Here is a 72,089-nt window from a genome sequence, read left to right on the forward strand (position 1 = left end):
ATGAATAAGTATGTAGCACATTTTGTACACTAGAATAGCTGCGGGATTTGGGAGTTTTAGTTATTTCTAAGTCATGTTGACTACTAACAAGATATACAAAATAGGTGGGTTAATCGTAAATATAAAATTCCTTGTAATTTTGTATAAGTGAAAGAGTATCAACTGCTATGGAAACAACTTCAACTGCTAATCTACAAATCTTCAACGGATGACTCTACAAGTTTCAATGGATAACTCAATATGCTCTCAACGGATAAGCCAGTCAAGTTTCAATAAATAAAAGATAAATCTATCAATTTATGATATCAAGAAAGCTTCGACTGATAACACTTATGAAGTTTCAATGAATAATCAACAGGATATTACTTGAAAGGGACTAGGCAGAAGCTGACAGAGTCACATGGGTTGATAGTGCACAAAAGGAATGTGGTAGCTTGATTGCAGGTGTTAGAAGAAAATGAAGCATTTCCATTTCCATGCAAGACAAGCTTGTTCAAAGATGTTTTATCTAACTTGGATTGTATTGGACAGAGAAATGAAGAAACATATGAATGGACCTAGATTATAGGAATATTATTTGTCTTATTGCACATGTAACTTGGTGATATATAAACCAAGTGTAGTAAGTAACTTAGAATTAAGAAATCAACAAGAACAAGTAGAAGAAATAAGATGTATCTCTAGAAACACTCTCCAGTTCTAAGTTGTAAGTTTTACTTGTAAGCAGCTGTGTGCATTCTTGCATCACAGAGATTTTCTCAATATATACATCCCTGGTGGAAATACAAATCCACTAGAAATTTTTTAAACTCCTATTTATTTACTGTTTGATTTGAATACTTTATAATATTTATCAGCACTCTTGTATATTCAAACACATTTGTATATTTAAGAAATAATTTTTCATAAAAGTAAAAAGAAACCAGAATTCTATTCAACCCCCCTTCTGTAATTCTGTTGTTGCATTGTTAGGGAATAACAATTGGTATCAGGGCAAGTTCTTAACAAAGAGTTTAAAGATCAAAGCAATCAAACAACATGAGCAGAAAGGATGTTGGAGTGAAGATCCCACTTTTGGATAAAGACAATTATCATCACTGGAAAGTGAAAATGCACCTTCATTTACTCTCTCAAGATGAAAGTTATGTCAAGTGCATAGAAAATGGACCTCATGTTCCTCGCAGGGTAGCAACAGATATTGAAGATGCTTTTGAAAATGCGCAGACTGTTCCAAAGCCTAAGTCAGAATGGACTGATGAAGATATTGAAGCAGTTCACAAAGATAAAAAGGCCATGAACATTTTGTTCAATGGTCTTGATCAAGATATGTTTGACCATGTCATAAACTGCAAAACTTCTAAGGATATTTGGGACACTATTCAAGTGCTATGTGAGGGAACTCAACAAGTCAAAGAAAACAAGATGCAACTTCTCATACAACAATATGGACACTTCCATTTTGAAGATGGTGAGTCACTGAGTGACATTTTCAGTAGATTTCAAAAGATATTGAATTTTCTAAAGTTGTATGGAAGAATATACTAAACCAAGGATTCTAACCTAAAATTTCTGAGGTCTTTACCAAAAGAATGGAAGCCAATGATAGTCTCTCTCAGAATTTCATAAGAGTACAAAGATTTTACTCTTGAGAGACTGTATGGAATATTGAAGACCTATAAGCTTGAAATGGAACAAGTTGAGCTAATAGAAAAAGGAAGGAAGGAAGGAAGGAAGGAAGGTGGGTCTGTGGCATTGGTAGCTGAGCAAGAGAGAGAGGTGGATATGAAGGTTGAAGTTGTTAAAGCTACACCAAGCATGAATGTTTGTGAAGGCATGTCTGAAATGAGCAAGGGAAAATGGTTGATGGCTGAAGATGAAGACTTTCCGAGTCAAGATGATATGGATGAAGTTGATGAGAATCTAGCCTTTCTGTTTATAAGATTTGCAAAGCTCAAATCCAAGAAAAATTTTGGAGCTGCAAAGTCCGACAGAAACATGGTTGACAAAACCAAATTCAAATGTTTCAAGGGTGGGCTGAGTGGTCATTTTACAAATGAGTGCAGAAAGCCAAATTCTGAAAAGAAAAGATTTGAGCCTGTTGATTACAAAAAGAAATATTTTGAGTTTCTCAAACAAAAAGAAAATGCTTTCATAACTCAAGAAAATGACTGGGCAGCTAATGGAAATGATGCAAATGAAGATATGAACTATGTCCACCTTGCTCTCATGTCCAAGTCAGATGAAACAGAGGTTAACTCATCTAGAAACCAGGTAATCACTACTAATCTTGCATATCTTTCTAAAGATGAATTCAATGATGATATAAATGATATGTCTACTGAATTGTATCAGTTGTGTGTCACACTTAAATCACTCACTAAAGAGAATATTATAATTGAAGAGAATAATCAATTTTTGAGTGATAGAAATGCTACATTAGAAACTCAAATCATTGAGTTTGAGAAATTGAAAATTCAGTGTAAAGTTGCTAAAGATGAGTTAACTGAGTCTTTGAAGAAAGAGAAAATTATGAGGAAGTAGCTTGAACGTGAGCAAGAAGTCATTAAAGCCTGGAAATCTTCTAGGGATGTTAGTGCATATATTGCCAAAATTCAAGGTATAGAATCATTTTGTGAAGCATCCTGGAAGAAAGACAAGAAGAAACTGGACCAAGAGTTAGTTGATGGTCTATCAACGGATGTTGAATCAATGGATGATGAATCTTATCCGTTGAAAGACAAAGCTCATCTGTTGAAAAATGAACCTCATCTGTTGAATGAGAAAAAGACCATTAGAAAAGGAAAGCTAGCAAAGCTGAATGAGAAATATGGTTCAGTTACAAAGTACTCTGTCTTAGGAGAATCATGCAAAACCAAGGATGCATGGAAAGTGAATATAGGACATCTGTCAATGAAGCAATTGAATGCAATATTGGAAAGGATTGAGGTCAAAGAAGAATCAAAAAAGAAAATAAACATGAATAGGAAAGTAGGGATTAACAAACATAACAACTACACACCTGATAAGTATGCATCTAGAAAAATATGTGTGAAATGTTGCAGTGTTAATCGATTGTATACTAATTGCAAGTCTGTTATGAATGCACCCATGTCTGCACCTCCTTCTTTTCCTAACATTCCTATGTAACCTATGCATGTCATGCCTGTTATGCCTCCACAGAATTCACTTGCACATTTTGCTAATATATCATTTGCACAAAATCCTTATTATGATGCATTTAATATGCCACAAATGTCATATAGCATGCATGTATAAAATAAAATGATTGCACAACCTATGCCATATCATGTTAATAACAATGTGCTTGATGATTCTCAAACTAATCATGGATTTCAAAGACCTACCCCCAAGATAAAGGTTGATCTTGAATTACCAGAGTCTAGTGGTATAAAGTCCAAGAAAAATAAGAAGAAAGCTAACAAGGTAGGACCCAAGGAAACTTGGATACCAAAATCAACTTGATTTAGTTTTGATATGTGCAGGAAATAGAAATAATATAATGTATTTGGACAGTGGATGCTCAAGGCATATGACTAGAGATTCTACCATGCTCACGGAGTTTAAGGAAAGAGGTAGCCCTAGCATTACCTTTGGAGATGACAACAAATGATTTACTATGGGATATTGCTTGATTTCAAAAGGGAATGTCATCATTGATAAAGTTGCACTAGTTGATGGACTAAAGTAAAATCTTTTGAGTGTCAATCAACTATGTGATAAAGGCAACCCAGTTACCTTTAATTCTGAAGCATGTGTTGTCACTTACAAAAAGGCAGCAAAGTGGTTCTTACTTGAGTAAGAAAATGGAATATGTACTTAGTTGACTTCAACTCTAGAAATGCAGACTCAATCACTTGTCTTTTCAGCAAAGTAATTCAAGATGAAAGTTGTCTATGGCACAAGAAGCTGTCCCATTTGAATTTCAAGACAATGAATGAACTGGTCAGGAAAGACCTTATAAGAGGCATTCCTCAAGTTGAATTCTCAAAGGATGGATTATGTGGTGTTGTCAAAAAGGAAAGCAAATGAAAGCATCATTCAAACGGAAGCTTGAAATAACAATTCATGAACCATTACAACTGTTGCATATGGATCTATTTGGACCAGTCAATGTATTGACAATTTCCAAGAAGAGGTATTGCCTAGTGATTGTAGATGATTTTTCTAAATTCTCATGGACATATTTTCTTGGATCAAAAGATGAAGCAAGTGAAATCATCATCAATCATATCAGGCAACTCAAAAATCATCCTGATCTCAAAGTAAGAAGAATCAGAAGTGACAATAGAACTGAGTTCAAGAATTCTACAACGAGGTTGTTTTGTGAAGAAAATAGAATCATGCACGAGTTTTCAGCTCCAAGGACACCACAACAAAATGGAGGGGTTGAGAGAAAGAACAGATCACCAATTAAAGCTGCAAGAACTATACAGAGGAGTCAAAGTTACCAACTTATTTTTGGGTTGAGGCTATCAACACTGCATGTTACACTCATAATATTTTTTTGATCAATCAAGCCAAATGCATGACTCCTTATCAATTGTTCAAGAATAGGAATCCAACAATGAACTTTCTTCACATTTTTTGATGCAAATGTTATATTCTAAGCAATCAAGCTGATCAACATCGAAAGTTTGATGCAAAAGCTGATGAAGGTATCTTCGTTGGATATGCTGTTGGAAGAGCATATAGAGTCCATAATCTGAGAACCAATATTATTTTGGAATTTGTACATGTTGTGTTTGATGATAAAAAGATTGAAGGACTGAAAAATGAAGGTTTCCATGAAAGCCTCAAATTTGATAATTTTAAGATATATTGTGATGATAGTGATGATGAAAGTGATTTAGAAGAAATGACAAAAAATTATTCGAAATTGTCATCAAATGAAGGAACAACAGTTGATGCACAGAGTGCTACATCCGTTGAAAGACAAAGTGTAGCATTCGTTGAAAGACAAGGTACTGCGTCCGTTGAAAGACAAAGTGTAGCATCCGTTGAGATATATAATGCATCATCCGTTGAAAGGAAGAATACAACATCCGTTGATAATCATTCCAGATCATTGTTTGACAAAACCCCATCTTTAAATAAAAGATCCACAAACTCAGGAGGATTATCATCTAGTCAACACTCAGTTACACATCAAGACACCAATGAGGCACTTCATCTAGAGCAAATCTACCACCTCAAAGAAAATGGACTAAGGATCATCCATTTGAACTGATCATTGGTGATGCAACATCTAGAGTGCAAATAAGGAGAGCAACTCAAGATGAATGTCTGTACGGTAGCTTTCTATCATGGGAAAAACCAAAGAAGGTACAAGAAGCTCTAATAGATTCAGATTGAGTTTTAGTTATGCAGGAAGAGATAAACTAATTTAAAAGAAACAGAGTATAGAAGCTGGTACCCAAACCTAAAAACAAGCATTCTATTAACACTAAGGAACAAAGCTAGATTGGTTGCTAAAGGTTACTCACAGCTAGAGGGAATATATTTTGATGAGACATTTGCTTCAGTTGCAAGACTTGAAGCTATCAGAATCTTTCTGGCCTATGTAGCCCATGCCAATTTCAAAGTCTATCAAATGGATGTAAAAAGTGCCTTTCTGAATGAAAAATTGGAGGAGGAAGTCTATGTCAGTCAACTCCAGATTTTGAAGACCCAACTTTCCAGACTATGTTTATTATCTTTTGAAACCACTTTATAGATTGAAAGCAAGCACATAGAGCCTGCTATGAAACATTGTCAAAGTTCCTTTTAGATAATCACTTCACTAGAGGTAGTTTTGAAAAAAACTATTTTCTTTAAAAATATAAATGACTCTAGTATACTTGTTCAAATTTATGTAGATGATATAATATTTGGCTTTATAGATGACAAACTTTGCAAAACTAACTTACTTTCTTGGTTTACAAGTTAAGCAAGTTAGTTATGGAATATTCAGTAGTCAAACTAAATATATTCATGATCTTTTTAAGAAGTTTGACTTAATGGATTGCACATCTGTAAAAACTCCCATGGCCACTACCACCAAACTTGAATTGAACACAACTGAAAAGTCTATGGACATTTCAAGTTATAGAAGCGTGGTTGGCTCAATTTTATATTTGACAGCTAGTAGGCCAGATATAATGTTTGTTACATGTATTTGTGCTAGATTCCAAGCTGATCCTAGGGAATCTCATTTAGTAGCTATTAAGAGAATTTTCAAATATCTCAAAGGGACACCAAAACTTGGCATCTGGTACCCTAGAGATTCTGGTTTTGATCTAATTGGCTATTCAGATGCAGATTATGCAGGTTGCAAGATTTACAGAAAAAGTACTACATGAACATGTCAATATTTAGGAAATAAGTCGGTGTCCTGGTTTAGTAAGAAACAACACTCAATTTCTACTTCTATAGTTGAGGTTGAATATATTGCTACTGGTAGCTATTGTGCATAAATCTTATGGATGAGAAATCAGTTATTATATTATGGTCTACATGTGGACAATATTCCAATCTACTGTGATAAAATAAGTGCCATTGCCATTATTAAAAATCATGTGCAGTATTCAAAGACAAAGCACATTGACATCAAATATCATTTCATAAGAGAGCATGTGATGAATGGTACTGTGGAACTTTATTTTGTTCCAAGTGAGCAGCAACTTGCAGACATCATTATCAAGCCACTTGATAAATCAACTTTTACTAGGTTGGCAAGTGAGTTAGGTATGCTCAACTATTCTTAAATTTCTATTATTGATGTCTATGCAATTTATGATGCAGTCAGAAACTAATTTGATTTTCTTGAAAAAGCTAAATTTTGGTTGTCAAAATTATTCCTTAAATGGATAATTTTTATCTGTTAAAAGTCAAATATATTTCTGGATACATTATCCTTGAACGGATAATGGTGTATTGGATATTCTTTGATCAATTTTAACCGTTGATTCTAAACTTTATCCGTTGAAATATACTTAAATTTTGTATGTATACGATGATGGATAATTTTAGAATTTCTACTGTTTACTTTATTTTTAAACGGTTACTTTTGGCAATTATCACTGGGTATTTAATTTTATTTTTAATCATTTATGTGTCTTATTCAGGGAAAGTATAAAAGCCAATTTCACTTTCAGATATCACTTTTATATTTCTCTAAATTCACAAGGCAAATTTTACTCTCTTTCATCTCCAAAACCCCTTTCTCTATGTAACTTTAAAACTCAGCAAAAATGGCATCAGTTGTGAAGATTTTGTCTCAGACAGGATATGTGTATGAAAAGAACAACTTTATGGCACTTGTAGACAAGAGTGTTGCGCATGATGAGTACCACAAGATGATGGAGTTTATCAGCAACTGCAAACTCAAGTACTCCATGCTCGAGTCTCCAGTTATCTACTGTGAAGTTGTTGAGGAAGTGTGGATTACTGTTGTCTTTGATTCAAAAGACATGACTCTTACCTTTACTCTCAAAAGTAACAATTACTGTTTTAATTCAAATGTTATCCAATCTTGTTTTAAATTACCTAAAAATAACATAATTGTCTCACACACTGATGTTGTTAATATGCTTAATTCTATGGGTTATTCTCTATATACTTCTAGTTTATGTAGTATTAAGAGAAAAGGACTTAGGAAAGAGTCGAGTTACTTATGTGATGCTTTCATTAAAGTATTTTCTAGTAAGATTAGCAATTTGATGCTATAACTTCTGCTTTGCTAAACATGTTATACATGCTATTGTCTGATAAGTACTTTAATTTTATCAACTAAGTCATGCAAGAAATAGGGTATAAATTAGGAGATATTCAAAAAAGGCCTAGAAATGTGTACTATACTAGGTTTCTTATAATGCTAGCTAACCATGTTTCCAAGGACTTAGTAATTGAGAACCCAAACAACAAGTTAGATTGTTGGGTTCAAGAAAAGAGAGTTATTAAAGATCTTATAAGGAACAATCTCAACAATGAGGTGCCCCTCAACTATATTTCAATCATTGATGCACCTCATGTAAGTGAGGTAAATACTTATATTCTTATCTCTTCCTAACCACCAACTTCTTTGCTTTCAACTGTGGCTATGGAATCTGTGAAAGTGACCAAACAGAATCCTACCAAAGCCACTATAATAAAAATTTCAAAATCCAAGCCGAAGAAACCTACCTCTAGTGTCTCTCAAAAGACACCAGTTATAAAAAGCACCAAATTACTTGAGAGGAGTGATCAAGGTAGTGAGAAAGGTGAGGGAAGGGGTGAAAATCAAAGAAACCCCAAGAATAAGGAGGGTGAGGCAAGTGTAACCCCATCTAGCCACACTGCAATCTCCCAAAAGACTGAGTTGTTCAAATGGAGATTACCACATTCCTAGTTGCATCCTCCCAAAAGGATGTAACTATTGAAATAAGCTCTAAACTAGGAGCACAGAACAAAAGAGGAAGGGACAGTAAAGACCTAGCCCAAACTTACATTAGAAAAAAGAAATCTAAACCTATGGGGGAGTCATAGGGTACACGCACTGTGCAATCACAAGTCAAAGACTTCGTATCTACACCTTCTCAAATTCAGTTTGATGTGGCTCCAATAAATGTGGAGTTTGATGTGGCTCCAATAAATGTGGAGTCACAGTCCTACTCTCTAATAATTAATACACGTCAAAAACAAATCTCTCCAACCATCTCTCTGGATGTAGACATGATTTCTACATCAATTCCTGATTCTCCATCTCTTAAACTCAGGGAGGAGCCAAATACTCAAATAAGTGATCATCATCTAATTGATGATTTGTTGGATTACTTGCCATTTCTTTCTCAAATTGTTGAAGAGTTTGTGCAACAAAATCTAAAATCAATCTCCACAGACTCAACAATAGTTTCAACTTGTATTCCTCTTATTTCTTCTTCCTCAACAGATATCCATCTTCCGTTGATAAGTGATTGTCTCTCAACGGATATGCTTCACGGAAGTCAACCGTTGATAATCACAACTACACTTTTAACGGTTATTTCACATCCGTTAAAAGTCACTGCACAACTTGACATTTCAAAATTTATTACAAGTGCAGATGACTTAGTAGTGGTTCAATCACTTCTAAGATTGATGGAAAGGAGTAAAATGAGTGGGAGGCTGGGTTGCTCCCAGAAAAAAGAGAGGATGAGAGTTTATTAAAGCACACTACTTTTTCAAGTGTGGCAAAAGTGAGTGAGTGGAGTCCCACTTTAGTAGGTGAGGGTGAGGGTGTGAGTGGTGTGAGCCAGGAGGAGCCCCTGATGCAACAAAAGAGAGAAAATGAGAGAAAAACATGTACATGAGAAATAAGGGTGACATCCATTGCTAGTGAGTCAATAAATGTCAGTGATACTAAAGAGACAAGAGTATATCAACAAGAATGCAGAGCTGTTATAGATTCTATTTCTTTGGATGCTGAGACATTTACTCATCCTGTTATAGCCTATCAAACTTTGGATGTTCAGGGAAATGGCGAGTCTGAGAGGACTTTGAATCTAGTTCACACAACTACATTTATACAAAGATCCAAAGATGCAATTTCAACCTTGCCTCCTACAGCTGATGTTGATTCGGATTTTGGAGCTGATGATAATGATGAGTTTGGTGAGGATTTTGATGAGGAAGCTGGCATGAACATAGGGGGAGAAAAAGGCCCTATTTCTACAAATGATACAACTGACTGGATGTTTAGTAAAAAATACATCTCTCATCACTTCAACTCAGCACTCTTCAAGTTAATCCATCAAACTCAAGCAGCTCTAGCATCCTCCACCAATACTGGTACGAGGAGACTTCTTCAAGCCCATCTAGAGTCCCTCCAACTTCACATAATTTAAAATTGAAAACAGAATCTAGAATTGGATGGTCTCAAACTATCAATTGATGAGGTGAAGAAGGATGTATATACAAGGCTTGATGAGAAACTTCCTGAAACTATAATGAGAGAAATTCAGCTAAAGGTAAGGAAGGAAACAGACATAACAAGAAAAGTTGAGGCTTTGAGTACAAGGATGTCAAATGTTTAAACTCAGTGGCCAAGATACTTCAAAATCAAGACACTAAGACTCAACTGCTCCAACAGCTGGTGGCTGCACAAACTTCAACTCTGGTTCTTCAACTTGATGATAACAAAAAGGGGGAGAAGGATGTGCATGTTCCAGTTTCAAAAGTAATACTTCCATCTATTACTGTGCCAAAGCCTGTTAGGACCAAGCGCTTACCAGTTACTCCAAAAGCAGCTACTTTTTAGATATTGAATACAACACGGGGGGGGGGGGGGGAATGTGTTTTATATATTTTTTGAGCCTTTTGAATTTTTTTGGTTGTGTGAACAAAGCAGATAAGAGATGCAGTAATATTATGTTAGCGAAAATAGAATAGCAAACACAATATTTCAAAACTCGCTTTATTTTGTATTAAGATTAAGTTAGGTCTTGCTATAAATCCTGAGTTTTTTGTAAGTAAAGAACTTTGTTTCTATCTTGAGAGAATTACAAGAACTATGAATCTGTTTCTTACATATGAACTAAGGAACCATGCATGCTTTATACACTAGCAGCACGGGTTTACAAAACTTGCACTAAAAAGAACTAAACCATTTTCTAAAGCAACCTTTTTTATTTCCATTTCGGGCTTAACAAATCTGTGCAAAATCTTGTAGGTCTGTGACCATCCTTTGTCCAGTTAATCTTGGCCCTTGATCTTGTATTCTCCCCATATACTTTATAGACTTTTCAATCTAGTAGATAGATTTTTTGTATACTGATAATCTTGAATCTTCATTTGTTTACATTCTATATTTGAGAGGCATATCGAGATCTCCAGTTTGTTTTATAAAGAAGTGACATCTCGATAAGTATAATGAATTATCGAGATCTATGAGTTCTCTATACGTATATTTGACTTGTTGAGGTCTCTTGATATTTGCATGAATGACTTGTCGAGATGTCTGAGATCTCTACATGTAGAATTGACGTGTCGATATCTCAGAGATCTCTATATACGTTTTGACTTGTCGTTATCTCTGAGATCTCTAATGATAATTTGACTTGTCGATATCTCCAACCTTCACATCTTTAATTTAACTTGTCAATATCTCTGAGTTCTCTACAAGCAAAAATGACTTGTCGATATCTCCAACCTTTATATCTTCATTTGACATATCGATATCTCCGAGACTTCTCTATAAGCCATTTTGGACTTCTCGATTAGTCATTCTGGAGTTCTCGAATGACTTCTCTATATTCCTTGATCTATGACTTGTCGATATCTTGACTTAGAACATTTTTTATTAAACAGATTTAATCGACTCCAAGCTTATGTATCATTTCTCTGAGGCATGATCTATCTAGATCTTCTTCCAGAGTTTATTCCTTAGGCTTGAACTGATTACAGAAAAATACTTCAGTCTAATCTTCTAACCATTTTTATAAACTCAATTAATACAATACAAAATACAAAGTCGATTATCAACCAAATAAATCTTAGAGCTATCAATTTAACTTAGTCTTGTTATTGTATAGGCATGTCTTGCACCACAATCTCCCCCAATTTGTAAGAAGATTGTTTATCACAAATTCATGCCTGATAACAAGACTAACCCCAAGTCACAAGAAAAAATAAAATGATTACATAAAACAGACAGAATAATAAATACATCTTTTATACACTGAGTGATTACATGAGTTCAGTAAGTACATTCATCACATGAAATTCTCATAGCCTGATTCTTTTCTAATGAGGTCCTTTAGATTTACAAGTACTTGAAGTTCCTCTATGATTTCAGTCCCTATTAGAGCTTCCACAAGCTTGATCCAATCATCCAATGAATAACCATTCAAGTAACCAACTCTGAATCTTGAGAACCTGCCAGCTTGTATGTTTAGAAAATGTCCATCCTTATAAATTCTACTAATCCCCTTTGCCTTGAGCATATTTGATCTTTGTTTAAACATAGAAATTTCTTTTGCATACTTCCTATCCATTTCTTCCTTTTCATCCTTTGCTTTTGCTTTTCTTTCATCTCTTACTCTCAGCCATACATACATCACAGCCTTCCATGCCCTTGTACTTGTGTCATTGTCCTTCATTAAGTTAATCACCCTCTTAAATTTTATGGTTGAAAGTGTATCCATTAGTTCTGTGCCAAGTAGAGTGAAGGAGCCATCCTGATAGTATATTCTGACCTCTCTCAATGAAACAACCCAAATTTTGACTATTTCTTCAGCTAATTGTTGAAATTATTCATCATCTGTGATGCCCCAGTTTAAAGGTAGAAAATTAGTCTGATCAAAGAAATTCCAGATAACCCCCTTTCTAACTTGCAGCTTCTTTGGTTTTCTCCCAATAGTCTTGAAATTAGTTTTGATTGGTGGCTTAAATGAAGGTAGTTTTGAGAATTTCTTTAAGGTGGTTTGTCTAGAAGTGATTGGTATTATGAGTAAGGTGTTTGCAGTTTATTTGTACAAAAGTTTAGGCTTAGTTCGAGTGTTGAGTTGAAGTTTTGGTCAAAAGTTTGGAGTGTTTTGAGTGAGAATTTGTGAGTCCCTAGCAGGACCAAGCTCCAGATTGTTGGGGCATAGTATAAGCTTGAGAGTAGTGGCCATAGGTTGAGTAAATGCTTCGATTTTGATGAGTGCATTGGTGTAAAACCGAGACCAACCCAAACAGGAACATTTTTGGAGTTAGTGTATTTAGAGTCCAAGTTAGGTTGGTTTTGGGTAAGTAAACCACGGGCCTTGATAGGTAAAGATGTAATGGAGTCTAGGGAAGCTTAGTAAGCCATTAGATCCAACTTATGGCAAGATCAAGGGGTTTTAAGTTGGGTAAAACAGGAAAGTTTGCCAAGTTGAAACTGCAGAATTGTGTCAACTTCATAGGAAGCCATAGGTGAGCCCAAGTGTGGCCTTAGTGTCAATCAAAGTTTGGGAGTTAGTTTTATGAGTAAGGAATTAGGAAAAGTCAGAATTGAGTGAATTCACTAAGTAGAAGGGTTCGAATTTGCCGAGGCACACAAGGTGGTGCCGAATGGTGCTCTCGGTAAGGATGGGTTTATGTGGGGTGTTTGTGAGTTCAATTAGGTAAGGCCTAGGTGTGACTTGAATTTTATAGGATATGAAAAGGTCAGTATAAGATAATGTGATAAGAATAATTAAGAAAATTAGATTTATAGTACTTAGGAATTTCAGAGTTTGGTGATTAAGAGTAAGAGTTAGGGATAATCGAGTGATCAAGGGTAGAGTGTCTCGAGATCATTCGATACTCTTCTAATTATGTGAACTATATGACATGTTACTCTGTGACTACTTCTAATTATATGTGATTATATGTACTAAGTGAATGTTTGATAGAAATGCATGATAATAAGTGAACTCGTATAAGTAACGCTTATGTGTTGTATTAGAGTCGAGTAGTAAATAATAGTCCTTCGAGTTGTGTATAGAACCTTTAGTAATGAGGTTATATTATATGTGCAGGTTCAAGAGAAGATAGAGGAAAGACTCTTGCCATCAAAGTTGAGTAGGGGAACTCAAGGTTGCTTTTGTGTTAACAAGAACTTTAGGAGAGGCAAGTACTCCCGAAAGGCAAGTACTCCCGAATTTTCTTGTTATATATTGCATGTCTCTCAACCTTATCGTTTGTGATTTCATTTTATTTGTTTAAGGAAATGTTGATACTTTTCAATACTTTTAATTTCTGTATGCAAGTGCCGCTTCCCTTTCAAACATTATTTTATGCAAGTATTCTGTTTCCAACTTATGATCATTATAAGTGTTTCTATTTTATGCAAGTTTCTCAACCCTATCGTTCGTGATCTCAACTTTATTCTCACAAGGAAATGCTTATACTTATCAATGCTTTTAAATTGGCTGTTTTATCTTAACCCATTGATTATTGATACACTTTTTTCAATACTTTCTTCCTTAGTCATTGAACCTTATGATACCATGATTATGATTCTTGATCTTGTGAATTATGCAATATTCCCATGATTAGTTCATACTTTCGAAACCTTAATATATAATTTTAATTCTATTGTCTAGAATCCCTTGAAAACGGAACAATTGATATCCTTGTTTAGAATCTTCGTAACTTTTCTCTGTCATCGGGTTTATAAAAGACAATTGCTTAAAAGAGATTTTCAAACAAAAGAATGTTTTATTGAGATTAGTGAATTGGACGAAGACGCAAGTCCCTTTCACACTTATTAAATTAGGCTTAAAAGTTGCCTAAGGATCCCAACTATAATTTGTTAGAACCCGGTGAGGTTCGGGATTAATTTGCGGCTGATCACCGGTTGTAATCCGTAGCGTCATAAAATGAATTTTGAGCAATGATTGATTTTAAAAATGCTTTGACTTAGTAATGATGCCATTCACCCTAATTCTGAATTATGAATTTCTATATTGTTAATTTTTGTCTCATTATATATATCTTGATGAGCATTCGGCTCACCTCTTGCTATTTATTCATGTTATTTCGTTTAGCAAGCATGGTTAGATTCAAGCAGACTGCTCGTAAATCTACCAGTAGAGATGCTGAGGCGTTTATGAGAGCTCAGGTAGTATAGCCAGCGTGCGTGTGAGGACCGGTAGTTATATAAAAGCTGTAATAGTTGTTAGTGTTGGACTGTTCAAATGCTGAACCTTTGTGATCTTGGATTATATTGTAAACAACCGTTTGTAATAATTATGTTTATTAGTTCTTATCTTTTAGTTATATTTTCGGGCTACCACAGGCCAGCCATTTCCTCAAACCGTGATAGCACTAGATAGATATTGAATATAACACGGGGGGGTGAATGTGTTTTAGATATTTTTTAAGCCTTTTTGGATTTTGTTGGTTGTGTGAACAAAGTAGATAAGAGATGCAGTTATATTATGTTAGCAGAAATAGAACAACAAACACAATATTTCAAAACTCACTTAATTTTGTATTAAAATTAAGTTAGGTCTTGCTACAAATCATGGGTTCTTTGTAAGTAAAGAACTCAACTTCTATCCTGAGAGAATTACAAGAACTATGAATCTATTTGTTGCATGTGAACTAAGGACCCATGCATGCTTTATACACCGGCAGCACGGGTTTACAAAACTTGCACTAAAAAGAAAACCATTTTCTAAAGCAACCTTTTTCTATTTCCATTTTTGTCTTAGAAAATCTGTGCAAAATCTTGTAGGTCTGTGAACACCCTTTGTCCAGTTAATCTTGACCCTTGATCTTGTATTCTTCCTAGCTACTTTGTAGATTTTTCAATCTAGTTGATAGATTGTTTGTTGACTGATAATCTTGAATCTTCATTTATTTGCATTCTGTATTTAAGAGGCATATCGAGATCTCCAGTTTGTTCTATAAAGAAGTGACATCTCGATAAGTATAATGACTTATCGAGATCTCTGAGTTCTCTATAGGTATATTTGACTTGTCGAGGTCTCTTGATATTTGCATGCTAAATGACTTGTCGATATGTCTGAGATTTCTATATGTCAAATTGACTTGTCAATATCTCATAGATCTCTATATACATTTTGACTTGTCGATATCTCTGAGATCTCTAATAATAATTTGACTTGTCGATATCTCCAATCTTCACATTTCAATTTAACTTGTCGATATCTCTGAGTTCTCTACATGCCGAAATGACTTGTCGACATCTCTAACCTTCATATCTTCATTTGACTTATCGATATTTTTGAGACTGCTCTGTAAGTCATTTTGGACTTCTCGATAAGTTATTCTGGAGTTCTCAAATGACTTCTCTATATTCCTTGATCTGTGACTTATCAAAATCTTGTCTTAGAATATTTTTCATAAAACAGCTTTATTCAACTCCAAGCTTCTGTATCATTTCTCTAAGACATGATCTATCTTGATCTTCTTCCAGAGTTTATTCCTTAGGATTAAACTGTTTATAGAATAATACTCCAGTCTAATCTTCTACCTATTTTTACAGACTCAAGTAATAAAATATAAAATACAAAGTTGATTATCAACCAACTAAATCATAGGGATGCCAATTTAACTTAGTCTTGTTATTGTATAGACATGCCTTGTACAACAAGCAGGTACAGGATAAATAAGAGTGACAACCATTGCTAGTGAGTCAATGAATGTCAGTGACGTTGAAGAGAAAAGACTATATCAACAAGAATAAAGAGCTGTTACAAATTCTATTTCTATGGATGCTGAGACATTTACTCATCATGTTACATCCTATCAACTTTGGTTGTTCAGGGACTTAGGGAGGCTGAGACGACTTTGAATCTAGTTCACACAACTGCATCTATGCAAAAAGCCAAAGATGCAATTTCAACCTTGCCTCCTACAGCTGATATTATAACACCCTCCAAATCCGGGGTATAGATTTGGGGCATTATTAATATCAACTACAAACTAAACCTGTACAAGCAGAATATAAATATAATAATTACCCCGAACTACCGCTACTCAGGATCTTTTAAGGTTAAGAGTTAAAAATAAGAACGACACACTAACTTTATTACAAACCCAAATAAAAACAATCTGTCTCAAGAACTCTCTTTATTACAAAACTTTATTCTATCTACATTCTCACTACACAACTTTTATTCAAACCAACATTACAACTTATCCTGTTAAACCTGATCTGATAACTCCAAGCTCTCTTCTGGGATAGGGATGGACACTCTTGGTATAAGAGGGTCCCGCTGCTTGACTCGTTTCTTGACTATGCGGGTTCTGATGGGTTTCATTCTCTACCTTAACTGTAAAACAATAGGAATAACAATAAAAGGGGATGAGCCAAAATTTCTCAACAAGCCTGGAACAATATATATATAGTATAAAGAGAGAAGAATAAATGAATCGATAAGCTGCTATTTTGAACAACCATCTGTTTCTGTATAGAATAATAATTTGTCAACACTGGCGAGTGCCAAATGAATAAGACTGGAAACAAGAACCAACATATGCACTATAACCTACTGATCAGTCAGGATACAGTGCAGATCTATACCAAACTGCATAGACCCAACCAATATAAGGAGTACTCAGGCAACTATGGCCTATTAATTAAAGGTCTGGATAAAACCCAGCTCGTATCGTAACCATTCAGTCCAAAGTTTAGCATCCGGAACAATCGGAATGCTTTTGATGTATCCCAACATCAGGATATATCGGAGTATATATAACAAACGTAAAAGTATTGGAATATGAATAGGGAATTCAATAAATTGGGAGAAATCAAGAATCAAAATCAAATAGAAATAAGAATCAATAATTACTTAACAGTGTATATGAACAAGAATTATCAAAGTGTAACTGATATGGAAAATGGGGTATAATTCATTATTCTGAATTAAGAATAGGGGAAAAACTTGCATTGCGCGTACTTAACCTGGTTTAACTCACCTCCTTCTATCTCCTGCTTGATCTGCCTTGCTGATACTGAATCAATCATAGAAAGATAGTTGTTTAGATAACTTACTACATACGCTTATCTGGAATTGATACCATAAAACCATATCAATCTACCCATGCGTTTCTAACTGACTCGCATATATACACATATAATTATATAGCACATAAGGTTCACATAATCTCGTAAAGCACATAGCACATAAAGCACATAATGGATTTTTGGACTTATAAATATTTTTAGAATCGATACTAGACTCATACCTGTATTAACTAACCCTATTTGATTTTATTATAATTTTTCAGAATTTATTTGGCTCAATTCTACCCCTATTAGGGCATATAAACAATTAACTAACACAAGACCACTCTCTTCCGGAAGAAATTATGACTTACAATTATTTTTTATTGGATTCATTTCATTTTTCTGAGTCTAGGGGTCTTCGTTTCGCTCAAAACGAACTAACGGTTTAATTATTATGAATTAAACAAGATTTAATTAATTAATAATTAATTATATATAATTAATTATAATTAAATAATCCTTAACTATATTTTAAAATAATTAATAATTATTGTATTTTAAAATAATTAATCCCTAATTATTAGGATTAATTACAATTTATTACCATTATTTACAAATTATAATCACTTACTCGATTAGATCGATTATTTACAAATAAATTATCGATACAACTAATTGATACGCTATTTATCGAATAAATAATTATTATTCGCACCATAATCTAACTCAAGGATTAACTACTCGTATAAATACGAGCTACTCACATTCCTCGTATAATTATCGAACTATTATTATTATTAGTATAACTTATACAATTAATTAATTAATTAATTATCTGCATTTAATTATTCGATACGAATAATTATTACGACATTCTTCGAATGAATAAATTATCGCTCGAATACTAATTCTAACTTATCGAAACACTACTCGTATAAATAAATAATTAGATAAATAATCAAATAAATAATTAAATAAATAATTAAATTCGAATTTCTAAATTAATAAAATATTTAGAAGTTAATTATAATAATTTTCAGAATTTAAAACTGATTTTTAATTGATTTTTAGAATTTATAAAAAATAATTTTGATTTTATAAAATATAAATAAATAATTAATAATCCAGAAACATGAAACAGGGAATCAGGTTTAGGGTTTTTGGATCGAAACCGGGTCGAAACCGGGTTGGAACCGGGTCGACTCCGGGTCGTCCAAGAACACAGCCGCCTGGACTGAAACCCGACGCTGGCGGGGGAAATCTCCGGTGACTTCGAATCGAACAAACGAACCACGACGACCCCTCGTTTCTTCACGTTTTCAGTCAAGAACAACACCATAGCAACGTAACATCCTTCCTCCTCCCTCCTCTGCTGTTAACGATGCCGGAAAACTCAAGAACGGGGCGGCGGCTTTCCGACGACGCTAAAACGGAAACAAAAACACAGAAAACCGGTACCAATCGATCGAGGATTCAACGATCTACAAGCCTATACCAACAGAATCTTCTAACAACTAATCAAAATCAAAACCCGAATTTGTAAATTAAATACGAAAACACGAATATCAATTCGATCAATCAAACAATAAAAACGATTGTATAATCAGATAGAGAATCGAAAGAGCTTCACAACGGATACTTACATGTTCGATTTGATGAACAGAAACGCCTTCAATTTGTACTTTGATCCTCAAGAACTCAAAACCCTAATTTAAGAGAATTGGGAATTTTCTGATTTTTTAATTATAATAAACTACTTAATTAATAATAATTCAGGTATTTATATTTATGAAAATAATACCCCCTAAATAAAATTAAGGGTCTAATTACACATCTAATAAAAATATTTGTCCCCAATTTTTATAATTTTTGGGTATTAATTATGAATTTTTAAATATCCTATAAATATAAAATAAATACTAAAAATTCCCAAAAATTATGAATATTACAAAAATGCAAAGAAAAATGATGTATGATAATTTCATGATCATATAAAAATAAAAATGTGATTTTTGTGGGGTTTTTGGTACCCGAAGGGGTCCGGAAAAGTCATTTTTCACGAAAAAGGTAAATTTGTAAAACGTCTAGGGGTTCAGAATAGCGATATGCTATAGGTCGTTTTTGGCAAATAGGGCCAATGATTTTTGTTTGAAATACGGGCTTTTAAGACACTGTTTGAGCTGTACGGGTTTTGATATAAAATATATAACTTACGATAAAACACTCAATAAATATCCAAAACACGTTCAGATCAAAACAGACAACACGTAGTACATAACATTTAGGGTTTAACGACTCCACACAGTTAACCACATAATAATACACATAATTTATCTTTATTATAATATAATACAAGCATAATTTCTCGGTCATTACATATATTGACTCAAATATGATGATAATGATGAGTTTAGTGAGGATTTCGATGAGGAAGCTGGCATGAACATAGGGGGGAAGAAGGCCCTAGTTTTATAAATGATACACGTGACTGGATGTTTAGAAAATTAGGGTGACATCCATTTCTAGTGAGTCAATGAATGTCAGTGATACTAAAAAGACAAGACTATATCAACAAGAATGCAGAGCTGGCAAAGTAGCTGGCAAAGTCCGTCTTCTGTTCTTCCTCAACCTTAACCAACGTAAAAGCCTTTTCTATCTCCTTCAGCCAAGCTCTCGCCTTTGTAGGATCTGTGGAACCGGCAAATTCTGGAGGCTTTACCGACTGAAATTGCTTGAAAGTAACTAAAGGTGTTGCTGGTGGTACTTGATGTTCGGGATGAGCGGCTTGCTGTAACATTTGTTGTTGAAAATGCTGTTGTTGTTGCTGCATCTGTTGCTGCATCATCAGCATCTGCTGTTGCATGAGATGAAACATCTGATCCATCTGATTATTATCGTTCTGTCCCTCGGTATTTCTGTTAGACGAGTCGGGTCGTACTTTTCTTTTGGGTGCCATATTTATGTTAATAAAACAATGGGTTCTCTTAATAACAATTTACTAAATAGGTGTTATGGAATAAAAAACAGTCTTTATAATATTAAAACAACGTTAAAACAGTTGATATGGAGAAAGAAAACAATTTATTAAATATCTAAATGAATAAGTAAAACAGTGTGATGTTTAAATAAATCCTTTTAAAATAATTTAAAATTTTGAAAACATAAAGGGTGTAGCATGATTATAAATAAAACAACATTTTAAAATATGCAACAGTAAAATAGTAAAATAAATGTAAATGCTTAAGTGACTGGAAAAATAAAATAAAGAAAACGTGAAAAGGTTCATCTTATATATATATAGGTAGGACACCAGCTGCAGGTGTCAATGCTTGATACAAAAGTCTATAATATGTCAGTCGTACTGCTACTGCTATCAGTCAAAACTAGTAGCTACACTCATACAAACTAGTCATACAATACTATGTTGCCTCTATCTACAGATAATATACAAGATACAACACTCCTCTGTCTGCTGAGATCAGAATCCCGGTGGTACACGACTCAGCTCTTCCTACAAAGCCTCTAACACTGCCTATGTGAGTCTCATCGCCCTGCGATATGCTGTCTCGGTACTAATGTCCTGCTGCCTCAAGTTAGTAAGCTCCTGAGAACCAGCCCTGTGGATCTGGCGTAGTCTCTCTCTCAAGATGTAGTCTGGGTGAAGTGCTCGAACTGGACCGTCCTCCTATGTCTCAAATAACCCAAGAATCTCTCTACACTGATCCAACCATCTGACCCTCTCCTCTCTCTCTGACTGGTAGCGCTGATATATAACCGTGTGAAGATCTGTGCGGGAATCTCGAAAAGGCAATGGTAATGGCTGATCCACCACTACATCGTCCATAAACTCTGGTTGCGGGAACTGGTATACTCCGGGCACAGGGGCATAAACAGCTAGCGGTACAGGAAACAAAACAGGCTACTCCATGGGTGCATATACCGGTGGCTCTAACTCTGGCTCCATCTGTGGAATCTCTGAAATCTCAAACTGTGGCACAGGAACCTGTGGCTCTAAGTCCTTCCACTGTGGAATGTCAACCATATCAGGAACATCAAACATCGGAAACTCTAAAGGTGTAAAATCGGGTATCTCCGGCTCAAAATAAGGGAAATAATCAACAAAGTCTGGTACCTCTTGTGCAGGGGGTATCTCTGGTGCTGGTCCAGGTGGCAATGGTGGTAATGGAGGAAAAATCTGCACTGATGCTGGGGCTAGTACTGGTGCTGCTACTGGGTCTGACTCAGTCCACTCCGTAGATGACGACGAAGAATTCATTTAATATACATAACAATAATAATACAAGAACAATTAAATCACAATCCTAAAACTCATAACTTCTAATCACATAAACAAACAACCCTAACATTCTTACTTCAATCCTATATGACCTTCCTATCTTATCTTAACCCTAATGTTCTTATTTTCAAGGGTCAAAACCTATGCTCTGATGCCAACTATAACACCCTCCAAATCCGGGGTATAGATTTGGGGCATTATTAATATCAACTATAAACTAAACCTGCACAAGCGGAATATAAATATAATAATTACCCCGAACTACCGCTACTCAGGATCTTTTAAGGTTAAGAGTTGAAAACAAGAACGACACACTAACTTTATTACAAACCCAAATAAAAACAATCTGTCTCAAGAACTTTCTTTATTACAAAACTTTATTCTATCTACATTCTCACCACACAACTTTTATTCAAACCAACATTACTACTTATCCTGTTACACCTGATCCGGTAACTCAAAACTCTCTTCTGGGATAGGGATGAACACTCTTGGTATAAGAGGGTCCCACTGCTTGACTCGCATCTTGACTATGCGGGTTCTGATGGGTTTCATTCTCTACCTTAACTGTAAAATAATAGGAATAACAATAAAAGGGGATGAGCCAAAATTGCTCAACAAGCTTGCAACAATATATATAGTATAAAGAGAGAAGAATAAATGAATCGATAAGCTGCTGGTTTGAACAACCATCTGTTTCTGTATAGAATAATAATTTGCCAACACTGGCGAGTGCCAAATGAACAAGACTGGAAACAAGAACCAACATATGCACTATAACCTGCTGATCAGTCAGGATACAGTGCAGATATATACCCAACTGCATAGACCCAACTAACATAAGGAGTACTCAGGCAACTATGGCCTATTAATTAAAGGTCTGGGTAAAACCCAGCCAGTATCGTAACCTTCCAGTCCAAAGTTAGCATCCGGAACAATCATAATACTTTTGATGTATCCCAACATCAGGATATATTGGAGTATATATAACAAGGGTAAAAGTATTAGAATATGAATAGGGAATTCAATAAATTGGGAGAAATCAAGAATCGAAATGAAATAGAAACAAGAATCAATAATTGCATAACAGTGTATATGAAGAAGAATTATCAAAGTGTAACTGATATGGAAAATGGGGTATAATTCACTATTCTGAATTTAGAATAGGGGAAAAACTTGTCTTGCGCGTACTTAGCCTGGTTTAACTCACCGCCTTCTATCTCCTTCTTGATCTGCCTTGCTGATACTGAATCAATCATAGAATGATAGTCATTTAGATTACTTACTACATACGCGTATCTCGAATTGATACCACGTAACCCTATCAATCTACCCATGCGTTTCCAACTGACTCACATATATACACATATAATTATATAGCACATAAGGTTCATATAATCTCATAAAGCACATAGCACATAAAGCACATAATGGATTTTTGGACTTATAAATATTTTTAGAATCGATATTAGAATCAAACCTATATTAACTTACCCTATTTGATTTTATTATAATTTTTCGGAATTTATTTGGCTCAATTCTACCCCTATTAGGGCATATAAACAATTAACTAACACAAGACCACTCTCTTCCGGAAGAAATTATGACTTACAATTATTTTATTGGATTCATTTCATTTTTCTGAGTCTATGGGTCTTCGTTTCGCTCAAAACGGACTAACGGTTTAATTATTATGAATTAAACAAGATTTAATTAATTAATAAATAATTATAAATAATTAATTATAATTAAATAATCCTTAATTATATTTTAAAATAATTAATTAATAATTATTGTATTTTAAAATAATTAATCCATAATTATTAGGATTAGTTACAATTTATTACCATTATTTACAAATTATAATCACTTACTCGATTAGATCGATTAATTACAAATAAATAATCGATATAACTAATTGATATGCTATTTATCGAATAAATAATTACTATTCGCACCATAATCTAACTCAACGATTAACTACTCGTATAAATATGAGCTACTCACATTCCTCGTATAATTATCGAACTATTATTATTATTAGTATAACTTATACAATTAATTAATTAATTAATTATCTGCATTTAATTATTCGATACGAATAATTATTACGACATTCTTCGAATGAATAAATTATCGCTCGAATACTAACTTATTGAAACCCTACTCGTATAAATATGAGTTATTCGCAATAATCAACTAATTAACGAATTATTATTCATATTATTCGATTATTTTTAATTTTTATTATTAATTAATTACCTAATTATTAAATAATAGATAAATAAATAAATAATTAGATAAATAATTAAATAAATAATTAAATAAATAATTAAATATGAATTTCTAAATTAATAAAATAATTTAAAAGTTAATTATAATAATATTCAGAATTTAAAACTGATTTTTAATTGATTTTTAGAATTTATAAAACTAATTTTGATTTTATAAAATATAAATAAATAATTAATAATCCAGAAACATGAAACAGGGAATCAGGTTTATTGTTTTTGGATCGAAACCGGGTTGGAATCGGGTCGACTCCGGGTCGTCCAAGAACACAGCCGCCTGGACCGAAACCCGACGCTGGCGGGGGAAATCTCCGGTGACTTCGAATCGAACAAACGAACCACGACGACCCCTCGTTTCTTCACGTTTTCAGTCAAGAACAACACCATAGCAACGTACCATCCTTCTTCCTCCCTCCCTCCTCTACTGTTAACGATACCGGAAAACTCAAGAACGGGGCGTCGGTGGCGGCGTTCTGGCGACGCTAAAACGGAAACCAAAACACACAAAACCAGTACCAATCGATCGAGGATTCAACGATCTACAAGCCTATACCAACAGAATCTTCTAACAACTAATCAAAATCAAAACCCGAATTTGTAAATTAAACACGAAAACACGAATATCAATTTGATCAATCAAACAATAAAAACGATTGCATAATCAGATAGAGAATCGAAAGAGCTTCACAACGGATACTTAAATGTTTGATTTGATGAACATAAACACCTTCAATTTGTGCTTTGATCCTCAAGAACTCAAAACCTTAATTTCAGAGAATTGGGAATTTTCTTGATTTTTCTGATTTTTTTAATTATAATTAACTACTTAATTAATGATAATTCAGGTATTTATATTTATGAAAATAATACCCCTAAATAAAATTATGGGTCTAATTACACATCTAATAAAAATATTTGGCCCCATTTTTTTTAATTTTTGGGTATTAATTATGAATTTTTAAATATCCTATAAATACAAAATAAATGCTAAAAATTCCCAAAAATTATGAATATTACAAAAATGCAAAGAAAAATGATGTATGATAATTTCATGATCATATAAAAATAAAAATGTGATTTTTGTGGGGTTTTTGGTACCCGAAGGGGTCCGCAAAAGTCGTTTTTCGTGAAAAAGGTAAATATGTAAAACGTCTAGGGGTTCAGAATAACGATATGGTATAGGTCGTTTTTGGAAAAATAGGGCCAATGATTTTTGTTTGAAATACGGGCTTTTAAGACATTGTTTGAGCTGTACGGGTTTTGATATAAAATATATAACTTACGATAAAATACTCAATAAATATCCAAAACAAGTTCGGATCAAAACAGACAACACGTAACACATAGCAAATAGGGTTTAACGACTCGACACAGTTAACCACATAATAATACACATAATTTATCTTTATTATAATATAATACAAGCGTAATTTCTCGGTCATTACAGATATTGACTCAAATCTGATGATAATGATGAGTTTAGTGAGGATTTTGATGAGGAAGCTGGCATGAACATAGGGGGGAAGAATGCCCTAGTTCTGCAAATGATACATGTGACTGGATGTTTAGCAAATTAGGGTGACATCCATTTCTAGTGAGTCAATGAATGTCATTGATACTAAAAAGACAAGACTATATCAACAAGAATGCAGAGCTGTTATAGATTCTATTTCTTTGGATGCTGAGACATTTACTCATCCTGTTACAACCTATCAAACTTTGGATGTTCATGGAAATGGCGAGTCTGAGAGGACTTTGAATCCAGTTCACACAACTGCATCTATGCAAAGAGCCAAAGATGTAATTTCAACCTTGCCTCCTACAGTTGATGTTGACTCAGATTTTGGAGCTGATGATAATGATGAGTTTTGTGAGGATTTTGATGAGGAAGCTGGCATGAACATATGGGGAGAAGAAGGCCCTAGTTCTACATATGATACAACTGACTGGATGTTTAGTAAAAAATACATCTCTCATCACTTCAACTCAGCACTTTTCAAGTTAATCCATCAAACTGAAGAAGCTCTAGCATTCTCCACCAATACTGGTACAAGGACACTTCTTCAAGCCCATCTAGAGTCCCTCCAACTTCACAGAATTCAAAATCTAAAATATGATCTAGAATTGGATGGTCTCAAACTGACAATTGATGATGTGAAGAAGGATGTGTCTCAAGGCTTGATGACAAACTTCCTGAAACTACAATGAGAGAAATTCAGCTAAAGGTAAGGAAGGCAACAGACATAGAAAGAAAAGTGGAGGCTTTGAATACAAGGATGTCAAATGTTTAAAACTCAATGGCCAAGATACTTCAAAATCAAGACACTCAGACTCAACTGCTCCAACAACTAGTGGTTGCACAAACTTCAACTCCTGTTCTTCAACATGATGATAACAAAAAGGGGGAGAAGGATGTGCATGTTCAAGTTTCAAAAGTAATAGTTCCATCTATTATTGTACCAAAGCCAGTTAGGATCAAGCGCTTACCAGTTACTCCAAAAGTAGCTACTTTTGGAGAAGGCGCAACTATAACCTTTACAGTGCAGCAGCCAGCGCCACGTTTTAATATAAGGAGATGCTGGACACCCCAATAATCCCCCCCAGCATCTGCCAGCACTACCAAGTCTCCATCTGAGAAATGGTTGTCCCGTCTGAGACCATGGCTGTGAAGCATGCCTTTGGAATAAATCTCATAAATATGTGTGATAGTGGGGAATCGAACCCGTGACCTGCTCTGATACTACTTGTTAGGATCAAGCGCTTACCCGTTACTCCAAAAGCAGGTACTTGTGGAGAAGCCGCAACTATAACCTTTATAGTGTAGCAGCTAGTGCAACGTTTCGATATAAGAAGATGTTGGACACTCCAACAAAGCCACTAGCAAAAGGGGAACTAGACAACATAGATCTCATCAATCTGGCTGTAGCTGGATTAAAGAATAAGGAATAGAGGAAGAAAATTGATGAAAGAATAACTCAAGTTTTTGGCTCAACTGCAAATCAATCAAAATCTATGAAGCACTTCACACAGTTGAGGCCACTAACTCTAGGAGAAATCAAGCAGGGGACATAGGTAAAGAGAGAAATCTCAATAATTAATGAATTCAAGCCAATTATGGTGCTCAAGCCCAAACTATCAAATTTCAAATTCTCAAACAAATACCCAATGTTTCTTGACTATTCACCACCCATGCCTGATGAGCAGAAACTTATTGGCAAGATAATTGAAAGTTACAAGACAACTAAAGATGCAGCATTGAGAAGCAAAATTGCAAGAATCTACACGCATGGACAAATGACCTGTGTGATGAGTGGGCATCCTCAGTTTGTTGAAGCTAAGAAAGAAGAAGACATGATGATAAAGCCATTGCCAAAGAAAATGCAAATTCAAAAGAAGAATGAGATTGTGAAGAGTGAAATTGACTCAATTGTTTCTAATGGAACAAAGGAGTTAGTTGATCTCCCTCATGAGTGTTCTACTATAGTATGCAAATGGATCTTCAACGGGAAGTTAAACCCTAATGGCTCAACAGATACGTATAAGGTTAGGCTAGTAGCTAAGGGATTTAGGCAAATGGAAGACATTAACAATTTTGATACATCCTCTCCTGTTGTTTGAATAACAACAATCAGAATGCTTGTTACATTGGCTTCCTTACATGGTCTTTTCATCCATCAAATGGATGTAAAGACATCTTTTCTTCATGATAATCTATACTATACTATAATAATCGGAATGGGGTACAATTTGGTTCAACGGTTATTCCCTAATTTTGGCTATTAAAAAAATAAATAAATAGTTTTATATATCCGTTAAACTATTAAATTATTAAACTACTACACACATAGTCTATTTATCCTACTAAACTACAATCACGGCTTATCCTATTATTAAAAAAAATTAAAAAATAGTGTTATATATCCGCTAAACTACTAAATTGTTAAACTACTAGATATAACATACTTATCCTACTAAACTACGATCACAAATTATCCTTTTTTTATACATTTATTATTATTATTATTATATATTTATATAATAATTTTAAAATTATAATATGATGGGATAAATAAAAAAAAATAAATATTAACGGGAACCCGTGCATCGCACATGATTTAAGCTAGTACTTTTTAAGAAGAGATTTATATGAATCAACCTAAGTGATTTGTTGCTTCTGGTAATGAGAGGAAAGTTTGAAGACTAGTCAAGTCCATCTATACTTTAAACAAATTCCTATAGACTGGTATAAAAAGTTTGATAAAACTGATTCAGATTTCGAGTTTTTTGATTCAGATTTCAAGTTTTTAATTAATAAAAGTGACAAGTGTGTCTATTATAATAATATTTAAATAATAAATAAATATTTATAGGCACGGTAACAACTCATCATTCAAAAACAAAAACAGGAAATGATTTTTAAAATAATATCTATATTTATATATTCTTAATGACTACTCCTTAATTTACCCAATGGGTAAAAACTTTACCCATGACCCATTTTGCATATAAAATTATAGATCCATGGATTATCCATTTATTACCCATTTATGACTCATCCTAACACTAAATTAGTTATATTTTGAATTTTAAACATCTTATCTAAGAAAAATTACAATTTTTAAAAAGATTTGCATGATTTTCTCACATCTGTTACATCTCAAATTCGATGATAATCATTAGTTTCCTTTCAGTATTTGCAAGCATAACCTAATTTTCGTAACATTCATCATGGATCATTAGTTTGTATCATGTTCGTCATACAAATGTACAGAATATGTTGATAATCTATTATAAATTTCTTCAAGATTGACAAAATATATGATGATGGATTCTCAAGGAACAAGTACATCGGGTTTTAATCTCTAGTGATAGTTTACTTACAACATTGTTATGCATATTTCTGATGGGTTCATGTTTTTCTTATAAGTTCAAAATGATGTGTCAGTGGACGTGATGTTGATAATTTGTTAAAAAAAATTTAAAAACCAGAGAACCAAGGTATTGTACACTGTCAATCTTTTTTTGTTTCATTCATTCAAGTGGATAATGATGTTCATCTATTAACTCAGTTTTCAAATGTCGTACGCGTGGAAAAAATATGGACAAGATTCTCTCAAATACAATGAACAGATCTGATACATGTAAGTATTTTTTATGATTTTCTGATTAGTTCGTATGTATATATGTTTGACAGACCATTTTATATAGTGAACCATGTCTCTTCTCCGACTGAGAATATGACTAATGATAAAGAAAATACTACCCAAATTTACGTAACAATTATGAGAGTGTAAGAAAGATCCCGGAGAATTTGGTTCAGCACACTTTCGTGCTTAATACGAAGAGCAACTGCAATACACCAAAACAATCTAATGGTAATATTCTTAACCAATTTATTGTAATGTACATTTTTATTCAGGTTATCTGATTTTCTAACTTAAATAAAACAAGACATTCTGTAAGAACTCCGCTATCAAGAATTGATCAAAGTGTGTCACCTATGTTAGGATCAGCAACAGGTAGTTTATATCGACATCTTCTGTGAATACCAAGTTTATGATATGAATAGTAAATATATTCTTATCTTCTTTCAGGTAATTAGGCAAGACAAATTCAATATTTAAGACAATTGCCGCAAAGTGTGCTGCAGCGCCCGATTGCAATAAATCGGGAATATAAGAGAATGACAGCAGAGCAAATTAATGGTATCGTTCTTTATCAGTCTGATTGTTGTTATACATATTTCTCAATCGTCTTTTGAAGTTGCTAATGAATAGATGAATTTTGCAGCAATGAACAATACAGCAGTCCAACCTAATGGTCATCTTCTTAGAAATATTAGGATAAGATACATTATTATGCATATATCTGATGAGCTTATGTTAATAAAAAAAGCCATCATGTAAGAACTCCGCTATCAAGAATTGATCCAAGTGTGTCACCTAATATTGCGTTAGGATCAACAATTGATAAATTTATATCAGACTTCTTTTGTGAACACTAAGTTTCTGACTTGAGCGGTAAAATTTTATTCTTAACTTTTTTCAGCTAATAATTCATTTCAAATTCAATGTTTGAGACAATTGCCGCAAAGTGTATTGCAGCGCCCGCTTACAAAAAATCCGGAAAGCAACAGAATGTTACCGGTTGAAATTAATGGTATCATTCTTTATTATTCTGATTGCTCTTATGCATGGTTCTTAATTGTCTTTTCAAGTTGCTAATCAAAATTGTTCATACAACAACATTGAACAATAGCACCTTGAAGCAGCCTGTTGGGGTAAATAAATCACAACCATCTCTAAGAAGTCCTCTATCCATAATTGATCAAAATGTATCTCCTAATTTTTCATCAACCTCAAAAATAGGTTTAGTTATGCAATTTGAACAACCTTTTAATAACGTCTATTTGAAAATGTTTATCACTTTGCGTGATTTGTATGTTTCAAAAATTTTTAGTAGTGCGAAAAGTCAAGGTACGTTCAAAGAATATTAACAGAGAAGAGGTAGAGATATTTTGTAGCACCTTACCAAATGTTAAAAAAATCACCGATAAAATTTTGTCAACTCGAAATATTTAATTGTCATCTGCTACTACATCACAGTCATCAGGTAATTTTTTTGTTAAATAATCCAATACTCCATACATAAATTGGTTAGCTAATCCATGTCAGTATATGTAAATATTAATGTATTTAAACTTAATTTACATGAATATATTACAGTTCTCAGACAAATTTGCAAAGTAAAACTCCATTTGAACGCAGATTACCAAGCATTCCTCTCACATGTTATCAATTTGGTTATTCCTTTTTTCCAATACATAAGCTTCTTATTTAAACGTTGCGTCATGCTTAATATTATGTTGCACCTGATCTATATAATGCAGATCAAAATCGGGAAAATTCAGTGATTAAGAATGTTAACAGCACGGGAAACAGTACTCTCACATTCTCAATGCCTGTCTCCTGTGTCTCACTCGTTAAAAAACAAAGGTGTTTGAAAAAGAATCTTATTGATGCCGATGAAGGAGAACAATATCATTCAAAAAAAATGTGTGAAAAAATTTCTCCAGGTCCTTCGTTGTTCAATACATCAAATGTAAAAAGTACTTTTGAAAAATGTGAAAGTTCAAGGCCTAAAAATTTATTGAACGAGTTCAACGATGTTGATGACAATGCTAGCATTGACAATGATACAACATGAGGAGGTAGTAATTATCTTATTTACTAAACATCGTATACTTCCATTAAAGTGGACGTTATAAATTATAATTTATTCTTGATTTTCATATTATTGCAACAGACGTGGCAGGTAATCTTTAGGATTTTGATAAATATTTTATCTACTAAACATCACAGACTTTCAATAAATCGGACATTATAAATTATAGTTTGTTGTTTTTCTCATTTTGGTGCGACAGGCATGGCAGGTGATGATGAGGATATTGATCAATTTAAACAGTAATGAATCTATGTGGAATGTATACTTGGATCTTGGTGCTCCTAATAAATATTGTTCAAAGTGTGAAGCTGTCATCTGGAACCAAGAAAGGAACAACAAGAGTGCTCCTAATAAGTCACTAACATTTTCTCTTTGCTCAAAAAATGGTCAGGTCATTTTGGATAAGGAGAAACAACCTCCCGAACCTCTAGCTACTCTCCTTACCGGTGGTGTTCATTTTAAGCATTTCAAACAAAATATATGGATTTACAATTGCATGTTTTCTATGAGTTCTACCGGAGGAAAGATTGACCCCTCAATAAATAGAGGTGGCGCACCATATTGCTTCAAGATCGAAGGTGTTAACTACCACAATATAGGAAGTTTGGTACCAACTAATGGTAACACTCCAAAATTTTATCAGCTTTATATCTATGACACAGAGGATGAAATTAATAATAAGATGAATGCAGTTAATGATGGCAGGGATGCAGTTAATGAAGAAATTGTACAGTCTTTGTTGCATATGTTGGATCAACATAACAGGTTGGTTAAGGGTTTTCATAGGGCTCGCGAAAGAGTTAGGCAAAATGTAGTAGATGAGTTTAAATTGGTGCTTATTTCAGCGAGTTCAGCAAGTGGCCGACCAAATCACATTGCTCCATCAAATGAGGTTGCAGGATTGATTGTTACTACTCCTTATGCAAAAGGCTTTAGAGACACTATTATAGATTCTAGAGTTGATGGATTTCAGAGGATTTATGAGACAGATCCACGTTTCATGCAGCTTCAATATCCATACTTTTCCCACATGGAGATATTGGATTTTACCACGAGATCCCTTTAAATAAACCGGTCAACCAATCTAAAAAAGTAGATGCTACTGAAACTGAAGATCCTGATGAAAGAGGACCTCGAGAACATATTTCGATGAAAGAGTTTTATAATTATAAACTCATGATACGTCCATCAAAAGGTATATATTTTTTTAGAAGTAAAACACAATTATTGTAACAGTTTTATGCACATAACAATTATCTCCGTATATGATTCATTATTACCATTTCCATTAATAGGGTTGACACCGCATCTCGGAGGATGTTTATGGCAGCAATATGTTGTTGATGCTTTCACTACAATTGAGCAATACAGATTGGACTGGATTAGAGACCATCAAACTACTATACGCTTTGATCTTTACCATAATATCAGAGATACAATGCAACAGGGAGATGTAAATCCATCCAATGTTGGTAAAGCAATAATTCTTCCAGTTTCATTCACTTAAGCGGTATATGACTCAGTATTCTAAAGACTCATTAGCAATTTGTCGAACATTAGGACATCCTTCGTTGTTCCTTACTATGACCACTAATGCAAAGTGGCCCGAGATTCAGCGCATGTTAAAATATATGCCTGGTGTGGATGTTGCTGATGCTCCTGATGTTGTAGCTAGAGTCTTTAAAATGAAGAATGATCAACTTATGGATATGACTAAAAAGAAAAATTGTTTTGGCAGATGTATAGGAGGCAGTACGTATGCAATATTAAGTTTTGTATCACTTAAATTTCTTAGTAGTTATGTTATTAAATTGCAGGTTGTATATATATTTTAAATCTCCTAACTATTTTTCTTAAAATATTACACAATTATGCATATTATTGAGTTCCAGAAGCGTGGATTAGCTCACACTCATATATTAATTTGGTTACATCCTGACGATAGGCCTAAAACGACCGACCAAATTGATTCCATGGTATCAGCTGAAATACCTGATCCAGACATTGATCCGCTTAGATATAATATCGTCAGCAATTATATGATCCACGGACCATGTGGTTCTAATAATCCTAAATCTCCATGCATGGTCAAAGGCAACTGTATTAAGCATTTTCCAAAGTGGTAATTTCCGAGATACATTGTTATACATCCTTGATTTTTTGACTACCTCCAATTTTGTTTGAAGATATATTTACCAAATTTTTTATTTAAAATTTCAGGTATAATTCACACACATTTTTTGATGAATGTGGATTCCCCGTATACAAAAGAATGAGGACTGGAATTACGATTAAGAAGAAAGGAGTCAATCTTGATAATTGCTTTGTTGTCCCATTCAATCGTGATCTTTTGGTGCGATTTCAGTGTCACATGAATCTTGAGATTTGAAATAATTCAAGATCATTAAAGTACCTCTTCAAATACTGTCTAAAGGGTCATGACACGGCAACTATGTGTTTGAGGAAAAAAATAAAGGGAGTTCTGCACCAATGCCAAAAAATGCAGAAAAGCGTCCAATTGATGAGGTAAAACATTATTTGGATGGGAGATATGTTTGTGCGTCAGAAACATCTTGGAGGATTTTTGGTTTTGACATTCATTCGCGTTGGCCATCTGTTGAGAGGTTGCCGATATATTTACCAGGTGACAAACATGTATCTTTTAGGGTTGGAGATGTTTTGGAGGATGTCTGCGACAAAGCAAGTTCAAAAAAAGCAAGTTAGAGGCATGGTTCGATGCCAATCAGAGTATTTCAAATGCGAGGAATTATAGTTATTCAGAATTTCCCAACAAATTTACCTGGCATCCTCGACCTGGTATATGGAAAGAAAGGAAAAGAGGTGATGTTATTGGAAGACTCTCTGAAGTTCATTCATCAAGTGGTGAACTATTATATCTCCGCATGCTCTTGCTTAGAAAAAAAGGTGCCAAGTCATTTCAAGATCTTAAAACTTTTAACGAACAAATCCACGAAACATTCAAGGAAGCATGCTCCGCCCTTGGTCTTCTACAAAATGATAACCAGTGGCATGAAGCTATTGCCGAAAATTCCCATACATCATTGTCTCCACAGTTGCGTGTAATGTTTGTCAACATTTTGTCATATAGTCTTATTTCAGATCCACTCCGGCTTTGGGAAGCTCATTGGTGATGTATGTCGGACGATATTCTCATCATTAGGCGACATTTGCTTAATGATCCTCATCTATATCTATCAGATGACGAGTTACAAAATTATGCACTTGCAGGTGAATACATCATAAATTTTTAAATCTTTTTTTTTTGTAATTCAATAAAAATTGTTGGTTGTAAATATCATATTTATTAACCTTTTGACCTGTTATAATACTTCATATATTTTTTTTAAACAAAAATTGAAAAATTGTTTAATGACATCGGGAAGAGTTTGAGGGACTACGCCACAATGTCATTTCCAAATGATGTTTATTTTAGCAATGCTGTTAACCAGCTACTTCAAGAAGAGACTTTGATGATAAAGCAGAGATAAAAATTTTGCATGAAAAGAATCATGGAATGCTCAACCCTGAACAGAAGAACGTTTACGATTCTATCATACAAAATGTTTATTATAAGGTAGATGGTGTTTTTTTCGTATATGAAGTGGAGGGTGCGGCAAGCCATTTCTGTGGCAGACATTATGATGTCACCCTTCATTCAGAAGGAAAGATTGTGCTTCATGTTGCCTTATGTGGTATATCAGCTGTACTGTTTCCTGGTGGAAGGACTGCACATTCAAGATTCCATATTCCTTTGAAACTTGATCAAGACAGTACAGCCGGAATTAGACATGGAATCGATATTGCAGAATTAATCCAACAAACTGATTTGATCATTTAGGATGAAGCTCTGATGCAACATCGTCATACTTTTGAATGTATTGACAGTTCTTTGAGGATATAATGTCCGCTATTGATAAAAGGAGAGCAAAGAAGCCATTTGGCGGTATCACAATTGTTTTTGGCGGAGATTATAGGCAGATTTTACCCGTGATTCCAAAGGCATCGAGAGCTGAAGTAGTATGTTCCACCCTCAATAAATAAAAGCTTTTAGAATTTTTCCAAGTATATTTACTGAAGCAAAATATGCGGCTTCATGCAGGAAATACAGAAATGAAAAATAAGGTTATAGCGGAGTTCGGTAAATGGGAGCTGTCAATTGGTGATGGTAAAGTTGAGAACTTTAGTCCTGATGCTGACACTGGTAGAATGCTAATAAAGATTCCAGATCAATATGTTGTTCATACCACGTAAAATCCTATAGAAAGTCTTTTTAAAATTACTTACCCGGATTTTCTAAGAAACATGTCCTCGCATTCTTATCTCAGATCAAGAGCTATCCTAACACCAACTAATGTTGTGGTGGATGACTTAAATAACAACATTCTTGAGAAAATACCTGGAGCTCTAAACATATATCTTCGTCAGGATTCAATTGACGACACTGGTGATGAAGATAATGATTTCAGATCTACATTTCCAATTGAGTACCCGAATTCATTAAATATGCCTTGCATTCCTAAGCACGAGTTAAACATCAAGGTTGGCTTCGTTGTCATGCATATGAGAAATTTAAACCAAATTATGGGATTGTGTAATGGCACGCGAATGACTGTCACCTCCTACAAGAAGAATAATATTGAGTGTGAAATATTATGCAAATCCCATGTTGGATCAAAAGATTTGATCCCTATGATAGAATTGATGGCCTTTTGAGTTTAAAAGAATTCAGTTTCCACTCCAGATTTGTTATGCAATGACAATTAGTAAGAGCCAGGGATAATCACTTGTACGGTTGGTCTATATCTTCCCAGAGTAGTGTAATCTCATGGCCAAATCTATGTTGCCATCTCAAGAGTTACAAGATCAGAAGGTCTCCACATTCTCATCGACAGTGATAATGGTACCACCACCAATATTCATCAAATATAGTTTTTGAAGAAGTACTTTACTATCTACCGAGCATAAATGATTCTCATGAATCAGATTAGTTATTTGTACTGCACATTTCCAATTCTTTTGTGTAACTTATCATTTTTATATATTTGTTTATTTAATAAATTATTTGTTATCATATTACAATTTCATTTGGAAATAAAGTGATCAAATACTGATATGAGAAGACCAAGTCAGACTTTCGAATTGGTTTTGATGCAGATTAAATTAAGCAATATAATTCAATGTGCTATGTCCCAGAAACTTAGTTAGGCATATTACTCTTCTGGCTTACTTTAAAACTGAGTTATCAGGATTAACATTTTAAATACAACAGAATAATTAATAAATATAAATCATATGCCGTGTTTTATATGGTTAAGGAAGATATTATGATAATCAGAGAATATTATGGCATTGCATCACTATCTATCACTTAATTAACTCATATTTTACATATCTGTTTATTAGCATTCCAAATGCTAATAATTGCTCTTCTAATTTACCATAATCTTTTTTTCCATGATAATCTTTTTTTAGGCGGTTAAAGATCATCATAAAACTCGAAGAGATATCAATTGATTGAGAATTTCAAGGACTAATTATCAGTATATCACTTTAACTACAAAGATAGCGTATATCTTTAAAAAAAATACAGACGATTATCTTAAACGTTCCACACATTTGGAGTTGTCTACTATATATCCAACTCACAAACTTATTTCAGAGTTCATATGGAACAACAAAAAATTATAGTTTCAATTTATTATCTCATTATTGATATAAACATTTAACATACTTAAAATTTGTTAACATCAACTTAACTTCTCCTTTACTCAGATATGGCGGACCATCATCATTTATCAGCTCTGGATGGTAGTGATACTGCTTGGACATTGAAGGACCGCGTGACAAGAATGTGGGTATCAACTAATAGAGTTGGTGTTTTAGTCAGGCACAATCTTATTCTATTGGACTGTGAGGTTTGATTGAATAACTCTATTACTTATACCACATTTATGATTGACTGTCCCGTCTCTATCCTAAGATGATTTTCTTTTTGCAGAATAATCACATGCTTGCAACTGTTGCACCAGCTATTTGGAATATGTTTTACTTTATCATTAATCCTGGCACATTGTTACGTATCAGAAATGTTCAGTTTCTTCCAGCTGCTGGCCTTTTAAGGCATGTATGTTCCGCAAATTACATCATGTTTCTCCCCATCATAATCGTGCTATTGGAACCTGAGGGAATTTTGAGTATACCGCGCCATAAATTTGATTAGGTTCCTCTGGCGGTTCTAGACAATTGTCTTCATTGTTCTGCTCTCGATGAGCTTCCTGTTTATGCAACTGGTAGTGCATATTAAATTTATGACCAAATCATTTACACTCTGCTGTTTTTGATTATAACTTTATTGATGTAGATGTAATTGGAATTGTTGAGGAGTTGGAACCAATACAAACTATTATGACAAGATATGGTGTAAAGGAAGTTATATGCTTCAGAATTTCAGATGGCGTGTAAGACTCTATATTAACATTTTTGACATATATTAAATTATTATGCTTAATTATTAGCTACTGCTTTTATGCATTACAATTATTGAAAATATGCATGAGATCCACATTTTATTATATTTATTTTAGGTTAACCATCCAAGTGTGTTTTACCAGTTCTTTACCAATAAATTTTGAATCATTGTACGAAGATACTGAACCTGAATCAAAAATTGTTATTTCTGGCATCTGTTAGAGTCTATATCTATCGAGGTAAGATATCATGATTTTTGTCTTAAAAACCTTTATAATTCTAAGTCTTCTCATAAATTATAGAGTTTCTTCTACCACTTAAATAATATTTAAGTTTTCCTCTTAAAAACAGGTAGATCTCAGATCAACAATATTCCATCAACAAAGCTTTTGTCAATCTTGCTTATCCTAATGTCTTTAGTTTGAGGCAGAGGTAAATAAATACATGTCACACCCCCAACTTAAATAGCAAAATAGTTATAGTTATTACATCATTTTAATGAGTACTACACAACCAAAATCCAAGATCTTACAGTTTAGGGTTTGGAACAGCCCAACACTATCAACTATTACATCTGATTACAAATACCGAGTCCTCACACAGCTATTATTACTTATTCTACCTGGGCTCGAACATAAGCATCCGCATCACAGGTCTTACGGGCAGTCTGCTTGAATCTAACCATGGCTGCTAGCTGTAATATCAGGGTAAAGCAAGAAGTGAGCCAAAAGCTCAACAAGTGCTAACAATACAACGCAAAGCATAAATCGAGATATACCTTTAGGAATGACAATGGAATGACATAATCAATGATAATCGAGAGATAAATCTTATGTGAGTTGGCATCAATTTGCTTGCATCAAAACAAATTTTAAAACCATTCTTAATCAAAATCATTTTATGACGCTACGGATTACAGCCGGTGATCAGCCGCGAAGTAATCCCGAACCTCGCTGGGTTCTAAAACATTATTGGGAATCCCTAGGCAACTTTTAAGCCTAATATAAGTGTGGAAAGGACTCGCGTCTCAGTCCAGATCCACCATTCAAGAAAACATTTGTCCCCCTTTGGGACTGAAAAATCCACGTTTTAATCATTTTAAAAACTGATGCCGATTTATGACAAAATTTCTTTCGACTGTAATTATTTTTATCAAGGGATTATAGATCAACTTGAAACACTGGAAATATGACTCTAAATCTCAGGGCCATGATCTACTAGACTTTACTATATTAGGGTAGTTGAGAGGTTTCCATAAACAAGAACTTAGACAAGGAAATTAAGCCAGGCTATTGGATAAGATGAAAGAGTAATGCCAAACTAGACTTAAAGCAACAGTTGTAGACAAGATATAGGTATTAGAACATCAAAAGATAGGCATCACTGGTTCCAATAGGATAAAGGTGTTAAAATATAAAGAAGGCGATCATCAGCTCAGTATATAACAGGGTGTCAAGCTTTAGGGTAAGGATAGGGTTATCAAACAATCATGAATGTATTTAAGAAATGATTGGCTTTTAGGTATCAAAATAAAGTTTCTATCGAGGCTATTTCAAGAGTTGAATCAAAGCATCAGGGTGCAACATCAAGATTTCTCAGGGATCAGTAGCATGATAAACAAAAGGATCAATAAGATATTATAACGCATCTCTAATTTATCATGGCATTAAACTATCATGAAAGACTTTTGAACTACTTGCAATATGTACTCGAGGGTTCATGGCATTTCTATGTAACTCAAAGATAAACAAAAGATACTCTTGATTTAAATATATCAAAATGACTCAGGATAATTGCATCGATATATATATGAACTGTTTACAGTAAATGCGAAGGTCAAGTTGAATCACTTGCCTTGAGATAGACTGGTCTGGTCTGACTGGTAGGAGCAACAACTGGAGCTTCACTCGACTTTTATGGCAAGTTTTCCCTCGTCTCGAGATCCTACATAATAATAATAATCCTCATTATAATATATTCTTTCCATCTTAACCTATTTACAACCCGAAATTAAACATGGATGGCACTTAGGCCTATACGCACTTAATTCATATCCACCTTTATATTTTCAAATGTACACATGTAACCACATAATCACATATCGTATATTAATACCAAATAACATCATATACACCATAATGCCACACTAGGCTTGGATGATCTCGACTCACCACTCAAGTTACTTGGTCGCTAACTAAACGAAGTCTTCGAATTTGGGCTTCCTAACTCAATGTGCCTTTCCTAAATTATCCAAAACCTATTGACCCTCACTTGTGCCTTTTGTTCTACTGACCTTATACTATCTTACAACTATGGTGGTCGACCTAATACTCACTTCTAAGTGTCCTAAAACTATGCGATAAGTGAAAGTGCTCACTGGTGCAAATTTCAGAATGGTAACTAAGGTTTCTTGAGTGCATTAGACACTCTTAAACTACAAGTTTTTCTTCAAAATTTTTACACAAGACTTTCCTGACCTAAGGGCATCTCACAAGCTTGATGTGGCTCAAAGGCCTGGCTTGGGCCTTCTTGGGCCTAAGCTAAAAGTCCAAGGTTCCCCTGTTTTTTTTCTGGGCAGAAAATGCCCTGACTTGAATTAACTTGTGACACGTGGTTCTAGCTCATATCCTATGAACTATGGTTGGAAAAACTTCTCTGACACACCCTCTAACTAAGGCCCAATTGGGCCTAATGAGGGCCTACCCATGACATGGCCAAATCTCCCTATTTCTAAGTTGTAACAAAACTGTCCCCTGCTGGACAGATTTTGTTATTCTACTTGTGCACCTAACCAAATGACATGCAAACCTCCAATCAACTCCTAAAACCTATTATATATTCCACATACTAACTTCTGGTGGCTTGGGCCTCAAAGTGCACATCAATGACATGGTCAAAACTCACTCTAAACCTCAGGGTACTAAACTGATTTTTCTGCAGAAACTATAACTCTCATTTTCCAAGGTTTTGACTTGACAAACCCAATTAACAACAACTAAATACTTAAACCAAGACCTATACTTGGTATTCTACTGAACTAACTCCCTTTTTCTCAAAATAACCTTGGTGAGATCATCCTTACCTAAGGTGCAACTATGGCAAAACGAAAGAGACTACTCTTAACAAATCGCAAATCTTCATGCTTTTGAAACAACAAGATATATATTTTTATAAAAGATAACCACAATTTATTACCATGCAACAAGAAGCATAAATCAATATTATCACATTATTCCTACTGAAATTAAGGCTCACTAACAAAATCTTTTCCAAATGATCAAAATCTTACAACAAACTAAGAGAATTCCACATGCATGCATGCCTTCGGGTTTTTCAAACCAAACAACATATTTTCTACATATATTCCATCTTAAAATTGACATGCAAGCCTAGCATAAGGTATACCTAGATGATCACTTAGCATGCAAGGAGTTTTATCAAATTTTCACCACAAAATTCAAGTCATTATCACATAAACATGCAAAAATTGAACAAAACAACAAGAATGATTTCAAGGACCATTCATTCGGCTCCCATATGGTCATGGCCGAATGAAATGGATGGAAATGGCCATTAAATCATCAAGAGTTTCCTTCTCAAGACTTGGCACTTATCCATTCATTGTAGTCCTCTCAAAAACAACCTTAAATCCATAAGAATCAAGATTGTATTTTGAGTTTCACTAAAACCTTTACATGCAACCCTTAAACTTAAACTTTCTACTCAAAACTCTTTGAAATATGAATGATCATGGTATGGAAGATAACATTTACTTGTATAAAGAGTAGAAGCTTGGTGGAGAAATGAAAAAAAATGGGGAGGGGTGGTTCTCGGCTAAAGGCCGAGAGTGAGAGAGAGAGAGCCGAGAGTGAGGGAGGAGGAGGGAGAGAAGAGTGAGTGTGGTGTGGGTGATGAGTAAAAATGATCATGACTTTGCTTGTCTTATGGTTTTTGTATTGGCAAAAGTGAGTGGAATTAGGAATTGACATGATTAGCCTTCCACTTGAACTTGGTTGAATTTGCATGCAAGGGTAAAGAAGGTATTTGGCTAGGAAATAAGAGTTAGTGGGGTGGTTATTGACTCTTTAGCCCTTTTGGAATGTATGGAAGGAATTTGCATGCAAGGATAACTATGGAATTTGCTAATTATATTTATAAAGATTTATTTTTATAAAATAAAACACAAGTTCAAAAATTATAAAATTTATACCATAAAATAACTTGGATTTTTAGAGATTTTATAAAGTCACTTTCAAAATTTGTGAACAAAATATCTTTTAAAAGAAAATTTCTCCAAGGCTTAGAATATTCCTTATAAATCAAAAGTAAAGGAAATAATTAAAATTTTGCTTTGAAAAAAAAAAATCATGTATTACACATAAAAATTTTATAATGCAGAAATTCTCGCTTACACAATCGTACAATAATTGAACATATTTTTATTCGGCTTTAATATTATACCAAATCCACAATTAATATTACACGAAAATGCCGGTCGTAACATCCTCTCCCCCTTAAGGGATTCTGCCCCCAGAATCTAAGAGAACAGATGAGGATACCGGGAACGCATATCAGACTCTAACTCCCAAGTCGACTCTTCGACCTTAGGGTTCCTCCAAAGTACTTTCACTAACTTTACTGATTTATTTCTAAGACTCTTTACTTGCCAGTCGAGTACTTTAACCGGTTGCTCCACAAATGACAGGTCTGCCTGAATTTCTACAGGTTCATATTCTATCACATGGCTAGCGTCAGGATTGTACTTCTTAAGCAACGACACATGGAACACATTATGCACATGCTGATACTGAGGTGGTAAGGCCAACTCGTAGGCCACCTTTCCTACTTGACTCAAAATCTCAAAAGGACCTACGTATCTAGGTGCTAACTTTCCTTTCTTGCCAAATCTTATCAACCCTTTCCTAGGTGACACTTTTAGCAACACAGCTTCGCCAATTTGGAATTGAACATCCTTACGCGCTGGATCCGCATACTTCCTCTGTCTATCTTGAGCAGCAAGCAACCTTTTCTGAATTAACTTGACTGAGTTATGCAACTGTTGTACCAATTCTGAGCCGAGAATTCTTCCTTCTCCTACTTCATCCCAACTTGTTGGTGATCTACATTTTCGCCCGTACAAAGCTTCATATGGTGGCATGCCGATACTGGAATGATAGCTGTTGTTATATGAAAATTCAATTAATGGCAGGTGGTCGTCCCAACTTCCAGCAAAATCGATTGCACAACTGCGCAACATGTCTTCAATTGTTTGAATTGTTCTTTCACTCTGGCCATCAGTCTGCGGGTGATACGCCGTGCTCATATTCAACTTCGTGCCAAGACATTCCTGGAATTGCTTCCAGAATCTTGAGTTAAATCGGGGATCTCTGTCTGAAACTATTGATACAGGTACTCCATGCCTTAATACGATTTCGTGCACATACAGATGAACCAACTTGTCCAGTGACGACTTCTCATTTATTGGAAGGAAATGCGCCGACTTCGTAAGACGATCAATTATAACCCATATTGCGTCATGTCCGGATTTTGTTCGCGGTAGTCCTACTATAAAGTCCATAGCGATATTTTCCCATTTCCATTCTGGAATCTTCAGGGGCTGAATTAACCCGCTTGGTCGTTGATGTTCTGCCTTTACTTTCTGACAAGTATAGCACTTCGCAACCCATTCTGCCACGTCTCGCTTCATATTTGGCCACCAAAAGTTCTTCTTTAAGTCTTGATACATCTTGGTGCTTCCCGGGTGGATTGAGAATTTCGAATGGTGGGCTTCATGGAGGATCTCATTCTTTAATTCAGATACATGGGGAATCCATATTCTGGATGAAAACCTTAGTATTCCTTGCTCATCCCTTTTAGTATTAATCTCTTCTCCAGATAACTGATTTTTCTCTTTTTCCATTACTTCCTCTTGATACTTCTTTATCTTTTCCAGTAGTATTGGCTGAAAGGTCATTGCATGACAAACTTCTTTGACTTCCCCATAAGCACAAAGTTCCAATTCAAATTTTCCGATTTCTTCAGATAACTCTTTTGATGTTATCATTGCATTCAATCTTTCCTTCCGACTCAGCGCATCGGCCACTACGTTCGCCTTTCCAGGATGGTAATTTATCGAACAGTCATAGTCCTTAATCAATTCCAGCCATCTCCTCTGCCTCATATTGAGCTCTTTCTGAGTAAAAATGTATTTTAAACTCTTGTGATCCGTGTAGATTTCACACTTTTCTCCATAGAGATAGTGTCTCCAAATCTTGAGTGCGAATACTATGGCGGCTAGTTCCAAGTCATGCGTCGGATACTTTAACTCGTGCGGCTTCAACTGTCTTGACGCATATGCTATTACCTTACTGTGTTGCATCAACACACAACCCAAACCCTTATGTGAAGCGTCGCTGAATATTACAAAATTCCCTTGATCATCTGGAAGTACTAACACCGGCGCTGTTACCAACTTCTGTTTTAACTCTTGAAAGCTACTTTCACATTCTGCACTCCATTCAAACCTTTGATTCTTTCTGGTTAACTTGGTCAATGGCGTGGCGATCTTCGAGAAATCCTTGACGAATCTTCTATAGTATCCGGCCAATCCTAGAAAACTTCGCACTTCCGTAGGAGTCCTTGGCCTCTCCCAACTCATAACTGCATCAATCTTCGCCGGATCCACTTTAATTCCATCATTTCCAATAACATGCCCCAAAAATTGAACTTCCTTTAACCAAAACTCACATTTGGTAAACTTGGCATACAACTTCTCTTGTCGGAGTATCTCCAAGGCTATCCAGAGATGCTGCATATGTTCTTCTTCCGATTTAGAATAAATAAGGATGTCATCAATAAATACCACGACAAATTTATCCAAATACTTCTTAAATACCCGATTCATCAGATCCATGAATGCGGCCGGGGCGTTGGTCAATCCAAACGGCATTACTAGGAATTCATAATGCCCATATCTGGTCCTAAATGCGGTCTTGGGAATATCTTCTTCCTTGATCTTTAATTGATGGTATCCCGATCTCAAGTCAATCTTCGAAAAACATTTTGCTCCCTTTAACTGATCAAAAAGGTCATCTATCCTTGGTAGCGGGTAGCGGTTCTTGATCGTTACTTTATTCAACTCCCGGTAATCTATGCATAGACGCATACTCCCATCTTTCTTCTTCACAAAGAGAACAGGTGCTCCCCATGGCGACGTACTTGGTCGTATCACTCCCTTATCCAATAATTCTTGTAGCTGGCTCGCCAACTCTTTCATTTCTGCTGGTGCCATCCTATACGGAGCCTTTGAAACTGGTTCCGTGCCTGGAGCAAGGTTGATCTCGAACTCAATTTGTCGATCTGGTGGTAAGCCTGGTAGTTCGTCGGGAAACACATCGGGGAACTCATTAACTACAGGAATATCTTCCATGCTGGGGCTGCCTCTCTCTGAATCCACTACATATGCTAGGAACGACTCACAACCTTTTCTAAGTAACTTCTTAGCCTGAATAATTGTAAGAAATAGTCGCTCTTGCCTCTGTCCCTTAAATACTACCTTCTCTCCACTCTTCGTCTTTAAATTCACTCTCTTGGTCTTACAATTTATCTGCGCGCTATTCTCTCCTAACCAATCCATTCCTAAGATTATATCAAATTCTCCCAGCTTGAAGAGTATCAAGTCGGCCGAGAACTTATATCCTGAAATATCAATCTCACATTTTGGACAAAATCGATTCACAGGAATCTTCTCTTGGTTCGCAATTACCACATTTACTACCTCACTCATAACCGTTTTATCACATTGGATCTTATCAACAAAAGATTCTGATATGAAGGATCTTGTGGCTCCCGAATCAATCAATACTTTGGCTTTGACATTATTGAGTAAAAGTGTACCTGCTATCACCTCAGAATTCTGAACAGCATCTTTCATCTTTAGATCAAATGTCCTTGCTGTTGCTTGCGGGGTTGGTGCGGGTGGTGGAGGTAATGCCAATACCTCAGCTGGCACGCTTGCACTGGTACTTGCCACGTTCATCAGAGCTCTGACTGGTCCTGTTGCCTTACATTCCCTAGCCATGTGTCCAGTCTTCCCACATTTGTAGCACGTAACTCCTGGCTTCGGCATCTTGCACTCATTTGCCAAATGTCCCTTCTGATTGCACCTATAACAGGTCATACTCAGCTTATTGCATACTCCGGGGTGCCTTCTTCCACAGTGCTTGCATTCTGGCCTCTGGAACCTGTTTTCTCCAACTTGCCCTTGGTTTGCCTGATTGTTCCCTTTTGATTCTTGCCTTTTGCCCAAATTTCCTTTCCTTTGAAAATTTCCGCCCTTCTGGAAACCAATCCTCTTTACATTCCGATCTTGCGAACTTCCAGCTTCAGACTTTTCTCCATAAAATGGAACCTTCCTCTTCTTGTTATCCCTCTCTTTCCTTGACTGCATCCCATTATTCTCAATCAGAGCAGCTTTCTGTACTACTCCCGCATAAGTCTCAAGTTCAAACATAGCCACCCTATCTCTGATCCAAGGCTCCAATCCTTGTTGAAATTTCTTTGCTTTTTCTTCCTCAGTGCTGGTATACTTTGTCACAAACCTTGACAACTCAGTGAACTTCTTCTCATATTCCAGTACAGTCATGTTCCCTTGTTTTAACTCAAGAAATTTTAGCTCCATCTGATTCTGCATGTACTTAGGGTAATACTTGTCCAGAAATAACTTCTTAAATCTTTCCCAAGAAATCTGCTGAGTGACTTCCATAACTTTTACTGATTCCCACCAATAAATGACTTCTCCCTTCAAGAAGTAAGTGGCATACAGCGTCTTCTGATCGTCCCCTAACTGTACCAACTCAAAAGCCCTTTCCATCTCCTTGATCCATGTGTTTGCTATCACTGGATCAGTGGTATCCTGAAATACAGGTGGATTCACATTCTGAAAAGCCTTGAAAGTGACAATTTGTCTTGGTGGTACTGGTGGTTCAGGTGGTTGATATGGCTCACGGTTATCTTGGTTTTCAATTCGTTGTTGAAGAGTTAATTGTTGTTGAGCTATAGCATTGGTTTGCTGTTGCAAGGTTTCCAGTAGTTGAAGAATATTTGGGTCTGTGGTGAAGGTGGTTGTTGGATTCTTCTTTTTGGGAGGCATGATCCTGAAATAAGAGTTGTGTTATAACAAATATGAATGATAAAATGATTCGAGGGTATCGCATGGCATTCTTGTTTACATATGGGGTCACGTTTCCAAATTAAGCAGATATGATGATAAAAACATAAAATAACAGTTGAGAGCAAATGGAACAATAGCACATAATTATTGAAATTTTAAAGGTCACAGTACATAGGATTGGGACATAGTCTGATTCTAGAAATAACAGGCTTATTTAAAGGAAAGACAGAAGCAACTGGGGATTCCTTAGAGTTTGATAGTACAACAACATGAAAGGTAAATGGAAAGAACTAAGGCTCCACTCCATCTGAACGGGGCTTGGTAGACTTTTCCTCTCGAAGTGTCTTCACAATGCTCTGGAGCTCATCCGCCACCATCTGAATGACATACTGGCTGGTACGGTCCCGGTGCGCTGGCATCTCTTCAAGCTTAGTGTTGACGTACCCAACCAAGGTCTCAAGTCTCGCAATCATCTGCTCCTTGGGCTTCCCTTCGTAGTTTCGACTGTCCGGATACACGTTCTTCAGTCGGTCTATCAGTCGGTCGTACTTGCCCTGAAGCATGTCGAACTCGCGCCTCAACTCAGCATACACGGAGAAAGCAATAGTGTCGTCCGACCCAGAGGATGACGAGGAATGCGCCCTTTGCTGACAACCAATAAGAGGAGTATTAATAATAATTTACTTTACCTACTCTCTCGCATAGTATCTATAACCTACTCACAAGTCCTATAACCTATTTGGGCTGTCCAGGGACTCTAAACCGTAGCTCTGATACCAAAACCTGTCACACCCCCAACTTAAATAGCAAAATAGTTATAGTTATTACATCATTTTAATGAGTACTACACAACCAAAATCCAAGATCTTACAGTTTAGGGTTTGGAACAGCCCAACACTATCAACTATTACATCTGATTACAAATACCGAGTCCTCACACAGCTATTATTACTTATTCTACCTGGGCTCGAACATAAGCATCCGCATCACAGGTCTTACGGGCAGTCTGCTTGAATCTAACCATGGCTGCTAGCTGTAATATCAGGGTAAAGCAAGAAGTGAGCCAAAAGCTCAACAAGTGCTAACAATACAACGCAAAGCATAAATCGAGATATACCTTTAGGAATGACAATGGAATGACATAATCAATGATAATCGAGAGATAAATCTTATGTGAGTTGGCATCAATTTGCTTGCATCAAAACAAATTTTAAAACCATTCTTAATCAAAATCATTTTATGACGCTACGGATTACAGCCGGTGATCAGCCGCGAAGTAATCCCGAACCTCGCTGGGTTCTAAAACATTATTGGGAATCCCTAGGCAACTTTTAAGCCTAATATAAGTGTGGAAAGGACTCGCGTCTCAGTCCAGATCCACCATTCAAGAAAACATTTGTCCCCCTTTGGGACTGAAAAATCCACGTTTTAATCATTTTAAAAACTGATGCCGATTTATGACAAAATTTCTTTCGACTGTAATTATTTTTATCAAGGGATTATAGATCAACTTGAAACACTGGAAATATGACTCTAAATCTCAGGGCCATGATCTACTAGACTTTACTATATTAGGGTAGTTGAGAGGTTTCCATAAACAAGAACTTAGACAAGGAAATTAAGCCAGGCTATTGGATAAGATGAAAGAGTAATGCCAAACTAGACTTAAAGCAACAGTTGTAGACAAGATATAGGTATTAGAACATCAAAAGATAGGCATCACTGGTTCCAATAGGATAAAGGTGTTAAAATATAAAGAAGGCGATCATCAGCTCAGTATATAACAGGGTGTCAAGCTTTAGGGTAAGGATAGGGTTATCAAACAATCATGAATGTATTTAAGAAATGATTGGCTTTTAGGTATCAGAATAAAGTTTCTATCGAGGCTATTTCAAGAGTTGAATCAAAGCATCAGGGTGCAACATCAAGATTTCTCAGGGATCAGTAGCATGATAAACAAAAGGATCAATAAGATATTATAACGCATCTCTAATTTATCATGGCATTAAACTATCATGAAAGACTTTTGAACTACTTGCAATATGTACTCGAGGGTTCATGGCATTTCTATGTAACTCAAAGATAAACAAAAGATACTCTTGATTTAAATATATCAAAATGACTCAGGATAATTGCATCGATATATATATGAACTGTTTACAGTAAATGCGAAGGTCAAGTTGAATCACTTGCCTTGAGATAGACTGGTCTGGTCTGACTGGTAGGAGCAACAACTGGAGCTTCACTCGACTTTTATGGCAAGTTTTCCCTCGTCTCGAGATCCTACATAATAATAATAATCCTCATTATAATATATTCTTTCCATCTTAACCTATTTACAACCCGAAATTAAACATGGATGGCACTTAGGCCTATACGCACTTAATTCATATCCACCTTTATATTTTCAAATGTACACATGTAACCACATAATCACATATCGTATATTAATACCAAATAACATCATATACACCATAATGCCACACTAGGCTTGGATGATCTCGACTCACCACTCAAGTTACTTGGTCGCTAACTAAACGAAGTCTTCGAATTTGGGCTTCCTAACTCAATGTGCCTTTCCTAAATTATCCAAAACCTATTGACCCTCACTTGTGCCTTTTGTTCTACTGACCTTATACTATCTTACAACTATGGTGGTCGACCTAATACTCACTTCTAAGTGTCCTAAAACTATGCGATAAGTGAAAGTGCTCACTGGTGCAAATTTCAGAATGGTAACTAAGGTTTCTTGAGTGCATTAGACACTCTTAAACTACAAGTTTTTCTTCAAAATTTTTACACAAGACTTTCCTGACCTAAGGGCATCTCACAAGCTTGATGTGGCTCAAAGGCCTGGCTTGGGCCTTCTTGGGCCTAAGCTAAAAGTCCAAGGTTCCCCTGTTTTTTTTCTGGGCAGAAAATGCCCTGACTTGAATTAACTTGTGACACGTGGTTCTAGCTCATATCCTATGAACTATGGTTGGAAAAACTTCTCTGACACACCCTCTAACTAAGGCCCAATTGGGCCTAATGAGGGCCTACCCATGACATGGCCAAATCTCCCTATTTCTAAGTTGTAACAAAACTGTCCCCTGCTGGACAGATTTTGTTATTCTACTTGTGCACCTAACCAAATGACATGCAAACCTCCAATCAACTCCTAAAACCTATTATATATTCCACATACTAACTTCTGGTGGCTTGGGCCTCAAAGTGCACATCAATGACATGGTCAAAACTCACTCTAAACCTCAGGGTACTAAACTGATTTTTCTGCAGAAACTATAACTCTCATTTTCCAAGGTTTTGACTTGACAAACCCAATTAACAACAACTAAATACTTAAACCAAGACCTATACTTGGTATTCTACTGAACTAACTCCCTTTTTCTCAAAATAACCTTGGTGAGATCATCCTTACCTAAGGTGCAACTATGGCAAAACGAAAGAGACTACTCTTAACAAATCGCAAATCTTCATGCTTTTGAAACAACAAGATATATATTTTTATAAAAGATAACCACAATTTATTACCATGCAACAAGAAGCATAAATCAATATTATCACATTATTCCTACTGAAATTAAGGCTCACTAACAAAATCTTTTCCAAATGATCAAAATCTTACAACAAACTAAGAGAATTCCACATGCATGCATGCCTTCGGGTTTTTCAAACCAAACAACATATTTTCTACATATATTCCATCTTAAAATTGACATGCAAGCCTAGCATAAGGTATACCTAGATGATCACTTAGCATGCAAGGAGTTTTATCAAATTTTCACCACAAAATTCAAGTCATTATCACATAAACATGCAAAAATTGAACAAAACAACAAGAATGATTTCAAGGACCATTCATTCGGCTCCCATATGGTCATGGCCGAATGAAATGGATGGAAATGGCCATTAAATCATCAAGAGTTTCCTTCTCAAGACTTGGCACTTATCCATTCATTGTAGTCCTCTCAAAAACAACCTTAAATCCATAAGAATCAAGATTGTATTTTGAGTTTCACTAAAACCTTTACATGCAACCCTTAAACTTAAACTTTCTACTCAAAACTCTTTGAAATATGAATGATCATGGTATGGAAGATAACATTTACTTGTATAAAGAGTAGAAGCTTGGTGGAGAAATGAAAAAAAATGGGGAGGGGTGGTTCTCGGCTAAAGGCCGAGAGTGAGAGAGAGAGAGCCGAGAGTGAGGGAGGAGGAGGGAGAGAAGAGTGAGTGTGGTGTGGGTGATGAGTAAAAATGATCATGACTTTGCTTGTCTTATGGTTTTTGTATTGGCAAAAGTGAGTGGAATTAGGAATTGACATGATTAGCCTTCCACTTGAACTTGGTTGAATTTGCATGCAAGGGTAAAGAAGGTATTTGGCTAGGAAATAAGAGTTAGTGGGGTGGTTATTGACTCTTTAGCCCTTTTGGAATGTATGGAAGGAATTTGCATGCAAGGATAACTATGGAATTTGCTAATTATATTTATAAAGATTTATTTTTATAAAATAAAACACAAGTTCAAAAATTATAAAATTTATACCATAAAATAACTTGGATTTTTAGAGATTTTATAAAGTCACTTTCAAAATTTGTGAACAAAATATCTTTTAAAAGAAAATTTCTCCAAGGCTTAGAATATTCCTTATAAATCAAAAGTAAAGGAAATAATTAAAATTTTGCTTTGAAAAAAAAAAAAAAATCATGTATTACACATAAAAATTTTATAATGCAGAAATTCTCGCTTACACAATCGTACAATAATTGAACATATTTTTATTCGGCTTTAATATTATACCAAATCCACAATTAATATTACACGAAAATGCCGGTCGTAACAATACACATTATATATTTAGATTTGTACATGATGTTTTTCATACTGGCATTTATAATTTTGTACATATTACGCAATATAGGTTGATGGACAATTGACAATCAATGCGACGATCCAGAAATACTCCCGTCAATGAAGTTTGAAGATATTTTCTTTTAATAAAATTGCTATAAAATCCATCAAGCAGTCCTTTTTTAAATGTTGGAAAAAGTGTGCTAATTGATTAAAGCTTATTGTCGTATTTGTTTTTATTAAACTTATTGACGGTGTGCTTGATTATTTTGTAATTTCCGTTTCATACCTGAATTGTCTCAGTATTTGTCTTTTATTAAATATTGGAGTAAGTTTGATTTTATTATCTCAACTCAATAGTTCAATTTTAAATGAATAATTCTTAAAATTAATATAAAATGATTCACCGCGAAATGCTTATTATCCAAAATAATCACTGAGACCGATGTGGATAATGAACAAAGTGATAGTAAATGAATATGTTAAAAAACTTGGTTGAACCACATCACGGAGAAGCCTATGAATTCGGAAAACAAAATGAGAATTTAACATCAATACAAATAAAGTAATTATATAGTCTAAAGTTCAGAAGAAATATGTTTTCACTTGATATCGAAAGAACCAAACAGATTTCAATATAAATATTGATAATGGTTGCATATTTTAGGCATATTTTTAAAATAATTAGAGAAATAAATGGAGATATGAACAGAAATATTAAAGTTCATGTGTAAAGTAATTAAAAGATGACGAAAAATAGTGGATTTATAATACTTTGATTGTGATAATTGGAATAACTTCATTGATGAACCTTAATTAACTCAATTCTAAAATTTTAAAATATTGTATTTCGTTACATCTAAATTGTAGCTATATATTTAAGAATTATATGAAATACATGAGAAAATAATTGATGATTAATTAGAGAATCAATCAGGATAATATTATTGCCAGTCTTTATCATGCAGCTAAAATAGAGTATCAATTATCATCATTTTACCAGGATGAACAGTAATCATAACCTATCAAGTTGCATATATCATTTGCATATATCATGTTTAAATGACATCACCAAAAGGTACAATGGAGTTTGCGTTATTCCATCATATTGAAAACCTTGATAAGTCGACTACCAACTGAAAGATTAAGGCTAGAGTACGTAGGATGTGGATCAGCGTAAGCTCATAGAATGGATCAGTCAAAGGATATAATTTTATTCTTCTTGATGATGATGTAAGTCTTATATGAAAGCATTTTATTACTATTTACGTCAAATTCTACCTTCTTTTGTATACCAAATGGTAACATCTTTATTTTTTTAGAATAATCATGTTCGTGCATTTGCTTATCCCAATATTTGGAATGGATTCAAAACTCCGGTGATTAAAGGAGGTGTTTATGTTTTTGACTAATTTTCTGTGAAAGATGCTGCTGGTAAACTGAAGCATGTACAATCTGATCTCTGCATCAGATTTACACAATACACTATGGTCACCGCTGTTGAAGATGATGGCATGATTCTTACCTAGAAATTTGAATTTTTGGATTTAGGTGACCTTTTGCTAAGGCTAGCAAATATCAACCACAACAACAGCCTGAATTTGCTATAGGTGACCTTTAATATAATACTCTTTTTGTTAAAATGGTAGTTCTTTAAGCTGTGTTCCTTAATATTCCACGATATTTTTAACTTTCACTAAATTAACTACATTAACCTGTATAATGTAGATTTAATTGGAGTTATTGAGAAATTTGAACCTCTGGCGAAACTTGACACAAAATTTGGCATGCGAGACATTGTGAAATTCAGGATTTTTGATTCAAGGTTTGTCAATTGGCTTGATCTATCCTGTAATTTTAATTTTTTATCGGAATATGCCTCTAACGTGGAAGTGTTATATCCTAAAATTTATGTTCATTTTCCAATATAGTTATCACCACAAAGTCAGTGTCTGGGGAGATCTTGCTGTATTTGCCTATAACAATTATACTAAGGAACTTCAGACTCCAGTTATTGCAATATTAACAAGCACAAAAGTTACAACGTTCATGAGTAAGTTGTCTTTACCAACTTCCTAAATAGTCCTGGACACATTAGACAACAATTTCCTGAACTATATTGCTTTGATTCAGATACGGTGCAGATTGGTACTTTGTTATCTTCAAAAATGTACCTCAATCTGGATATTGAATCTGTGACTGATATGAGGCTGAGGTACTATGATTAAGAATTATAATAATTACATATTTTATATTATATACTAATTATCAATTTTCACACATTTAGGTTGAAGGAGGAGAGATATTTATCAAAGAGAGATAACTATCTTAAGGCGGCAAAATCTGAATTCGTTCAAACCTTTATGGAAAGAATGACATTAAAGGATCTTAATGAAAAGTTGACATATAATGACTTGAAGGTTATATAACTACCTTTTTTCCCGACACAACGATATTGACTCTGAAATTTTTCAAAATATTATATTTTTTTCACGTCAAACAGAAAAGGATATACACCACATTCTCAATTGTTAAAGGTGGATGAGGATGTAGCATGGTGGTTTTACAGTTTTAACAAATGTCAACAAGAGGTTGAGCGGCTTGACAGGAGGTTTAGATGTAATAATTATCCTCGCATAATTCCCGTTGCCCTTAAAAGGTACAAGAAATTAGTCTTATATATACAATTCATTAATCTTTACTATGTATTAAATCCAACTTGCATTATTTTTCACTTAATTCTTTATCAAAACAGGTTTCGTATCATGGTGTTTGCTGAAGATGATACATTATCCTGTAATGTTATTCTCATGGACCGAGCTTCTAGAAGGATTATTGGCACAAGTACAACAAAAGCTTATAATAATTTTGAGAAAGTATAAATTATTTTTTACCATTCAGATCCAATATAATATTCTAAGTTTTCAATTCAATATTTAATAATGCCCGCATTGTCTCAGGCACCTGAAGAAGGCCTTCCTCAAGTACTTAAAGATTTGGTTGGAAAGGAAGTCACAGTCATTATACAGTTTAACAAAGCAAATGTAACCAAGGATAGTACCATATTTGATGCAGATGACATATTTTACATAACTATGCCGACTGCAAGTCCATCTGAGTCTCCACATATATCAGAATCTTCTTCTATCAAATTTTCTGTTAATGTAAGTTTAGTTCTTATATGTTATAATATTCCAATCCTAATTTATAAATTTTAGTCCGCCAACAAATCTTTATACAAAGTACTTTTTTATATTTTAGTCGATTGATCTTGATGTCAATGATCATACTCTAGGCTCTGCAAGATCAGTGACCAAAAAAATTAAAAAGGTAAGATACATTTATGCAATGTATTTTTTTTGCATTAAATCACTTACCTTTCGTTGTTCAATAGTTGTTTCACATTGCATTTACTACGACAAATTTAAAGAATTAAATATTGGTTTTGGTTTTTACAAGAAGTCTGAGTTGATAAACATGTTCTTGAGGATTGCTAAACAAGTGTTTGAGGATTGCTAAATATGTGTCAGTCTAATGCTGGAGATGTACTGCTTCAAGTTTGCTATTGAAGATTTGCCATTTTCTATTTTAAACATAAAATTGCCAATGTGGCTTACTATGTACGGATTTTACATTATCTTCATTTGTTTTGTGATTATCAATAATGATTCAAATATTTGTGTTCATTTTAACTATAATTAGATAGGTCTATTATTTAACTAGTATTTGCAAATTTCCTAATAATATTGTGATAAATTGAAAAGCATTCTAATTTATTTTATAAAACTGTACTAACAAACACATTCTATAAATTCTACTAATAAGACATAAGTACTTACTAAAATTTTATCTTACTTCACTATAGGAGTTATAGATCATCTAAAAAACAACATTAGACATCTAAGTTACGTTTGACATTACAACGTAAAGTTTGCACAAGCTTATTGACATAATACAATCAAAATATTCAAATATGATATAAATGACAATAAAAAGAAAGTAAAACTCAGAAGTATTAGATAATACTTAGTGTTCCACTTTTTAGTAGTGGGATAAATCTGTTCTAACACCATGATCATTCAAGTCAGTTGTGACGGCCTCAACCCCAGGGTCAGGAGTTGACGTCACCAAAAAAATTAATATTAAACATAATATCATTCGAATCATTAATAATACATAACCACGACCCATTTACCAAGATCTTTTCCAGGTTTAAGTATGATTTAGGCTACACAACCAACACAACCAACACAACCCAAATTACCTTACACAATCCTGACCACTGACTTAATACAACAACTCAATAGACCTCATGTGGTCTGAACATAACTACCTCAGAGGAGCCTGGAACGGAAGGAACTGGAACTCTGCCCTGACTATCAAGGAAGAATCTCCTAGGCATCTGCAATACTTATATAAAATATTCTGTAAGGGTGAGCAATCAATTGCTCAGCAGTACCACTATATGAATAACAAGTATAACGATTTAAAGTAAAGCAGTTATAGGAACCGAATTCATAACTTGCTAGAAAACCACCAAAACATTCAGGAACTGGATATTCAAAACTAGCATGCTCTATAAAACAATATCATGAGTCGTGTGATGTGCATAAATACCAGAGTTAAATTTTAGCATGCTATTTCATTCTCAAATCATCCATCTTAACAAGTTGATTTGTTAAACAATTTTCAAAATTGAATCAATCAAATCTATTGGACGTTCAACGGCTGAAGATAGCTGATCATTCTATCCTCATCGGACAGTGACTAACTACCATCCAGAATAAAGAATGTGTTCCGGAACTTGGGAAAAGACTAGCTAGGTGTCACGACCGGTATTTCTAAATCATATATATATAATTATGTGTTTATAATTGAGATTTAAATTGTGTGGAATTATAAATGTGGGTGAGTATTGTGTTGAGTGTCTATAAATTAAGTGTTTAATGTATTAGTATATATATAAAATTTTTGAAAGGAGAATCTTATTATTTAGTATTTTTAAATGATAATCAAAAGTACTTCATTTTATATGAAAAATCGATTTTAAAAATCTTTTAACAACAAATTTTTAAATCTTATATCATTAAATTTCTAAAATCATAAGCTATTTATGATATATATTTTGTGATTTATGGAAGCGCATTTATATTTATATAAATTGTTTTACATAAATTAGTTGAATTTTAATTTGCAATTTACTTAGTTTCCCATGCATGCATTTTGATCCCAATACAAGTTAAGGGCAAACTTGGAAATTCCAACCCCACTAACTCCCACTTTATTAGCCAATTACTTATATATCCTTGCATGCAAAATGGCACAAGCTTGCTAGAAGGTTGTTTTTGTCAATTTCCAACTCCACTCACATTTTAGTCAAATCAAACCATAAAAACACTACGCCATAGATGGCCTACAGCAACACCCAAAAAATGTTACAACAGGCCAAAAAAATGTTACCATAGCCACCCAAAAGACCTAGGTAACATAAAATTTAAGTTGCTTTTTTCGAGTTACCTTTGTCCCCTAAGGTAACATTTCCTTTGCCCTAGTGCAACATGGACTTTTTTGTTACAATAGATATCAAAGGTAACATTAATGTATGTCTATAGTATCACACTATTTATGTTACCTTTGGACTTTGAATTTGCAAAAAAAAAGAATGGGGCCCACATGTGGGGCCCAAATATGGGCCCCACATGTGGGCCCCATTTTTATAATGATTTGTATTATATTAATTTGACATAATTTGTTTGTAAATTGAACATATATATCATTAACATGTTTTTTATACGTAAAAAGCAATACTACATGAAATTCTGCTATTTGAAATCGAACAATCCCAAAATATCATTACATACCATAAAATGTATTACATCCAAACCAACTCAAACATTCAAACCATCACATGTCTAAAACCATGACAACAACAATTATTTTATTCATCAAGATTTTGCAACTTGCACGCAGCAATTGATATTTTTTTGTGTTTTATTTGCTGCTCATTCTCTAAAAACTGAAAAGCTGCTCCTTGACCTCGTAACTTTGGGTGTGCTCCTCAGGAATGAAAGGCTCCTGCTCAAACACCATTGCACCACAATTAGAAAACTCTATCAACACAGAAGCTTCCACAAAACATATTATACAACTATATATGGATAAAGAAAGTACATTCATTATCTAAAAGAATGATAAGAATCAAGTACTAAAAAATAATCAAGTATGGTTCTTTACTGCTTTAAGAGTTAAACATACTATGCATAATACTAACAAACCCGTGTGGAGATCAAGTAATGACCACCAGTTCTAAGATAGGATCGAGCATTCATAGCAATATAATTCACAGTTGATGCAAGGGAACCTATCAACACTAGTGCTTTTGTTGTAGAATACACAATTGATATGCTACCTTCTAGAACATGAGATTGGACTAGCATATTGCAAGTATTAATACAGAGGATATGCTACCTTCTAGAACATGAGATTGAAGAGAGTTAATTGCTTAGGAAAACATAGAACATCATTTGTTTAACATGGACATCCTGGTAGGCTTAGATAATCATGTAAAATTAAGCCTGGAACAAAAGTAAAACTATTTTTTCATATAGCTCGGAAGTATTAATGTGTAGCAATCATGTCCACAACCAACTAATCTAAACTACACTTAGATTAGAATTAATAAATGAAGTGATCAAATCGATCCATAATCATTGGTTTACCCATGTTAGTCAGCAGTCAAACTCCTATTTAGGATTTGCATTTAATGATAAGCAGGTAGGCTAATTATATAGATGCAAAAAGAGGAAATTAAAAAAAATTGAAAATTACCAGCATCAAATATGAGCCCTGGATCTAAAGCAGCTCTAGGATTTACATGGCCACTTCCATAATCAAAAGGTGTAGATAGGACAAGCGACACAATCTCAGATCCAGAATATTGTTGGGCTTGAAGAGGCGTCCCTGCCCTGTCAAGTGTAATTGATGTGGTCATTAATGCTGATTTAATGGTAGCACGACTCTCGTGAAAGTGTTTCTGCTTTACCAGAGCAGCAATTCCTGCTATATGTGGTGCATCCACGGTAGTCCCAGATATCATGGCAAATCCTGCACCTACTCCAAGGAAAATGGTTCTTTGAGTTGGTTTTATCATGCATGATGTTACCTGCTTAACTCCAATATTCATATACAATATTATCTTATGATGTATCTTTGTATAGCTTCAATTACACATCTCAATTTGTAACCAAGACATGGAGAAATAGATTATAAAGACGTGGAGTAATTTGTTCTAAATGCACATCTAATGGGTGGAACTAGCTAGAGAAGAATTCACAGTGCTTCTGTTGGAAGCAGGCGATGCAGCAACACTAGTGCTTCTATTGCAGAATACATAGTTGATGCAGGGGGAACCAATCAACAAGAAAAAAAAGGTAATGTACCTCTTTTACCTTGTGTGTGTCAAGTAGACATCAGATTCCTGTTGCTGCTGCTGATATCACTCATGGCTGAATGAATAAAGACTTCATATTTTCTAGCTTATGTTCTTTATGTTTGTCATATATTACTTATGTGGTCTGAAGTATGAACTAACGTCTATATAGGATATCCCCTAAGACTTATAATAGCGCAGACATACATCTCTAAGATGGAATTACTGGCTACTATATGTCAGTACTTGTTAAAGGATCGTGTCTTTTTGTGGTACAGTTGTGTGGAAAGTTAAAAAAATGTAGCCTGCTTGCCCTTTTTTGTTACTGTAACCAATTGATCAGTAAGCACGGTTTATGATGGACAAATTAGTATTTCCTAATAATTTAGGATTTTTATCCTTTTGGAGTACGAGTACCCTAAATCTAAACAAAACATGATTGGAGACATTGGGCAATATCAACATCTCTAAATAGGAGCAATTAACAGAGGAGAACAAACAATTTGAATTGGTATGCAAGGAGCATAATCATACCGATAAACCAGATTTTTTTCACTCGCAACAATAGTACAAGAGTACTCGAAACCTGATCATGACATAAAGGACTAGGACCGTAACCAAACCTGGTGGAAACCGGGAGGTAAACTGCAAATTGTTTAAAAAACAGTAGGGCAACCCTCAACCGGAGACATTTGAAAATGCTCAGTCCACCTTAAATAAATTCAGCACAATCAGTTAAATGAAAATAAGCAAAAAATACAACAATTCAACCACATTTAAAACTGCCGAAAAGCAGCAACGCTAGTTACAAACAAAAATCCTAAACTCTCACCCCGTAAATGAACCGCTGAGATAAACACTTCTGCCTCCATAAGGCCACACAAATCTTGTAGGTATAAGCACTGTCCCAGTAGCAGCAACACCACTTCAAATTCTCCACGATATTTTGTTCCAGCAATAAGAAGACCCATATCAAGGGTTATAACCTGAATATAAAGACATATAACTCTCAGAAAGAGTTCCAAACACACAAAATACGAAACCAGTATCGAGAAAACCCTCCCAAAATACACAAAAATACATATGTAAATTGACATTCAGAACTAAATTAGAGAATTTCCTTGAGCACTTTGCCAGTGAGTGGTTGTAAGTGAAACGAGACGATGGAGAAAATGTGGAACTCTGTCGCTAGAATCTCTCAGCACTACTTAGCATTTCAGACCACCAATCTCCACAAACATCTACAAATAAATAAACAAATAAAAACAATAACCCACAAAAACCCTAATTGTAAGACCCAATTTTGAAAAATACCCTAATTGAGAAACCCGATTGCAGAAGAAGAACCGATTATAAAACAAGAAGACCCGATATTAATGAAGCCCCAAACCAATTATGTTGAGAAACAAGAAGACCCGGTTGAATCCTTTTGCAGTGAAGCCCCAAATCCTAGCTAATTTATAATTCAGTTCAATTGAAAACTGAGAGATACTGAGACAGAGATATGTTTAGACTGATAGAAACCCTAGCTCGAGTCCAATTAGCGACTTGGAGAGAGAGAATGAGAGAGTGAGATAGAATGAGGGAGAATAAGAGAGAATGAGAGGGAAATAAGAATATGTCTGAAATTTTACCGCTTCTCCGAAAATTTTGAGCCCGCCTGATTGAAATCCCAGCTAATTTCATTTCTTTTTTAATAAATTTTAAATTTTAATAGTGTTTAAATTTTATATTGATCAAAAATTATATTTAATAATTAATAGAGTTTATAAAAAAATATTTTATCAATCTTAACTAATATTAATATTTTTTCTTAATTATATTATAAAAATTGATTAATTTTCATGTCAAATAATTATATATATTTAATTTTTTGTAAAATGTACTCCTTTTTTTATCCATTAACACTCTATTGTAACATAAATTCCTACATGTTACTCGTATGTAACACTTTGAATCTATAGTAACATATTATAAAGGCTATAATAACATAAAAATTACTACGTTGCGGTTGGCTAAGATGAGCATACCTAAGGTAACATAATTTTGTAACATGCATGATTAAACCATTGCGATAGGCAATCTATGGTGTAGTGAAAATAAATACAAAATGTCATAATCACTCCACTCCATACTCCACCTCGCCTCTCTTCTCCCTCCTCCCTCCCCTCTCTCTCTCGGCCATCCCTCTCTCCCGACTCTTCCCTTAGTCGAAGCCCCCCACCCCCCTTTTTTCTTCATTTTCATTCAAACATTCATCTTCCATCAAAGTAATCTTACTTCCTATATCTTGTTCATATATAATCTAAAGAGTTTAGGGTGAAAAGTTTATGATTTGATCTTGCATGGTGGTGTTTTGTTAAACTCAAAGTGAACACCCTTGATTCTTGTGAATCTAAGGCCTTCACCATGAGATATATTATCATAGGATTGAGAATTGATAGATATGGGTGTGCTACACTCATTCAAATGTTGTTTTCACCCTAATCCATTCGGCCATGACTTGTTAGGAGCCGAATGGATGGTGTTTTGTTGCCTTGTTTGATTTTTGAATGTTTATGTGATAATAGCTTGGTTTTGGAAATAAAAAATTGGTAAAACTCTTTGCATGCTAAGTGATCATATAGTTATGGTTAATTCTAGTCTTTCATGTTGATGCTATGATGAAATTTATATGGAAACCATATTATTTTTGGCTTGTAAATTCGAAAGCATGCATGCATAGGTCTAACTCATGATTTTCGAAAGTTCTTGATCATTTGGATTGATTTTTGTTAATAATCTCTAATTTTAGTTAAGTTAGGATATTAATTATTATTTGTGCTCCTTGTTATGTGATTTTAATTCGTATATATATGGAGGATTTAAGTTGTTATTTTCAAAGTGTGATGACTTGTAATTAGTGTATTGTGTTAACTCTTGTTTTGCTATATTGCACCTTAGGTAAGGATGATCTCCACTAAGCCAATATTGTACGTGGGAGTGTTATTTCATTAGTTTGCCTTGGTTGAGGATTAGTTTGAGTTTTGGGTGATGTTTGATTTGGTTTGGAAAGTGGGAAACATGGTGGAAAGGGGTACAATAGATTCTGCAGATTTTCAGTTTGGTATCATGAGGTTTAGAGTGAGATTTGACCATGTCATTGTAATGCACTTTGAGGCCCAAGTCACCAGAAGCTATTACAAGGGGTATACTTTAGATTTCAGGTGTTTGTTAGAGGTTTGTAGGTTGATTGGTTAGGTGCACGAGTGAAAACACCAAATCTGTCCAGCAGGGGACATTTTTGCTACAACTTAGAAAATGATGAGTTTTGACCATATTATGGGTAGGCCCTCATTAGGACTTGGTTGGCCTTAGTTAGAGGGAGTTTCATAGGTGTTTTCCAGCCATATTTCATAGAAATTGAGTTAGAATCATGTGTTACAAGTTAGGGCAAAACATGACACTTTTTTGTCTAGAAAACAGGGGAACCATGGACTTTAAGCCTAGGCCTAGGGAGGCCCAAGCTAGGCCCTCGAGCCACATTGAGTTTGGGAGTTGTATTATGGTCAGAAAGGTCTAGTATAAAAATTTGGGAGGTAAAAGTTGAAGTGTAAGGGTGTTAATTGTACTAAAAAACCCATTAGTGTCATACTGAAATCATTATCATGAGCACATTCACTTTAAATTTAGTTTTAGAGAACTTATGAGTGAGACCTAGATTGATCACTGATAAGTGGATTTTATATCCACTTGGAATGCTTTATTACAAGCTTAAATTGGTGTTTTGGACTCAAGTTGTTGGTATTTAGATGTGTTTTTGTGTTATTACATTTCAGGTATCAGTTAAAATGAAGAAATGAGCTTTTAAAGGAAATATGATGAAAAGTGATCATATTTGGAAGCCTATCCCATTGTCAAGTTGTAGAGAATCTCGTTAGCTTCGCGTGGTCAGTTGAATCGCCTAATTCTGACGAGTAGAACTCACGTTATGGCCAAAACAAGATTCATCAGAATTTTTTCTAGACATGCTCCAGGCGCCCGCCTGGGATGTGGGGCAGCCGCTTGGGAGCTGAGGCGCCCCGCCTGGAGAACTAAGGCGGCCGCCTGAGGTGTGGCTGGTCGCTGATTTCGCTGAAAAAGCCTTTTTTGAGTGAAATTTGGCAATTTTAAGGGTCCAGGTCCAGTAGGGGCGTATATATACTTAAAAAAAAAGGGTTTTCATCATCCGGGAAGATTGGGATACCAAGGAGAAGACCTAGAAGCACAAAACAACTCCGAAAAAGAAGATCTTGTTTTCAACTTGTGATACTTTGAATTAGTTGTAACTTTGGATGCTCGTTTTCATTCTTGTTGAACCTAGATCTCGTTTATTCGTACTTTGATTATTATTCAGTTTATTAAGACCTTGTTTTATACCATACTTTCATTGGAACCCATGGTGACGATGAGTTCGATTATGAACTAATCGTTATCATGGGATTTTAGCGGATTTACTTATGGATTTCAATGATTAATTGTTCCGATATCTTGGTGTGTGGTGATTGATTGATATCCTAGTATTGGTTGTGCTTATTCGTCTTATGTGCGTAGCTAACATATAAGATAGCGTGTTAATCTCTATTGAAACGACAGTGAATATAGAGGTTTAGAACTTGCCATGCTAGCATAGGTTCATGTATTTGTTATGCATGATTCGTAGGTAATTTTAACCATCTTACTTGTCCTATGTAATCATTACGGATAACTTGTGCTTAAACCGTTATGTTGTCAAATTCTATAGACATATAGGGTCTCAATATTATTGGTGCATATTCAACTTCTATCTCGTTTGTGGATGTCTAGTAGAATGGTACCCGTGCAATGAAAGTTGGCGTTTATCAGTTTCGTGTTATCTGATTAGTGTCATCACCATTACATGCTAAGGTTAAGAATAATAAGGCTATTGAATGAAGTATTTAATAAAGTTAGAATCCTATATTTGTCATATATAGTAATTCAACCTCAATTCTTTTAGTTAATGTTATTTAGTTTAATCTCCTAGTTTAATAAAAACCTAATTTGTTAATTGTCTTAGTATTGAGCGATAACCATACATTGTTGCATATGTGCATAAATTGAAGTTAACCTAAACCAGTCTCTATGGGAACGAATCTGATTTAAATCTTATACTACTTGCGAACGCGTATACTTGCGTGAATATTAGCGCGTGTTTTCGCCCTAACAAGTTTTTGGCGCCATTGCCGGGGACTCGGTGTTAATTTTTAGTTTATGTGCTTGTCATCAGTGGTCGTTAAAGTTCACTGACTCGAATTCTTTTACTTTCACGGTTTATTTGTTTTTTTTCCAGGTAATCATTACAATGGGAGATGCAGCAGCACGAACGAGAGCCTTAATGGATTTTTCTCAACCCAAGATCAATGACATTCAATCTAGCATTGTCAGGCCAACTATCACAGTTAATACCTTTGAGATCAAGCCTGGCATAATTCAATGGGTACAGAATTCAATCCAGTTTGGGGGTTCTCCAATGGAAGAATCCAATATACACATTAGGGATTTCATTAAGATCTGTGACACCTTCAAGTTCAACGGTGTTTCTGAAGATGTTGTGAAGCTGAGACTGTTCCCATTTTCTCTGAGGGACAAGGCTAAGAGCTGGTTACACTCTCTACCAGCTGGTTCGATTACTACTTGGGAAGATCTTGCTCAGAAGTTTCTTACTAAATTCTTCCCTATGGCGAAGACAGCTGCAATCAGGAATGCTCTTACTCAATTTATGCTGCAATTAGGAGAATCTTTATATGAAGCTTGGTTGCGCTACAGGGAGATGCTTAGGAAGTGTCCTCATCATGAAATTCCTGATTGGATGATCATCACTTATTTTTACAATGGGTTGGGAGCACAGTCCAGACCAATGCTCGATGCAGCATCATGCAGAGCATTATGGGCAAAGAGCTATGAGGAAGCATATGATCTAATTGAACTGATGGCTGCTAATGAATATCAGTATCCAACCCAGATATGTCCACAGGACAAGGTAGCAGGAGTTCTTGAAGTGGATACAGTTACGGCTATCACTGCTCAACTAAAGGCGTTGTCTACGAAGATTGATTCTCTGGCTAACTTGGGTGTTAATCAGATAACCAGTGTTTGTGAGCTATGTGCAGGTTCGCATGCGATGTAGTAATGCGCTATATCTAGTGACTCAGCTCAGTTTATGAGCAACTTTTAGAGATCGCAGCAACCAGTTCCAGACACTTATCATCTTGACAACTGGAATCATCCTAACTTCAGCTGGAGCAACAATCAGAATACGATGCAACAGCCGTTCCAGAAGTTTGGAAATAAGCTATTCAACCCTCCTGGTTTTCAGCAACAAATTACACCAAAACAACAAACTCTTGGTGTATGTCTATCTTCGAATAAAAAATCTGAATTAGAGGAGTTGAGGCTTATGTGCAAAAACCAGGCTCTTATATGCCAAAGCCAGGCTGTTTCTATCCAGAATCTGGAGAACCAAATAGGGCAAATTGCTAATGCCTTATTGAATCGACCACCAGGAACGCTTCCTAGTGCTACAGAAGCCAATCTAGGCAAGAGGGAAGTTGAAGAACCGGTGAACGCCATCACCTTAAGGTCTGGAAAGGTCGCAAGCCCCCAAATTCAGCAAGACAAAGAGCCTGAAAAATCTCAAGTTTCAGAACATGCTGTTGTGGTTGAAGAAGAAGTGCAGAAGGAAGCAGAGGTGGAACCAAGGAAGACTACTATGGAACACACTCCTCTTGAGGGTAATACAGGGGAGAAATAGATATATCCTCCACCTCCTTTTCCTAAGAGGCTGCAGAAGAAAAAAGCTGGATAAGCAGTTTGAGAAGTTTTTGGAGGTGTTCAAGAAACTTCATATCAACATACCTTTCGCAGAAGCTCTTGAACAGATGCCTAGCTATGCGAGGTTTATGAAATATATTCTCTCTCGGAAAGTGAAGCTCGATGACTTAGAGACCGTTGCTCTAACGGAGGAATGCAGTATTGTGCTGCAACAGAAGTTGCCTCCGAAGCTTAAAGATCTTGGAAGCTTCACTATTCCTTGCACCATCGAAAACTTATCGTTCGATAAGTGTTTATGTGATTTAGGAGCTAGCATCAATCTGATGCCCTTATCTATCTTCAAGAAGCTTGGTCTGCCTGATCCGAAACAACCATACATGTCATTGCAACTAGCTGACCATTCCATCGCTTATCCACGAGGTATAGTGGAGGATGTCTTGGTCAAGGTAGATAAACTCATCTTTCCTGCTGACTTTGTAATTCTTGATTTCGAGGAAGATAAGAAGATTCCCATCATCTTGGGAAGACCATTCTTGGCTACAGGCCGAACTATGATCAATGTGCAAAAATGAGAGCTTTCGATGAAGGTTTACGATCAAAAGGTCACTTTTAATGCGTTCAAGGAAATAAAGTTACCCACAGCTAAAGAGGAGTGCTTTAAAGTAGAGTTGGTCGACTCTGTAGTAAATTCAGAGCTTGAGCAATTGCCAAAGTCAGAGACCTTAGAGAGATCCTTAATAGGGGAATCAATTATTGAAGATAAAAAAGGAGCAGAGCAATTGCAGGATTTGAATGCATTTCCATGGAAGAGGATATGCCATTCGATTCTCTTGGGTTAGCAGAGCTGAAAGTTTCTCAGGAGCGTCTCGAGCCGTCTATTGAAGATGTTTCCACACTTGAGCTCAACCGAAAGCCAGATCACTTGAGTTATTCATTCTTAGGTGCAACCCATAATAAGGGGTAAGGATATATTTTTGATGATGTAGAGAGTGGCTGGACGGATATTCCAGTGCCCACAGAGGGTTCTTCTCATGTGCAGCAGGTAGTTGATAGGACTGGTCTTGGTGATGAGCAGTACAGGCAAGTGACTAGGCGTATGGAGGCCATGCAGGATATTCACCATCGTTTTGCTGAAGGTTTGACACACACTTTCAATACTGTTGTCCGAGACACTGGTGGCGAGGTTGATTGGCCACCTGATCCTCCACCCTACGAGGGTGACCCTCCCGCTAATTAGGTATGCCTGAAATCCTTATTACCTTCAATAAGGACATTGAAAATTTTAAGTTTGGGGGTGATAATATAAGGATTAGTAGTGTGTGTGTCCATATAGATTTATATATAGATTCATATTGCATGTTTAGTTGTAGTTCATTCATATTTTTGCATGATTTATTCATTTAGGACATATTTGTTTTTTTTATGTGATTTCATATAGTTGCATTTGCATGCATATTTAGCATGATCCCGTAAGATGAACTATGATATTTGATAAGTTGATGTTGATTTGAGTGTGGTGATGACGAATAGAGGGATGTTTAAGTCCTAATGAATTGATTTACATGCCAGAAACAAATATTTTCACAAAGTTTTATAGGGTTTCTTTTGATCTAGATCATGATCATACTTGTTTGTTGTTGAGATTTAATCACTTGGTTATATTTAGAATTTGTGATATTCTCGTAATGACGTAAAAACACTGATTTTTTAATTTGGAGAAAAACTTGGATTTCATTGCTAGTTGTTGTAAGGCTAAGCGTCAAATGGCTAGTAGCCGGCTCATATTTTTATGAGTAGTCTAGGGTTGAATGAGATGGAGGGAGATGCACTCATTCAGAAATTATTGAAAAAAAGAAAAAAAAGAAAAAAAAAGTATGTGTTTATGCATAATTGATCAAGAGTGAGCTCTTTAATACTCGAGTTATTAAGTTCTTAGGGGACTTTGTGCCTAGTGACCTAAGACTTTTTATAGTCTGGGATCCGCTAACCTAACGCTCGCTACATGGGTATTATTGCATAAGTCTTTTGGGACCTCATTCATTGCACGGTCAAATAAGCATCTTTGTTATGTGTTCAACAATAGTTTGAATCCTTGTATAACTCTAGTAGAAAGGAGGTGTTGTGAGTTATAATGTGTTTATTGTCTATTCTGTTTATAAACTTTTAATTGTTTCGATGATAGATAAGTTATGGTTATTGATCTAGTATCGAGAGATATCTGTTAAGCATTCCACACACGCACGTTTCTGGTTTGTGAGTTGGTTTGTGGGATTTATTTGAACTCTGTTTTAAGTCATTGCATTCTTAGAGGCATTGGCTTATTCATTTGGTTATGGCTATTCTGAGGGGATCGATTGCATTATCATTTAGTTGCATTCACGTAGTTGTATTCATGCATTAGGTTTGTTTTGTAGTTTTGAGTCTGTTTATACTTGAGGACAAGCATCGATTCAAGTTTGGGGGTGTGATAAGTGGATTTTATATCCCCTTGGAACGCTTTATTACAAGCTTGAATTGGTGTTTTGGACTCAAGTTATTGGTATTTTGATGTATTTTGTGTTATTGCATTTTAGGTATCACTTAAATGAAGAAAGGAGCTTTTAAAGAAAATATGATGAAAAGTGATCAGATTTGGAAGCTTAGTGATGCAATATAGTGTGTTGATATATTATTATGTACTTGAATGTGTTATGTGAGCATATGTGGCTATGTGAACTATTATGCTTATAAGGTGATTGTAAATATGTATGTGCATATAGGCCTAAGTACCAAAGTGGTTAATTTTGGTTTATAATTAGGTTGAGTTGGTGAGAATATATTAATGAGGTTATTATTATTTTGTGTAGGCTCGCGAGACGAGGGTAAACTTGCCATTAAAGTCGAGTAGAGCTCCCAGTTGCTCCCACCTGCCAGTCAAGTCAAGCCTTTCTTAAGGCAAGTGTTTCAACCTACCTTTTGTTTACACTGCAAGTGTGTATTAACCCAGCTTTTATATATGATGCGAGAATTCTAATTCACCTTGATATACATGTACACATCTATCTTTCGTATTATATGCAAGTGCCATGAACCCTCAAGTATTTATTGCAAGTAGTTTAACTTTACTTGAAGATTTCTATGCAAGTGATTCAAAAGTCATACCATGCTAGTATACCAAAGTAATTGTGATGTTGAACAATGTGCAAGTTATACTCAGTAACCTTATCTCGATACCTAAAAGTTAGTTATTCCTTAAAGTCGTTCATGATTGCTTGAAAACCCTATTCTTACCCCTAAAACATGATACCATGTTATACTTTGAACTGATGCTCACCTTCTTTATATTTTAATACATATGTCTTATCCGGAACCATTACCTTGAACCTAGTTTGACTTAGTTCATTTATACTATCCAACAACCTTGTTAAACCTCATTGTCAAATTCCTTGTGAATAGAAACTTTACGATTCCATTTGATAAGGTATTAGTGTAGTTGATCATGGCTTTAAAGTTGATCTAGAACCCTTTGATAAAGATGTTCATTGTTTAATAGTTTAACCATCACTTGGCATCAATTCAATTTTTATAATAAAACTTAAAAAGTGGATTTTCAGTTCCAAAGTGGGACAATTGTTTTCTTTAAATAGTGGATCTGGACTGAGACATAAGTCATTTCCTCTCTTAATTTGTAGGATTAAAGGTTGCCTAGGGATCCCATTAATGTTTTAGAACCCAGCAAGGTTCGAGATTACTTCGCGGCTGATCACCGGCTGTAATCCGTAGCGTCATAAAATGGTTTTTGATAAAGAAATGGTTTTGAATTATTTTATTACAAGAAAAAGATGCCATCACCCTGAAAGTTTATCTCTTGATACTATATTGTTGAATCTTTCTCCATTGTTATTCTTTTATTCTTGTTTATGTATATTATAGCACTTGTTGAGCATTTGGCTCATTACTTGCTTTACCCTGTTATTACAGCTAGCAGATATGGTTAGATTCAAGCAGACAGCGCGTAAGACATGTGATGACGATTCGTATGTTCGAGCTCGGGTATATTAGTGATCGTTTAGTGTGAGGACTCAAAATTAAAATCAGGTTGTAATAGTTAATAGTGTTGGGTTATTCCGAACCCCAAACTGTAAGGTCTTGGATTCTGATGTATTTATTTCCTTTTGTTAACTATTGTAATAATTCGTATAGTGTCTTTTGTTAAATTTGGGGCGTGACACTAGGTCTTTCCCCTAACGCTGGACAAATCAGTTAAACAGAGCGCCCAACCGAATTAGCTACTTACGCCTACTCAATTCCAATAGATCAACTGAATTCCCCATTTTTCCTCTTTCCAAAATTCCATGACATAGGTGGATCAAAACATTCCACGATATAGGTGGATCAAAACCTTTCACGACATAGGTGGATCAAACCTTCTCTTTATCCAGTTTCCAAAATTACTATCACCTATCTCTTTTTAAAACCATTTTGTCACAGCACACTGTTCAAAACTTCTTTTTATTTTAATCACGTTTAGAGATAGGTACTTTCAAAAGTTACTTTTCCCCAAAACACATTTAAACAACATTTTCAAATACAGGGGATACGTAACTTAAAACGTTTATGTTCCTTTACGAGAATAAAACATTAGCTATTCACATATACTGAACCATAAAAGAACGGTCAGGGGTACTTGCCTTGCAGAGCTTTACAATGATTACTGATCGACTCTGAGCCGACTCGGACGCTCAGGCTTTATCGTCTAACCACTAGATCACCTTGGATTCAACTTCGACACTCATGTTCTTCGGTTGAAACCCTACTGAGCTCGTCGACTATCCACTAGGTTATCCTTAGTCCAACATCCACTTTCGGTTTCCCGACTAGAACCTATAGGGTCAAAATACTCTATGTTAGACGTCTAGGTATGCTTGACATATCCTCAATAAAAAAAACCTACCCATTCGATATCAAATCCTGACTCGTAATTTTACATATTGTAATAACACACGCAACAATTAGTGTAACATTTGGGAAATATCGTATAATTATTTATATCAATATATGATTATTATGTGAATATTATATGAATTTTTGGTGAATTATCTGGTGTTTGATAATAATATTTGAATGTTTGTATGTAATAAAATGTGAGTATGTTAATTTTAATATGTTCAGAATAAAATATAGATAATTAAGGTATTTTTCTGGTAATTTTTGGAGTGTTAGATGATTTTATAATAATTTATGAAATTATTAATTATTTTCTGAATAATTACAAAATTATTTTATAAAGCCGGGAATCAGCCGACTTCAATCATTTTTACGTTTTTATAACCCGAAACTCTTCCGAAAACTCCTTCCTAACCTAATCTGGTAATTCCGGACATTTTCCGTGTTTTGACTTTTTCGATCCGGATTACGGTTTGACCCGTGCGCGGCCCAGCGCAATATTTTCGATATGATAGTCATTTCGGTGAACCAACGAAACCCGTATTTTCAAAAGACGGGATATTATTACATTATTTCCGTATAAAGTATTTTATAAAAAGCCCAGTTGGGATAATTATCCAAAAACTGATATCAAATCGGATCGTTATTGCAATTACTTAGTGGCTAAGTAACTAATTTAACGATCCAAAACGATCCAAAATGATCCTGAACGATCCAATATTCCATAAATATAAATAGCCTATTTCTTATTTCGTTTATTCTGTTTATTCATTTGCAACCGGTTAAAACACCGTAAATACAGAGAAAAACCCGAGAAAACCGATACGTTTCCGAGAATCAAACACACGAACGAAGGCGTTATCGAACTCCGATTCGGGCGTGCAGCATATCAAAACGAAACTCTCGAAATCTTCTTTCTGAATCAATCATCAGTTTCTGCCCAGAAATCATGGTAATTTTCTTATTTATTTATTTACATTCGAATTATTTGATAATTAAATTATGAAAATTTGTTTTTGATGTTGTTGATGTGATTTGATGCTTCCATGTTGTAGAGCATGTTTTTCTGGTCGATTTGGTATATTATACTTCAGAAATAGAGTTCAATATCATATAGAAATTAAGGTTTGAATTTTCTGGAAATTATTTGAAT

General features: G+C 34.9%; 3 protein-coding genes and 1 non-coding gene across 4 annotated transcripts; 3 read left to right on the forward strand and 1 right to left on the reverse strand.

Annotated features, from left to right (window-relative positions):
- Positions 1 to 27,196: 27,196 nt before the first annotated feature.
- On the forward strand, positions 27,197 to 34,407 carry LOC141674090 (uncharacterized). Its single transcript, XM_074480814.1, has 11 exons — positions 27,197 to 27,443; positions 30,921 to 31,132; positions 31,337 to 31,345; positions 31,455 to 32,250; positions 32,352 to 32,450; positions 32,551 to 32,727; positions 32,816 to 33,072; positions 33,148 to 33,377; positions 33,476 to 33,608; positions 33,719 to 33,781; positions 33,922 to 34,407. Exons 1-11 carry the CDS (start codon positions 27,197 to 27,199, stop codon positions 34,405 to 34,407), a joined length of 2,709 nt encoding a protein of 902 aa, XP_074336915.1.
- A 3-nt stretch (positions 34,408 to 34,410) lies between these two features.
- Positions 34,411 to 35,114, forward strand: LOC141674091 (uncharacterized). Its single transcript, XM_074480815.1, has 2 exons — positions 34,411 to 34,504; positions 34,726 to 35,114. Exons 1-2 carry the CDS (start codon positions 34,411 to 34,413, stop codon positions 35,112 to 35,114), a joined length of 483 nt encoding a protein of 160 aa, XP_074336916.1.
- Positions 35,115 to 35,176: 62 nt separating this feature from the next.
- LOC141674092 (uncharacterized) lies at positions 35,177 to 36,790 on the forward strand. The gene is made up of 4 exons (XM_074480816.1): positions 35,177 to 35,293; positions 35,354 to 35,523; positions 35,602 to 35,815; positions 36,749 to 36,790. Exons 1-4 carry the CDS (start codon positions 35,177 to 35,179, stop codon positions 36,788 to 36,790), a joined length of 543 nt encoding a protein of 180 aa, XP_074336917.1.
- A 28,141-nt stretch (positions 36,791 to 64,931) lies between these two features.
- LOC141675669 (small nucleolar RNA R71) lies at positions 64,932 to 65,038 on the reverse strand. Its single transcript, XR_012556311.1, has one exon. It is a non-coding gene; the product is annotated as a small nucleolar RNA R71 (small nucleolar RNA).
- Positions 65,039 to 72,089: the final 7,051 nt, after the last annotated feature.

The sequence above is a fragment of the Apium graveolens genome, chromosome 7 (genome assembly GCF_009905375.1).
Source record: "Apium graveolens cultivar Ventura chromosome 7, ASM990537v1, whole genome shotgun sequence".
Lineage (NCBI taxonomy): Eukaryota > Viridiplantae > Streptophyta > Magnoliopsida > Apiales > Apiaceae > Apium > Apium graveolens.

Bases quoted from the DNA above. Each gene is read 5' to 3' on its own strand.
- LOC141674090 (XM_074480814.1), top strand. From the start codon at position 27,197: ATGTTTCTTGACTATTCACCACCCATGCCTGATGAGCAGAAACTTATT. The intron at 27,444-30,920 runs GTGAAATTGACT...TATATAATGCAG, and splicing joins GAAGAATGAGATTGTGAAGA to ATCAAAATCGGGAAAATTCA. The intron at 32,251-32,351 runs GTTTCATGCAGC...CTAAAAAAGTAG, and splicing joins GATTTATGAGACAGATCCAC to ATGCTACTGAAACTGAAGAT.
- LOC141674091 (XM_074480815.1), top strand. From the start codon at position 34,411: ATGTCGGACGATATTCTCATCATTAGGCGACATTTGCTTAATGATCCT. The intron at 34,505-34,725 runs GTGAATACATCA...GCTGTTAACCAG, and splicing joins ACAAAATTATGCACTTGCAG to CTACTTCAAGAAGAGACTTT.
- LOC141674092 (XM_074480816.1), top strand. From the start codon at position 35,177: ATGTCCGCTATTGATAAAAGGAGAGCAAAGAAGCCATTTGGCGGTATC. The intron at 35,524-35,601 runs GTAAAATCCTAT...TTCTTATCTCAG, and splicing joins CAATATGTTGTTCATACCAC to ATCAAGAGCTATCCTAACAC. The intron at 35,816-36,748 runs GTTGGCTTCGTT...ATCTTTTTTTAG, and splicing joins AGCACGAGTTAAACATCAAG to GCGGTTAAAGATCATCATAA.